The following is a 72,089-nucleotide window of genomic DNA, read 5'->3' as shown; positions in this document are numbered from 1 at the left end:
AAATCCAGAGTCATGAAAAAGTGTCCACTTAGAAATAAATTTCCCCATTCATATATTCTGCCCATTTTCACATCACTATCCACTATTACATATGTTACCCTGGTTTCTGATGGTAAATATAAGACAAGTCTTGCACTTTGTGGGGTATGTTTTCTCAAGCTCTATTTTCCTGCTGAATCTATCCTGAAAGCTGGCCCCAGTTATTGGTCTGCAGGCAACGAGAGAAGATTGAGGCAAATCTCACAAAAAAAATAAGTATTGTCTTGTTCCAAGTGAAATCTCTACCAGTTCTCTTTGCAAGGAGAGGCCACTATCCTCTGATATGGGAAGAAGCTTATTCTACCAGCCCATAGGATTCAAGGCAGTACAGGTATTCCAGATTCAGACCTTCCTACTCATATATCTCCATCCCAGGTTCTAGGGCTCCACTGTTTTCCTATCACAGCCCTGAATGACATCAAATACTTACAGAGGTGTTACACTCATATAAAGTTGACTATGTAGCTCTTCTACCATTAAAATTAGATTCTGTGCCTGATTTTCAGTACAGTCTTGTCCAGGAGCTTCAGAATTTTTTTTTTTTTAATTTTAAAATACTACCATGTAGGACTTCTGATTTCGGAGACAGTCTTGAGTTTATAGTTAGCTAATATAAACCTGTCATTTGATTTTTCAAGGCTGCTATAATCCAGTCCAATTTAGAATTCTTACACTGCTTTTTTAACACCATCTAAGTGCTGAAACTACAGCATAAGCCAATGTTTCACTTTCCTTCTGTGCCTCATGCTGATTGCATGTCAGGAATTTTCACCACCAAATTTACCATCACTACTATAGTCCTTACCACTTCCTGACCAGTTCCAGAATCCCATGCTGTGAATTTGCTTTCTGGGCCCATTTTGGTGCCAACTGTATTAGCCTCAGTTTCCTCCCCACCCCATCCCTACACTCCAGGAAACAGAGCTTGTATGCCGATAGTTTATTTTGGATTTGAGCCCAAGGAAAAGTAGTGGGGCCCTGGGGAAAGTGAAACAGGGAGGGGTGGAAAACCAATACAAGAAATGTGTTATTGCTCTGGGCTCAATCTTGCCAGGACCTACTGAGGAGGTGGACAGAATGCAACTAAGAATTTTTCTGAGCTGTGAAAAGGAGAAAAATTTTCCACCAGCTTCTGTCCTCTATTAGTCAACTGTTGGTTACCCCTGTGACTTTTTATGCTCCTCACATTTCCCAGATGCTCATACATGAATACCACAGGGTTCCAGCAGTTGTCACCTATCGTTCCTGGTGCCCAAGAAGCCTGGAACATAAAGTGAGATGTACGCAGTCACTGAAGTAAGGTACTGTCAGGTCATATTTGCACAAAACTTGTTGTCACAGCAATGTTTATGATAAAAGATAGACAAAAAGAAGGTAAAGTGGGGCATAAAATGTCTTTGATACATATAATGTGCATACTGAGAAATGTTTTTTCATACCTGGTCCTTCATCTGAATATTCAATGTCTTTCTGACTGTGGTTTATATTAGTTGCTGATTTCTGCCACACACAACCCGTATTTCCAACATGGTCCCAAGACAACAAATTTTACTGGAAGCTCTAGGTAATCTATACTTTTGTTTACTCAGCTAGCTAATGACATATTTTTAAAATATTACGGTGGCTCACACCTGTAATCCCAGCACTTTGGGAGGCTGAGGTGGGCAGATCACCTGAGGTCAGCACCACACCAGCCTGGCCAACATGGTAAAACCCCGTCTTTACTAAAAATACAAAAATTAGCCAGGCCTGGTGGCACACACCTGTAATCCCAGCTACTCAGGAGGCTGAGGCAAGAGAATCTCTTGAACCTGGGAAGCAGAGGTTGCTGTGAGTCCAGATCATACCATTGCACTCCAGCCTGGGCAAGAGAGTGAGACTCTGTCTCAAAAAGTAAAATAAAATAATACAATTTCCTAGTGTTACTGTATTATTTGGTGTGAGTTTGGTCCATGATAATATCAAACTTAAAGATATTCTGTCTAAACTTCCCTCTTCCCAGAAGTCATCAGCATATTTACTTTCCTATATTTTCCCATATTTTAAGAAGTTTCATTGTATAAGCCTCAATTTCTTCGGCGTCACTTTTTCCTCCTTTCTCTTCTTGCTTTTACTATGCCAGAAAAGTAAGTATATTGAGCCAGAAAACTTTAAGACATTAAGAAGTTAATTTTCACAGATTCCAATTTCACTTAAGAGAATCTATGCTTTTTAGGAGTCTTTGAATTGCAAATAGACATCTGTAGAAGAAATGGCTAATTGTCTCCCAGTTTCTGTTCTCCTGTGATATACAGCCATAAAATATTTAGCTGCACTGCTATATGTAACTGTGTGACTCCCAAATTTTTTGTGTCAATTTGAGTGGGCCATACAGTGTCCACATTAAACATTGTCTCTAGGTGTGTCTGTGATGGTATTTTAGCATCCAGAACTGGTGGACTAAATAAAGTTGATTGCCCTCCCCAAAAGGGTTGGATATCATCCAGCCTGTTGAGATAATGAATAGAACTAAAAGGAGCAGAAAGAGGAATTCACACCTTTTTTCCTTCCTCACTGTGGGTCTCTGGTTCTCAGGCCTTCAGACTTGCACTGAATTACACCACTAGCTTTCCTGGGTCTCCAGCTTACAGACAGCAGACTGTGGGAATTCTCGGCCTTCATAATCACATGAGCCAATATAATAAATCTCCTTATAGATAGATAATAGATAGAAAAAATATATATCTAAGATTTCATATATAGATATATACAATGTAGCTATAGATACAGATATAGATACATCCTATTGGTTCTGTTTCTCTGGAGAACCTGAAGTAATATAGATTTTGGTACTGAGAGTGGTTCTAGAGGAGTAGAATTTTAAGGATAAGTTTTCTGAATTGGTTCTTGGGTTTTAGGACTGAATTGTGTGAAAATGGAAGGGAAGTTTGGAAAAGAAAGAGGAAAAGTCATTCATTTTATTCTAGACATTCTTGCCCTGGTTGTACACTAGAACTACTCAAGGAGCTTTTAAAGATTATTGATGCTTGGCCCTATCCCTAGAGATAATTGATTGTCCAATAGAGTTCCTGAGCATCTGCTTTTTTGAGAGCTCCCCAGAGGTCAATGCACACTGTGGTTTAAGAATCCCTGCTCTATTGTGGGGGAAAAAATGAGATTATAGAGGTAAAGATTAAGAATCACTGCTCTATTGTGGGAAAAAATGAGTTTGAGGATCTTGAGAATGGAGCATGTGAGAAAACCCACCTGATGGCTTCCCTTTTGTCCATTATATAGGAAGACATTTCATCACATGAGAGTGATGGAGGTCAAAATTGACAGGGGATGCGCAGTTGAGAATCTCCGAAATATGCTTTTTGAGAGAGAAAGACAAAGCTAAATAAAACCTAGATTACTGGGCATTGTACATTGCCTATTTGAAGTTACATGCTTTCCGGCCTGGGAAATTTCTCAAATATTAAATTTATATATTTTTAAATACATATAGAAAAAAAAGAAAGGCAGTAAACAACAGGAAATAGATATTGTATTTGGATAACATAGGTTTTCTCCCTTCTTTGTATATTCTGTATTTTTTAAGTTTGAAAATAAACTTTTATTATAGTCACAGTTGAAGAAATAATGATATTTAGCTTTACTGAGGTATAATTGATTCAGAAAAACATTGTACACATTTAATATATACATCCTGATATCTATAACCTCCAAAAAAAAGTTTTAGTTTTCAAAGAAAATGAAATCAATGGTGAATCAGCAAGCAGAAATTTAATGGCACTGTATTAATTTGCCAAGGCTGCCATAACAAAGTACCACAGACTGAGTAGCTTAAGCCACAGAAGATTAAGTGAAGATTAGTAAGTGTTCAATTTAAGAAAGCATTGAGTGAGCTTGTCTTGCATTCCTACACAAAAAGTACAACTGCAATATATTCCACAACAGCAAAGCAAAATAAGTAAAATCATTCCAAGTAAACTAAACAGGGAAGCTTTCCAAAAACTGGGAAGTTGTTGGAACCAAGTCGATAAAGGGTCAACTGATGGTACATCGATGTCAGAGAGATGAGTGTCTAAAGCTTTCACAGGCTAGGTAATAGTCTGGAACATAATAAAGTCCCCCACAAACTTAAGCTGGCCGATTGAATATGTCAGAGCAACCCAGAAGTGGAGGAAAGTGGCAATTCTCCACCTACCCAACAGTTTGACTGATTATGTAGAGGCTAAAGTCTGTGCCCACTCAGTAAATAAGTTACTCTCTGCATGATTCCAACTTATACCCAAAAGTAGATTGTCAATCTATATTTTTCTGTAACCCTTCCCTTTCATTTCTTCCAAACAGGAGTCAGAGGTCACTGATTCACTCACAGGAATAAACAGGATCAGTCTCTTGTGTTCCACAGGTCTGTGGGACTTCGTAAGAGTCAGGTTTAATTTGAGGTAAGTGGACCCAGCTGTTTATTCCCAGGAGTTTAGCTGCAGTTGGGCTACTAAGGAATTCATAGGGCTGAAGATGTGTTTTGGGTAATTGTTGCTGTGAAAGATGGGCCATTATCATTCTGTAAGCTCTTAGGCAGCACAAATCTGGGAATTATTTCCTTTAGTAGGAGCTTAGAAACTTCAATTGCCTTTTCAGACCAGATAGAAAAAGCCTCAATTCAACCAGTAAAGGTGTCAACGAATACTAATAAATAGTTAAACCCTTTACATTGGACTATCTGAGTACAGTCTATTTGCCAATCTTCACCAAGGTACATTTCTCTGTGCCGAACAGGCCTTACTAGAGGAGGAGGTAAAGATCGGTTATTTGGGTTATTCTGGGCACATAGTTCACAGGCCTGAGTCACCTGCTTTGCTGTTTTAAGTAAGTCTTTTCCTACAAAAAGCTGTGACATTGATTGATACAGGGAATCGCTTCCCAAATGAGTAGAGTCATGCAAATGCTTAACTATTTTCCAGTGATTAGCACCTGGTGTCAACAGTTTGTTATCATTGATAAGCCAGCCAGAATGATCTTCAATTAAACCCTGACCTTCAATGGACCTTCAGTCCATTCCTCTTCCTCTTTAATATATCTTGGTTCTGTTATTATCATGGCTGGGGGCTCCTTTAACACTGTGGCCTTAGCAGCTGCATCTGCAAAGGAGTTTCCCTTAGTCACACTAAGGGAAGAGCCTCTTTTCTCAGCTCACTGCAACCTCCACCTGCCAAGCTTAAGCAATTCTTCTGCCTCAGCCCCCTGAGGAGCTGGGATTACAGGCACCTGCCACAATGCCCGGCTAATTTTTTTTGTATTTTTAGTAGAGACGGGGTTTCACCATGTTGGCCAGGCTGGTCTCGAACTCCTGACCTCAAGTGATCCACCCCCCCCCCTTCCCAATCCCCACTCCTAAGCCTCCCAAAGTGCTGGGATTACAGGCATGAGCCACCGTGCCTGGCCCAGAATTTCTAAGTGATGTTTTATAGGGGAACCCTTAGCAGTTAGGAGTCCCTATTCCTTCCAGATAGCAGCATGAGCATGAAGTATCAGGAAGGCATACTTAGAATCAGTGAAATGTTAATTCTTAAGTCCTTTCCCAATTGCAGGGCTCTAATAAGAGCTATTAATTCCGCCTTTTGAGCTGAGGTAGAAGCTGGTAAGGCCTGAGATTCGATTACCTCGTGTTGACTGTCAACGGCATACCCAGCTTTCCCATCTCCCTGGTGCACAAAGCTACTTCCATCTGTAAACCATACTGCCTCAAGATTATCTAGAGGCTTATCCTTTAAATCTGGACAGCTGGAGTAAACTTGCAGCATAACTTATATACAAGAATAATGTACGATACTTGTGGGTTCAGGCAAATAGGTAGCTGGATTCAACATATGGCATACTTTAAGTGTTATATCAGGATGTTTAGCAACAAAGGCTGATATTTACTCACAGGAAAGAAGAAGGAGCAATTTCAGTCTGCCTTATGATTTCCAAAAGATAGTACTCTTCGCAGCTGAGTTAACAAATCCCTTCCCAACAAGGGGTGGGGCATTCAGGAGAAAAGCAAGGTCCCTGAAGAGCAGCTTAAAGGATAGGTAAAATGGCATCTATGGGCTTGTCATCTATCCCCATGGCCATACAGTTCTGGGGTGACAGAGACCCATTATAATGGGTCAAAACAGAATAAGCAACCCAGAAGGAAGTTAATGTTCTTACCTGCCACGTCAAGGGTTACCCAAGGCTTCTCCAGAGATAATAACTAGTTGTCTGATGGGAGCTGTGCTGGAAAGTCTCAGACCCCGTCACTCTTGGGTTTGCCTGGCTATTTCAGCCATCATTGCTTCAGGTGCCAATGGCTCCCTTCAGAGCACTGGGCAATCCCTCTTCCAAAGGCCAGTTTTCTTACAGTGTGCACACTGATTAATGCCCAAGGCAAGGTGACTCTGACTTCCCACCTTTCAGCTTCCCTTGTTCAGGCCAAGAACCAGGAGGGCAACCCCATGTGGGAGGTAAGCTTAAGTCTGCAGCCAAGAGCTGCACCTTGTGGGAGGTCCTTCTTACTCCTTCTGCTTCCTCTGCTTTGTCCCTGTTATTGAAAACTAAAAATACCATATCCAAAAGCTGTTCCATATGGGAGTTTGGGGACCCATAGCTGCTTTTTCTAGTTTCCTATGGATATCAAGGGCAGACTGGGTTATAAAATGTACTCTCAAAAGGGTTTGTCCTTCCCTTGAAGCAGGATCAGTGTTAGTATATTTCCTAATTGCCTCAACTAAATGCCCTTGAAACAAAGCTGGATTCTCATCTTTGTCCTGAGAAACTTCCTTAATTTTTCATAGTTAACAGGCTTTTTCATACATTTCTTCATCCCTTCCAACAAACAAGTGACCATATGATCGCTCCTCCCCAAGTTGTCACTGCCCCTTTGATAGTTCCACTCTGGATCTTGATCTGGAACTGCTCTACCTCCTGCCTGATATGTATTATGGTTTGGGTTGTTAGCCAATGCCTCATCTGCATGAGCCCTAGCTGTCCCCAAAATGCATTGTTTCTCTTCCACTGTACAACACAGAGACAACAAAACATGGAGATCCTGCCAAGTTAACTATAGGTCAGAATTAATTTCTCAAATTAATCTATGAATCTTCCTGGGTCTTCAGAGAAATCACCAAACTTCTCTTTACATAGAGTCAAATCAGACAAAAAAAAAAAAAGGGAACATGTACTCTCACAGTGCCTTCTTCCCCATTTGCCACCTCTCTAAGTGGACAAAGGTTTCCCTTTGGAGGTTGATAGGAGGCTCCACTAGGGGTAGTACTCACCAGGCTAAGTTCCTCAGGGAGTGGTGGGTATAGAGTGGGGCTAGATGGGTAAGGAGGATGGGACAAAGGGTTCTCCAAGGGGATAGAGGGAGAAAGGACAGACACATCTGAACCTTCAGAGCTGACAGAAGGAGGTTCTGCTCCACCCAAAACTGCCTGCTGAACCAAGGTTGCTTGCATTAAAGGATCATCTAGTATGTCTAGCTTTTTTTCCTCTTTTCCTCTCATCAAACATGATTCACATTATCCAAATAACATAAGTGAGCTGAGTCATGAATCTTAGATAAACCACAACATGGACTTTGACAAAAATGTTGAATAAGGCAAGGGAAATGAAGAGGATTTAGATGGGAATGACCAGAGCAAGCAGGTTCTGGGCAATAGAGACAGTGTGGATTGAACAAGCAAAGCCGGTTTGCCTGAATGCAAGAAAGGAAAGAAGTGTTTTTAGTGTGCAAAGTGAAACAAAACATCAGAGTCCCCTGATTTCCATCCTAGTGCTTCTCGATCACACCTAGTCGGCATAGCAGCAACAAAACATAATCTAATTTTATTGCTCATAGCTGTTGAATACCAAATCTCAATCAGCAATTTTAAAGACGGAGCCGTCAATGCTTTTTGTTCCCAATGTTTCAAGAGCAGACACATGGAAATCAGGAGGCACATAGGAAAAGAGTAAGTTAAAATCCCTAAGACCATTTAGATAAAGTCTCCCGAAAATGACAGTGAAACACAGACAGCAACCAAGAAATTGATTTATGCAGCAAGGAGGACAAGGCAGATTAATACAAAGTGCATAGCCTGCAGTGCCAAACCCTTTTTTAGCAGAGAGGGACTTTACTGAGAGGGCCCTCTAACCCCCTAAATCTTAGAAGGAACTCTAAACCTTTTAAGTTGGTCCTCTAATCCGAGGTCAGTCAAGCATCTTTGCCTTTTATTAACAGGGGTCTCTAATTCACCCTGTCTTCGGAGAGACTCTAATTCCCCTAAGTTGGGCCTCTAACCCAATCCCATTCTTTACCCGGGTACCCCACCACTTACCCAAAGTCATCCAATCAGTGCTATAGTCCATTTCCTTTGGGTTGGTGGGGAGGTTCTTCAGTATCGGTCCCTCATGGTTGCCAGAAATGTTACAGGACCAGGGTTCCAATCCAGACCCCTAGAGAGGGTTCTTGGAGCTCATGCAAGAAAGAATTCAGGGCGAGTCCACAGTGCAAAGTAAAAGCAAGTTTATTAAGAAAGTACAGTGGTAAAAGGACAGCTACTCCACAGACAGAGTAGGACGTTCCCGAAAGTAAGAGGAGGAACACATCCACCCTAGGTACAATGCTTGTATATATGGAGAGATGTGTTTTGCTACAAGGGTTTCTGATAAAGAATTAATTTTCTTAATTAGTGTATTTTGCAAGAATCAATATTATTTTCTTTAAAGCAAAATTAAGAATGCCTCTGTTCTCCAGATATTGGGATATCTGGACACTCCCAAGTCACGGTCTGCTTAGTAAATATTATTAATTTGCTCCCTTAATCATAAACATCTAGAGGCTAGGAATGCCTACCTTTCTGAGAAGGCAGCCCAGCAAGTCTCAGCCTCATTTTCGTAGCCCTCATTCAAAATGGAGTCACTCTGGTTCGAATGTCTCTGACATTATCAGGGTTGGTTTCTTCTGATGTCTCTCTCCTTGGCTTGTAGATGGCCATCTTTTCTTTGTGTCTTCACATGGTCTTCCCTCTGTATGTGTCTGTGTCCCAATCTCGTCTTCTTACAAGGACACAGTCAGATTCAATTACAGACACTCTAATGACCTCATTTTAACTTAATTATCTCCTGAAAGACCTTATCTCCAAATACAGTTACATTTGGAGGGAGTGAGGATTAGGACTTTAACATATGAATGTTTGGGGGACACAATTCAACCAGTAACAGGAACTTAGATTGCACTGACATATTAATTTTCTCCCTGGTATTTCCATTCTCTTTGTCCTGTAGGTAGTTTTTTGGGTCACTGGGTTTTTTTGTTTGTTTGTTTGTTGTTTCCTTATTCCTTAACTCTTATAACTTAAAAATCTGCCTGGTAAACAGTTTCTAAGCAGTGATTCAAATTTATTGATATTTTTGGTAATGTTATTGATTAAAAAACATTTCAGATCCTTCTAAACTCAAGAAAAAAGAATGTTCTAAAGCAAAACTGAAACTGTCTATACTTCAACTTCCTCCTGCTTCTCAACTGGCACTCTGACACACCCTCAGAAAGTCAGAGTACTGGGAGAACAGAAGACTTCACAATTTAATGCCTCAGTTTTTAAAAAAGGATCCTTACACTTCATGTCTCCTAGCCATCAGAAGAGGAATGAGACAGCAAAAGTTCAAATGGCCTGTTTCAAGTTTCTGATATAAAACGATGACATTTTCAGGAAAATCCTGGTAAGTAAACTGAATCATTAAACCTTTATTTGTTATGCTTTTGAGGCGACAGCTATTTTTTAAAACTTCAGCTGTACTTTTTATATAAATATATGTTTGTACATAAACGATTACTTATAAAAATACTAGAGTAATTAGAAAAATCAATGGATTAAATACATGTCAGTATATTTAACTGATAATAACTTTGTAAGTGCTCTTCTAAAAAGAAACATACCATTAAGTGTAATTAGGATAGTGGGAGGGTTTCTGATTGTGGCAGGCAGGCTTTGGAAAAGAGGATAGAGAAACGATGCAAACAGGGTCAGGAATTTAAGCACTGAAGATTCTAAAGGAACGTGTGATCTTGTGTAATTACACAAAATTCTGTCTTCATAACGTAAGATGTTATTAAAACTTTTACATTTTATCAAAGTTAATACTCTGCAGAGGCTAAATATTATTCTATTAAAGTATTTCATTCACATACATCTTATCCAGCAATCTGGTTGAAAACTAAGAAAAAAAATGCAAAGTGTTCTTCAGGAAAACGAAACTAACTTGCTTGTGTGGCTTCTGTCTGCCAGACTATGCAAGGAGGGTGTGGGTAGCTCTCCTGGGCTACAGCCAGATTCTGAAGTGTGTTTCCCCTACATCAGTTCTAAGAATCCTGCAGAGCAGAACACCTCCCTAGGGCATGGATATCAGCGGTGTTGCTGAGGGTCTCTCAAAGATGGGGTGGGCTTGTCCCTGAGAGTTTGCTGACTTGGAAATTCTTGCTGAGCATCAAAGAGAGAAAACTGAAGTGTTGAGGATGCCAACCTGCAACTCCTTTGTCAATAACCAACGTTGCTAAAGATAATATTTGTCTTCACAATTGTTTCAAAACAGGACACTGAGGGCCCCTAGAAAGCCAAGACTTAAGTCAAGGCAATCACAAAATTTGTCCACACTAATCATGGTCATTTTGATTGTTACTTAGTTCCAACAGCATACATCCAGATGCTCTTAAAATTGTACTGGCTAAAACGAAAGAAAAAATCTGGAGTCTGTTTTTTCCATCTTTAGCATTTCCAGAGAGAGACTGGCTGGTTAAATTTCTGAAAGAGGACACCAGCTAAAAGAAGGTATTGCATCTCACCCGAGCAGACTGTGTCTGTGGAAAGTGTAAGCCCCTTGCCAGAAGAGCAGCTTCCCAGCAAAGGCAGAGGGTGAAAACAGCAAAGGTCTTAAGACACTGGGGACCTAGAGTCAAAAGGGACCTCCTCCAGGGAAAACGCTGTGTGAGAAATGGCCTCATTCGGTGACTGTGAGTGACACAGCAGAAAGTTGGTAAGGTGTAGTCTGTAACTAGGGTATCTACAAAAACTGCAGGAGAAAATATATTCATTTGTTTTGCTTTCCTTTTGAAAAAAAAACTTCCTTTTCATTATTTGTGACCAGATGATAGAAGCTGGAGTTCATTCTGGCCTAACGGGTAGCACAGTAAAGAGATTTCCCCAGATTTCTACCTGGAGTTCCAGCCAAGCGAAATAATTTCCCTAGGAAAATGAGGAAGTCCTTTGACCCACAGACACTGGTAGCTCAAGGCCTTTCAAATATTCATTACTTTTAACTACTCTAAGAAAATGTGTTACTCATTTAACAGATTTTTGTTAAGAAGCTATTATGTGCTAGGCAATGCCAGATAATGAACAAAATGTAAAGAAATTTGTCCTTATGGAGTGCATAGAATAATGGGTTGGACAGAAAATAAATAGGTTAAAATATATAAAATATTTGCTGCTTGTAAGTCCTAAGTAGATAAAAAATGAAGCCAGAAGAGGGATAGGAAATGTTGGGAGGTGGGATAAAGTTTTCAGTAGGCTGGCCAAACAGTGCCTTGCTGAGAAGGTGACATTTGACAAAAGATCTCAACAAAGTGAAAGAGTGAGCCCTGCTGGTATCCAGGGACATTCCAGGAAGGGAAAACAAGTGTAGTGGCTGGAAACAGGGGCAGGTGCTTCCTTCAGGAAGCAACGAGGAGGTCAGGGGACTGGGCCAGATTTAGAGGGAAAAATAAAAGACCTAATATCAGAGGATTAGCAGGGTACCAGATTGTGTGAGGCCTTGTCAGATGGAAAGCCACAGACAGGGTTGGACACAACATTGATATGATGTTTACATTTTAACAGGGTCATTCCGGCTGCTTTTTTGAGAAGTCCCTGAAGAGATCAATAACAGCAAGAGGGAACCTGGCAAGGAAGCTATTCCTATAATCCAGGAAAGAGATGAGGAAGGCTTGGACCAGGTGGTAGTGGTGTCAGGTAGTCAAATGCTGGGTATATTTTGAAGATACACCCCATAGGATTTGCTCCACATTGAATGTGGAATGCTGGAAGAGAGATAAAGTGTACCTGTCACATACTTTTTGAGTTTTATTTATTTTCTTAGAAGTAAGTACACAAAGAGATGCTACCTAGGAGAAGGGTATTCTTTTCACTATTCTTTCAAATTTTCTGTATGTTCAAACATTTTCATAGTAGAAAGTTGGGGGGAAAATCTGTTTCATAAACATTTCCTCAGCAGCAGTCCAGTCTATTGCATTTTAATTGGTTGTGATATCATTGTTTTATGCAATACGTTCTCAACAAGTATATCCTCCGGCAAACTGAACAAGGACCAAGTCTGTTCTGCCTACAGCTCTGCTTCCTCATAGCTGCTTTCCAGAACGTGACTCTTGCAAATTATCAAGAAAGGGGAACTAATCTAAGGGATCCAGATCAAACAGCCTCATGAAGACTTATTTTATGTTTCTAATATAAAGATAGAAGTTTTCAGAAAAGCCCTGGTAAGTTTCTAATCATTAAAGTCTTGTTTAATCAACTCTCTTTAAAAGCTATCTTTAAAAACTAATTATAAAAAGTAAAACAGAACTTTGAAAATGAACATACTTGCAAGTGTGCATAAGCTATTTCTTATGAAACCATTTTAAAAGGAATGAGAAATATCACTATTTTTATATGAGAATCAATAGATGTAACTTGTGCTGATTGCAGAATTTTTAAACAAGAAACTTTCCAGCAAGCATGGTGACGGTGCAGCATATTTCTAGAGGTGGAAAGCTCTGGGGTGAGGCTAAAAAACCTGGGTAAAACATAGACCAGGAGATCAGGAATCCAAGCATACAAAACCATGTAGAAAATTGTAGCCATGTGCAGCTATGCCATACTCTGTCCTATAAGTTACATTTAATTAAAGAATAAAATCCTCCAAGGTTTAGCCATCATTTTATGTAAGACTTTTATGCACATCTAGCTTGTATAGAGACTATGGGAGGAAATACATAATTTGAACTTGCACTTCAAGAAAATAAAACTAACTTTTGCTTTGCGATTTCAGCTACACAGAGGATCAGAGCAGGGGTGGGCCTGCTGGGCTGCAGCTGGGATTCTGAGCATCCTTTCCCGGAGGCACGGAAAGTGAGTGAGTGAGCCCAGTGAGGTGAGTGAGCCCAGTGAGGCCCAGCCTCCTAGACATGATGGTGAGCACCAGAGCTTGCCAAGGGCAGGCCAGTTTGATCCTTCCTGCTTAGTCCCTAAAGAGAGAAAAATAATAGTCCTTAGGCAGTAGATCCTAAAATTTATTATCTGTAGGGGATCCATTCCAGGACCTGCGCAGATACCAAAACCTGTACATGCTCAAATCCCTAATGTGAAATGGCAAGGTATTTGCATATAACCTATACACATCCTCCCGTGTACTTTGAGTCATCTCTAGATTAGTTATAATGCCTAATACAATGTAATATTATATAGTTGTTATACCGTATTTATTGTTTAGGGAATAGTGACAATAAAAACAAGTCTTTACATTTTCAGTACAGATGCAATTTTTTTTTCAAATATTTTCAATCTGTGGTTGATTGAACCCACAGATGTGGTACCCACTGATAGGGAGGGCCCAGTGTACAAATAAAGAGAACTCTGTGTTTCAAAATTATCCCAGAACAGAATAGAGTTAAGGTGAAGGTCTTCTGCCCAGCTCCAACCAGAGCAGCTACACCTTTATCCATGTTAGATACAGTGGTTTCAGGTGCATTTATTTGAAGAAGCAGAACAAAAACAAGCAATAGCTAAGACAACACTAGTTCTGGTCCAATTTTCCTATATTATAAGTGGGAAAACAGGCTCACTGAGAGGAGACATAATTTAATCGTGACATCATTTTTCTGATCACAACTCCTCCACCTTTATACACACTGTGTAGCTTCTTGCTAAACATGAAAGCCCTCATGTTTAAAACTATGCCTGCAGTCTAGGGTGTAAGGTTTAAGTCACAGAAAGAGCCAAAGGGTTATGTCAAAGCATTATTAAAGACTTTTGCCCAAATCACTGTCACCTGAATTAAATAACAGTTCCAACTACCTATGGATTATAGATCATATAAGATGCTTATAATTGACAGAGGGCAAAATTCACATGAAAGTAATATTGAATACATAATAGCTTCAAGTTGTTAAATATATTCTCAGCTACCAATGGGAAATGGTGGAATTCTGGCTGAGAAATATTTTTATGTTATATGTTATCATACTAACACATGATGTAGTAACAGAAGAAAAGTGAAGAAGCAGGTCGGTAGGTAGATGTGGTTTCAGGAGTTTGGAGAAGCTCTCTTTGGATTCCTTCAATTCTGCTGGTTTAAACAGGAAGCAAGGTGACCGTGGTGAGGAGGTGTTGTAGGTTTGATGAGAGAGGAGAAACAATGAAATGATCATTTAGGAGAATAAAAGAGTGATTAAAGCAGAGAAATAGAGCATGGTAGCTGAGAGCATTAAGGTGGGACCAGTTATGGTATGGAGGGCCACTGTCCAGCCATGTTCCAGTCAGGGTGTGAAGGGCCATTGTCCAGTATACTCCAGTCAGGGTGTGGAGGGCCATTGTCCAGCCATGTTCCAGTCAGGGTGTGGAGTCTTTATCTTTGAACCATTGGGAAACCTCTAAGACAAGGTAAAGATAAAAAGACTCGAGGCTTGAGGAGCACAGATGCCAGTCACCCTATTTGAGAAGGGTGTTTCTATCTCCATGGTAGTTCCTGACAGAAGTCAATCAATAAAGAAGAAAGTGAGGGAAAGCTGTCATGCTGTCAGGTAACACAAAGACACAAAGACAATCCCTCTGCTATCCCCCACGCAACCACCCGGCAAACACAGTGTCTCTGGGCATGTAATGGTTGCTAAGCAGGAAATTCCTAAAACGCTGCTTCTTGTAGAGCGCTGGTGTCTATAAGAATTGCTGTAGCCACAGAAGGGAAAAATCTAGAGTTCTTCCTTATAGTATTTGGGGTGACCCAAAGAAAGGATGGGTAGCTTGAATTACTGAGAGAGGACACTGGCTAGGAGAAGATACTGCCTCACACCTAAACAGAGCCACTCTATGGTGACAGTAAGAGCATCTCCAGAGGAGGGTTTGTTGCCTAAAGCAGCAACAGCAGTTAAAACAGTGGAAGGTGACCCTGAAGCCCTGGGGTTCTGGCTTACTGAGGACCTAGGGTAGAAAGAGATCTCCTCCAGGGAAAACCCTATCTGAGAAAAATGCTCACTCAGGGACTGTGAGACACCAAAACCTGAGGAGAAGTGTTAGAAAACTGGAGCTTACAATAGGACATCAAGTCTCTGTAATTTGCCTGTTAGATGAAGAATAAAATGTTTACTGACTTTTCTTTCTGAAAAGTAAACTCTTTTCTTACTAATTATGACTGGCTAATCCAGATGCTGGAGTTGGTTTTGGTCTCATCGATGACAACATGAAGATATTTCCCAAATACAATTCAATTGTTTCACTAATCTAAAAATGTTAATTTCCTCATTCAACAAATATTTATTGAGTGCTTATTTTATGTCAGGCCCTGGTGATTCATGCATGAATGACAGGCAAAAATGTCTGTTCTCATGGAGGTTATATTCCAGTTGCTGACACAGAATGAGAAATATAATTAAGTGAAATGTATAGTACATAAATCTAAAGTGAAAACTTGAAGCAGGGAAGAGCAATGGAAAGTGCTGGAGGAAGGACTGAAATTTTAAGAAAGATGAGCAAGAAAGGCCTTATTGAATTTGAGTAAAGAGCTAAAAAGGTGAGGGTGTGAGCTGTGTTGGCATCTGGAGGAAGAGCATTCCAAGCAGAGGGAACAGGTAGTGCAAAGGCCTCGTGTAGCTGCATGGCTGCCATGTTTGAGGAACAGTAAGACAACTGGGCAGCTGGAGGGAAGTGAGCAGAAGTAATGAGGTCAAAAAGACAGTGGGGTGGACATATCATGTCAGACCTTATTTAAGGACTTTGGCTTTTACTCCATGCGAGATGAGAAGTCAGATAAAAGTTTTGAGCAGAGGACACTGACTAAGAGTCAGTGACATGATCACACTTACACTTTTGAACAGGACCAGGTTGGCTGTTGTGTTGAAAATAGAGTGAATGGCATGGTGGTGGGGCAAAGCCAGAGTCAAAGAGACCAGGTAACAAAAATAATCCAGGAAAGAGATGATGGCCTAGAACAGGGTGGTAGCAGTAGGGATAGTGGGAAAGGGTGGAATTATGGATATACTGTGAAGGTGTGATTGAAAGTATTTGCTAATACAATGAGTGAAAAAAAAAGCAGTAAAAAATGCTGCCAAGGTTTTTGCCTTGAACAATTGACAAGTTCCATTAACTGATAAGACTGTAGGAGGAGCAAGTTTGGAGTGGGAGGGGCATATATCAGGAGATCAATTTTGGCCATGTTCGTTTTAGGACTGTCATATACCTAGGTGAACATAGAGAAGGCAGATATATGGACATCATGGCAGAAGCCAGGGCCGATCATGTTAATTTGGAAGTCACAGGCATACAGATTGCGTTTAAATGCAAGATAGATGAGATTCATAGGGAGAAACTCTAGATAAAACTCTAGATAGAAAAGAGGCTAGGTCTGAGAGGCACGTCAACATTTAGAGGTGGAGAGTTAAGGAAGAACCAGCAGAGGAAACTGAGAAGGACTAGCCAGAAAAGGAGGAGGAAAAATCAGGAAAGGTAGTGTCCCAAAAGCCTGCAAGGAGAGTGATCCAAGGAAAAGAGAGCAATCACTTGTTTCAAGTGCTGCTGTTCTGTCAAGAACTGTCTGTAGCAATACCAAGTGCAATTTTAGTGGAGGAGTGAGGCCAAAGCCTGATTGGAGTGCCTTCTAAAGTGAGTGGAAGAAGAGAAACAGGAAACAGAAAGTGTAGACAGATCTACTGTGAAGAAAAGCACAAATGTGGGGAAGAGTTGTTTCCAAAGAGTCTTGCTTAACATGAAAAAAATAAACATGCTTGATTGCTGAAGGAGATCTAGTAGATGAGGAAAGACTGAAGAAGCCAAATAGAGTGGGGACACTTTCTGGAGCAACTTCCTGAATAGGTGAGAGGGATGCAAGGGCTACTGCAAGTGGAGAGGTTGACCTCACTAGGCATGTGGGCAGAACATGCAGAGAACAGAAACTAACATATGATGTAGTAACAGAAGAAAAGTGAAGACGCAGGTTGATGGGTAGATGTGGTTTCAGGAGTTTGGAGAAGCTCTCTTTGGATTCCTTCAATTCTGCCGGTTTAAATGGGAAACAAGGTGACCGTGGTGAGGAGGTGTTGTAAGTTTGATGAGAGAGGAGAGACAGTGAAATGATTGTTTAGGAGAATAAGAGAGTGACTACTGCAAGTGAAGAGGTTGACTAACGCAGAGAAATAAAGCATGGTAGCTGACAGCATTAAGGTGAGACCAGTCATGGTATGGAGGGCCATTGTCCAGCCATGTTCCAGTCAGGGTGTGGAGGGCCATTGTCCAGCAATTCTCCAGTCAGGGTATGGAGGGCCACTGTCCAGCATGCTCCAGTTAGGGTGTGGAGGGTCATTGTCCAGCCATGTTCCAGTCAGGGTGTGGAGGGCCATTGTCCAGCATGCTCCAGTCAGAGTATGAAGGGCCATTGTTCAGCATGCTCCAGTCAGTGTGGAGGCCCATTGTCCAACCATGTTCCAGTCAGGGTATGGAGGGCCATTGTCCAGCATGCTCCAGTCAGGGTGCAGAGGGCCATTGTCCAGCCATGTTCCAGTCAGGGTATGGAGGGCCATTCTCCAGCCATGCTCTGACAAGCTGTTGGGGACTGAGTGGGGACTGAGTGGGGACTGAGTGGTGGATGTAACTAGCATTGTAGTTTAACTATAAGAGTGTACCAGAGAGGAGAAAAATAAGTCATGATAATGAATAATCAAAGAAATATTAAGTCAGTAAAAGAGGAAAAGTGAAACATGAATGGAGTGAGGAAAAGTGAGACAGTAGTAGAATCAATAGATCAAAGGTGTTGGTGGTAAAGAAATACTTACTAGTGTTTGAGCACTAAAGGCAGTGGGTCTGAGGGGCAGGAGATGGTGGGGACAGGGAAGTGTTTGAAACAGAGAGGACGGAGGGCTTGTAGTTCTCAGTAACCGTATTTATTGGCTAGAGCTGCCATAACAAAGTAGCACAGAGTCACTTCAACAACAGAAATGTATTATCTCAGAACCCTTGCAACTAGAAGTCCAAGATCAAGCTATTGGCAGGGAGGGTTCCTTCTGAGGGCTGCAAGGGAGAATTTCTTCCATGCCTCTCACAGTAGCATGCTGGCAATCTTTGGTGATTCTTGGCTTGTAGAAACATCACACTAACCTCTGCCTTCGTCTTCACATACTGTTCTCCCGGTGTGTAAGCAAGCCTCTGTGCCCAAGTTTCCCCTTTTCACAAAAACCTCAGTCATATTGGATTAGGGTCCACTATAACTTCATGTCAACTAATTACATCTACAACAATCCTGTCTCCAAATAAAGTCACATTCTAAGGTGCTGGAGGTTAGGACTTCAGTGCCTGAACTTTGGCGCGATATAATTCAATCCATAATAGTAATGATAAGGTCAAGGATATGACCGTGGGAATAGAGGTGGGTTGATGTCAAGATAAAAGTCGATCGGGTGAGAGGCCATTGTATTGGAAGGATCAATGACATGTCTATTGAGCCACCAATAATTATGACAGAAATGGTATCTGAGGACACAAGTGTCCTCTTCCCTTCAGCTTCCTACATTTTAATACAAAATGTATTTAATACAAAATATATTAAAATGTCTAAAAACTGTATAAAATATATAAAAAGTAAGTATTCAGCAAATTTTCAAAGTATGAAATATCTTAAGACTAAGATTTAAAATACTATGGTAGTTATCTCATATGTAATGACTTCAAAAAAGTTTTCATTAAGGATATGTTTATTAATAACTGCTTATACTATTGGTTTTATATAATGCTTGTAAAAAGGTGAGGCAGGGCCCCTCTGTCGGTCTTACCTGAGATGACACTTAGGGCCTCGGCAGAGAGATGGGAATATCAGGGATGAGCCTACCGGGCTCCCAAGCTCCATCTGCCCTGGAGTACTCTATGGCAGGCCCAGTGCCCTGGCTCTGGGTGCAAGAGTAGGAGCTGCCCACTGCTGGAACAGCGCTATGTCATACCCCTTAGACCCACTAAAGGGGCCTTTGGCAGGTCCACCAAGTAGACTATTTCTTATTCCCTAACTCTGTCCCCCAGGCTTTCTCCCTCAATTGCCTCCCACATGACTCCAGCAGTTCCCTTAACTTCACCTGCCCAATGTTCCCACTCTCTTCTTCCTCATATATCCTAGGCCTAGACTCCTTCTTGTGTCTGACAAAAAGCACTACCACACTTTGTCAGTACAAACTTTTCTGAGTGTGTGTGTGTGTGTGTGACTTATTTCCTTTTTTTATCTTCTCCAATGGACAATAAATGTCATGAACGAGCTTCACATCTGTTTTGATTATCACTGTTTTTCCTGAGCATGATGCCTGGTACATAATTGGTGCTCATTAAATATGTGTAGAATGAATGAACAGATGACACTACTTAAGATAAATAACACTTATCGCTAGTTACAATATATGGGCTAATTTTTGTGGGACTCCTTAAGACCCACAAGTGACTTCTGTCTACACTACAGATGAACTGAATTGATCATCTAAAATACGTTTATAGCGTTCATTGTGCCAGTTGCTCATGGTTCTGCTAATTGGCCCAGGACTAGTTGTGATCTGCAGACTGAAGCCAGAGTAAGTAAGAGAATTCAAGGCACTAAGACAACCAGGAACAGTTTTACCAAGGCAAGTGGAAGCTGCTAGGCTCAGTGGTTGCATGCCTATAGATGGGGTAAATCATCCTGGTGCAAATATGGTATTCACACCATAAATGTGTAGTGCAAGTTTCCTCTGTGGCCAATCACAGGGCTGCAAGCTGAAGCCCCAGTTTAGCTTATTCTCCATACATAACTTCAAGGGGACTTTCTGGTGAACTTTTCCAAGAAGCTCCAAGCACAGATGGTTCAAATTTGCAGTTTGGCTAGACTTTGTGACTGGATGTACATTAAATTAAAAAAAAAAAAAAAAAAAAAACTTAGGTTCCTTAAACCTAAGGAACCTAAAAATTACAAATCATTTAAAACAGCAGTCCCCAATCTTTTTGGAACCAGGGACCAGCTTCATGGGAGACAATTTTTCCACAGGGTAGTGGGGGATGGTTTTGAGTTTATTCAAGGGCATTACATTTTGTGTGCACTTTATTTCTATTATTATTACATTGTAAAATATAATGAAATTATTATACAACTCACCATAATGTAGACTCAGTGGGAGCCCTGAGCTTGTTTTCCTGCAACTAGATGGTCCCATTTGGGGTGATGGGACAGAGTGACTGATCATCAGGCATTAGATTCTCATAAGGAGTGTGCAGCCTGGATCCCTTATATGCACAGTTCACAACAAGGTTTTCACTCCTATGAGAAACTAATGCCACCACTGATCTGATGGGATGTGGAGCTCAGGCAGTAATGCAAGATATGGTGAGAGGCTGTAAATACAGATGAAGCTTTGCCAGCTCACCCATCAGCCAGTCACCTCTTGCTGTGCAGCCCAGTTTCTAACAGGCTAGAGACTGGTACTGGTCCAGGTCCCCAGATTTGGAGACCCCTAGTTTAAAATGCTTGTATTTTATCTTTTTATAGTTTAGTGTTTTTGTTTCATTTGATCCTTAATGTTTTTTTTGTCTGTCCGTAAAATATTCTTTCTGATTTTCTGTTTACTTAAACCAATTAATTGATTTATCTTTTAAATTCTGATTCAGTAGGTCTAAGTGGGGGCCTGAGAATTTACATTTCTAGCCAGCTTCTAAGTGATGCTGATGCTGCTAGTTTGGAGACCACACCTTAAGAACCACTGCTGTTGGTCTTGTCTGCACAGTAGATGCACCAAGGCAAATGTTTAGAAGTACTAATGCCTGAAAACACCACCCTCACTCCCTCAACCAACTAATGCAGTCTCAGGTGTGGAATGCCAAGTAATTCTAATGTTTAACCAAGGTTAAGAACCCCTGTTCTAGGAGTCCAAAATAGGCAGCTCTTGCCATTCATCAAAGTACATAGTTGTAGGATCTTCATTAGCCTCATATCAATAATTTAGGTGAAAATGGCTCTAACAAAATTAAAAACTCATACTATTTTCCCTATCTAGTTTCAGGGAGCCCAGCTTGAATTATAGCTAGTCTCTTTTGGTACCTTCTGAGAACACAAGAATTAGCCAATCAAATCAATTATCCTGACATTTTGCTACCACATTCCCCCAAACCCTAGCCTTGTGGCCTAACAGCTTGAGTTCCAAAAGAAAACAGATTATTTAACCAACTGCTCTGTTACTATGTAACAAAGATAGCCAGCTGTGGATTCCTGTTCCTCAACCCACTTCTACCTATCCAGTTTCATTATTTTAAAGTTTATTTGCAATATTCCTATATGCTACGGAAACCAATTTCTATGTTACTTAAGATTCTGCTTTTAAGTCACAAAACCCCAACTTTCACCAAGTTAAGCTAAAAGGGAGAATTATTATAAGGCTAAAAGGTGTGTCACCAGTTAGCAGCTATAGCTTATTTCATAATTACAATTAGAGTCACCTAAGAAACAAGGGTATGAATTAGGATGGTAAAATAGCTAAAGTAAGTATCAAGCAGTTTTAAGAGTCAGCCTTTAGCAATATTATACATATATATATGTATCTTCTGTATGATAATGTATACATAATTGTCTATGTGATTTTAAAAATAAAGTATAATTCTAAAATACTTATTATATTGCTTTGTCTCAGGAAGAAGTTGAAGCTTTGATATGAGTAAACAAGTATCTCTACCTGAAATGATTAAAGACTGGACCAAAGAGCATGTGAAAAAATGGGTAAATGAAGACCTTAAGATTAATGAGCAATACGGGCAAATTCTGCTCAGTGAAGAAGTAACAGGATTAGTCCTGCAGGAATTAACTGAGAAGGACCTTGTAGAAATGGGGCTACCATGGGGTCCAGCACTTTTGATAAAACGTTCATACAACAAATTGAATAGTAAGTCCCCTGAAAGTGACAATCATGATCCGGGACAATTAGATAATTCAAAACCGTCCAAAACAGAACACCAGAAAAATCCAAAACACACCAAAAAGGAAGAAGAAAATTCAATGTCATCTAATATTGATTATGATCCCAGAGAGATCAGAGATATCAAACAAGAAGAATCAATTCTTATGAAAGAAAATGTGTTAGATGAAGTAGCAAATGCTAAACACAAGAAAAAGGGTAAGCTAAAACCTGAACAATTGACTTGTATGCCATATCCTTTTGATCAGTTCCATGACAGCCATCGCTACATAGAACATTATACTCTACAACCTGAAACAGGAGCACTCAATCTCATTGATCCAATACATGAGTTCAAAGCTCTCACAAACACAGAAACAGCCACGGAAGTGGACATTAAGATGAAATTCAGCAATGAAGTCTTCCGATTTGCATCAGCTTGTATGAATTCACGCACCAATGGCACCATCCATTTTGGAGTCAAGGACAAACCCCATGGAGAAATTGTTGGTGTGAAAATCACCAGTAAGGCTGCCTTCATTGACCACTTCAATGTAATGATCAAAAAGTATTTTGAAGAAAGTGAGATCAATGAAGCCAAGAAGTGTATTCGGGAGCCAAGGTTTGTGGAAGTCCTTCTGCAGAACAATACACCATCTGACAGATTTGTCATTGAAGTTGATACTATTCCAAAACACTCTATATGTAATGATAAGTATTTCTACATTCAGATGCAAATTTGTAAAGATAAAATATGGAAACAAAACCAAAATCTTTCACTGTTTGTAAGAGAAGGGGCTAGCTCTAGGGATATCCTGGCCAATTCCAAGCAACGGGATGTAGATTTCAAGGCATTTTTACAAAATTTAAAGTCACTGGTAGCATCTAGAAAAGAGGCTGAAGAAGAGTATGGAATGAAGGCAATGAAGAAGGAGAGTGAAGGACTAAAGCTGGTTAAACTTCTCATAGGAAACCGAGACTCACTGGATAATTCATACTATGACTGGTACATTCTTGTAACAAATAAATGCCATCCAAACCAAATAAAGCACTTAGATTTTTTAAAAGAAATTAAATGGTTTGCTGTGTTGGAGTTTGATCCTGAATCTATGATCAATGGAGTGGTCAAAGCTTACAAAGAAAGTCGGGTGGCAAACCTTCACTTTCCAAATCAATATGAAGACAAGACAACTAACATGTGGGAGAAGATTTCTACTCTTAATCTTTACCAACAGCCCAGCTGGATTTTCTGCAACGGCAGATCAGACCTGAAAAGCGAGACATATAAACCTCTAGAACCACATTTATGGCAGAGAGAAAGAGCTTCAGAAGTCAGGAAACTAATTTTATTTCTCACAGATGAAAATATAATGACAAGAGGAAAATTTTTGGTAGTGTTTCTATTACTCTCTTCAGTGGAAAGCCCAGGAGATCCACTCATTGAAACTTTCTGGGCTTTCTATCAAGCTCTCAAAGGAATGGAAAATATGTTGTGTATCTCTGTAAACTCACATATTTATCAACGATGGAAAGATCTACTACAAACAAGAATGAAGATGGAAGATGAACTAACAAACCACAGTATTTCCACTTTAAATATAGAACTGGTAAACAGCACTATCCTTAAACTAAAATCGGTGACTCGGTCATCAAGAAGGTTTTTGCCCGCCCGTGGATCTTCTTCAGTTATCCTAGAGAAAAAGAAAGAGGATGTCTTGACTGCACTGGAAATCCTCTGTGAAAATGAGTGTACAGAGACAGACATCGAGAAAGACAAATCTAAATTCCTGGAGTTTAAGAAATCAAAAGAAGAACACTTTTATCGAGGTGGCAAAGTATCCTGGTGGAACTTCTATTTTTCTTCTGAAAACTATTCTTCAGATTTTGTTAAAAGGGACAGTTATGAAAAGCTTAAAGATTTAATACACTGCTGGGCAGAGTCTCCTAAACCAATATTTGCAAAAATCATCAATCTTTATCATCATCCAGGCTGTGGAGGTACCACACTGGCTATGCATGTTCTCTGGGACTTAAAGAAAAACTTCAGATGTGCTGTGTTAAAAAACAAGACAACTGATTTTGCAGAAATTGCAGAGCAAGTGATCAATCTGGTCACCTATAGGGCAAAGAGCCATCAGGATTACATTCCTGTGCTTCTCCTTGTGGATGATTTTGAAGAACAAGAAAATGTCTACTTTCTACAAAATGCCATCCATTCCGTTTTAGCAGAAAAGGATTTGCGATATGAAAAAACATTGGTAATTATCTTAAACTGCATGAGATCCCGGAATCCAGATGAAAGTGCAAAATTGGCAGACAGTATTGCACTAAATTACCAACTTTCTTCCAAGGAACAAAGAGCTTTTGGTGCCAAACTGAAGGAAATTGAAAAGCAGCACAAGAACTGTGAAAACTTTTATTCCTTCATGATCATGAAAAGCAATTTTGATGAAACATATATAGAAAATGTAGTCAGGAATATCCTAAAAGGACAGGATGTTGACAGCAAGGAAGCACAACTCATTTCCTTCCTGGCTTTACTCAGCTCTTATGTTACTGACTCTACAATTTCAGTTTCACAGTGTGAAATATTTTTGGGAATCATATACACTAGTACACCCTGGGAACCTGAAAGCTTAGAAGACAAGATGGGAACTTATTCTACACTTCTAATAAAAACAGAAGTTGCAGAATATGGGAGATACACAGGTGTGCGTATCATTCACCCTCTGATTGCCCTGTACTGTCTAAAAGAACTGGAAAGAAGCTATCACTTGGATAAATGTCAAATTGCATTGAATATATTAGAAGAGAATTTATTCTATGATTCTGGAATAGGAAGAGACAAATTTCAACATGATGTTCAAACTCTTCTGCTTACAAGACAGCGCAAGGTGTATGGAGATGAAACAGACACTCTGTTTTCCCCATTAATGGAAGCTTTACAGAATAAAGACATTGAAAAGGTCTTGAGTGCAGGAAGTAGACGATTCCCACAAAATGCATTCATTTGTCAAGCCTTAGCAAGACATTTCTACATTAAAGAGAAGGACTTTAACACAGCTCTGGACTGGGCACGTCAGGCCAAAATGAAAGCACCTAAAAATTCCTATATTTCAGATACACTAGGTCAAGTCTACAAAAGTGAAATCAAATGGTGGTTGGATGGGAACAAAAACTGTAGGAGCATTACTGTTAATGACCTAACACATCTCCTAGAAGCTGCGGAAAAAGCCTCAAGAGCTTTCAAAGAATCCCAAAGGCAAACTGATAGTAAAAACTATGAAACCGAGAACTGGTCACCACAGAAGTCCCAGAGACGATATGACATGTATAACACAGCTTGTTTCTTGGGTGAAATAGAAGTTGGTCTTTACACTATCCAGATTCTTCAGCTCACTCCCTTTTTCCACAAAGAAAATGAATTATCCAAAAAACATATGGTGCAATTTTTATCAGGAAAGTGGACCATTCCTCCTGATCCCAGAAATGAATGTTATTTGGCTCTTAGCAAGTTCACATCCCACCTAAAAAATTTACAATCAGATCTGAAAAGGTGCTTTGACTTTTTTATTGATTATATGGTTCTTCTGAAAATGAGGTATACCCAAAAAGAAATTGCAGAAATCATGTTAAGCAAGAAAGTCAGTCGTTGTTTCAGGAAATACACAGAACTTTTCTGTCATTTGGATCCATGTCTATTACAAAGTAAAGAGAGTCAATTACTCCAGGAGGAGAATTGCAGGAAAAAGCTAGAAGCTCTGAGAGCAGATAGGTTTGCTGGACTCTTGGAATATCTTAATCCAAACTACAAAGATGCTACCACCATGGAAAGTATAGTGAATGAATATGCCTTCCTACTGCAGCAAAACTCAAAAAAGCCCATGACAAATGAGAAACAAAATTCCATTTTGGCCAACATTATTCTGAGTTGTCTAAAGCCCAACTCCAAGTTAATTCAACCACTTACCACGCTAAAAAAACAACTCCGAGAGGTCTTGCAATTTGTAGGACTAAGTCATCAATATCCAGGTCCTTATTTCTTGGCCTGCCTCCTGTTCTGGCCAGAAAATCAAGAGCTAGATCAAGATTCCAAACTAATAGAAAAGTATGTTTCATCCTTAAATAGATCCTTCAGGGGACAGTACAAGCGCATGTGCAGGTCCAAGCAGGCAAGCACACTTTTCTATCTGGGCAAAAGGAAGGGTCTAAACAGTATTGTTCACAAGGCCAAAATAGAGCAGTACTTTGATAAAGCACAAAATACAAATTCCCTCTGGCACAGTGGGGATGTGTGGAAAAAAAATGAAGTCAAAGACCTCCTGCGTCGTCTAACTGGTCAGGCTGAAGGCAAGCTAATCTCTGTAGAATATGGAACAGAGGAAAAAATAAAAATACCAGTAATATCTGTTTATTCAGGTCCACTCAGAAGTGGTAGGAACATAGAAAGAGTGTCTTTCTACCTAGGATTTTCCATTGAAGGCCCTCTGGCATATGATATAGAAGTAATTTAAGACAATACATCACCTGTAGTTCAAATACGTTTATTTATATCTTTATGATTTTATTCTCTCTCTCTATTCTCATGGCACTTTCATAACATTATGGCTAACCTCTAATTACAGATTTTGCTTTTGCCTCCCTGAATGAATTACAAGCCTTTTTAAGATATGAAATATGCCTACCCGCAGAGCTTGGCACAAAGTGGAGTCAATCTTTTAATGTTTTAAATATGCATTTTCAGACTCAAATAATTAAGAAGTTTCATTGATATCCACTGGTCACATCATAACTGTCTATAGGGCAATAAAATCTGTGTTAAACTCAATTGCTTTTATAAGTTTTCTAAATTATTTCTTCACTGTGACAGCAAAGATTTAAATAAGATGAATGTAAAAGAGAAAGCTTATTGGACTCAAACCCACAGATCCACACCAGAGTTCTATTTACCTCATCTTGGTATCAATAAAAACTTATGTGGAAGGTAAATATATTGTTCCCCATCCACCACATAACACTCTCCCCAACACACACACACACACACACACACACACACACACACACACACACTCCTTGTACCCCTTGCCCTTCTCCCAGCTCATTGCTCCAGGAGAGAGAAGAGTTCAAAAAATAAAGTAATCATAAACTTGAACTCTCTCCATTCTCTTGTTCCCATTTACAGGTGAATCTCTTCCTTTAAGCCATTTTTGTCTCCTGTGAATACAGCCTTATCTCCACCTGTTTCTTAGATCCCATCTCCCCTGGCTTATTTTTTCCATTCATTACCCTCTTTGTTCCCTTTACTTCTCAACCTGTGCTATATACATGCTGTTCTCTCTGTTGAGATTGCCTTATTTCCATCTAACATTCTCTCTCCTGCTATTCTGATTTGTCATTCACAACTGATTTCAAGAGTCACCTTCACCAGGAAGTCTTCCTTGACCACCATCATTCCTGCCTGATTAGAGGGCTTCCTCATGGTAATATGTGTTCTCAAGTTTTCAGTGTCAAGGAATGCCATCCCAGAAGCTCATTCTCAGATGCACAACAGCCAGAACAGTCTCAAGCAGCATTCTAGAGCTTGGAATTTAAGAACTACGCATTGCCTATAAAGTGAAACATAGGCTAATATAGATTAAATTGAATATTGAATAAAAAATATATTTATTTATCCACATCTTTGTATCTCTTTGTAATGTAACTTAGATATTCTGGACTCCAAACCCAATTCTTCTTGTCATCAAGAAGTCTATGCTCTATCAGGGTTCTTCTGGCCTATATTTCTATGAATCTGGGCAACGCTCACATGGTCCAGAACATGTCCCTCTTTCTGAAAGCTGTGTCTGCTGCTGACCCTGCTCCAAACAGTTGCCTCCCTCTTCTGCAGTCCACCAGTCCATACAGTAACAGGATCTCCCAAGTGGCTATACTCCCCAAGTTGTTCATAGGCCTGGGGACATAGGCCTGATCCTATTTCTTTTAAACTCCCCTGCTGGACTATAACATTTAGTAAGACATAACTAAAGGCTTGATGTAGAGAAAAAAGTTATAATGAAAGGAGGAAAAACTACTAAATATTCCTGCTAACCATAATTATCTTTAGAGTTAATAATTCTGACCCCACCACCAGGTATCTTAGAGAGCTTCCTTCTCCTTAGCCCCCATTTCAACAGCCATGCTATAGAGTGATCTTTTCTCATTCTTCTGAATGCAACAACACCTAAACGTGAATGCTTGACTTAGAGAGTAGGATGCAAACCCTTTGATGCCCCCAGAAATAATTACATTCTTCCTGAAAAGAAATATAGTGTAATATGCAAAATGTCACCCCACCCTTAATGAGGAGAAGGTCTTACATTACTCTGCAGAGAAGTTTATGAACCTCAAAAATCTGAGACAGGTCTCAGTTAATTTAGAAAGTTTATTTTGCCAAGGTTGAGGATGTACATCTGTGACACAGCCTCAGAAGGTCCTGATAACATGTTCCCAAGGTGCACAGCTTGGTTTTATATATTTTAGGGAGACATGAGACATCAATCAATATATGTAAGATGTACATTGGTTCCGTCCAGAAAGGAGGGACAACTCAAGAAGGGAGGGAGCTTCCAGGCCACAGGTAGGTGAGAGAAAAACAGTTGCATTCTTTTCAGTTTCTGATTAACCTTTCCAAAGAAGGCAATCAGATATGCATTTTCCTCAGTGAGCAGAGGGATGACTTTGAATAGAATGGGAAGCAGGTTTGCCCTAAGCAGTTCCCAGCTTGACTTTTCCCTTTAGGTTAGTGATTTTGGGGGGCCCAAGATTTTCAAGATTTACTTTCCTTTCACATTTCCCCCCTTATCTTTTTTAAAATCTTCGGAGAAAGCATTTTAGAAGAAAATGAGTCTCTGGTCTCAGGTTTCATCTGGCCTCTCATGGCTAAAATGGTTCATTCCTAGACAGTTAGGTCCCAAGTTATTAGGAAAGCTTATTTTTAGCAAGTTGAGAAGTCTCATGTCCTATGCAGAGAAAACAGGGGGAGAGAGAAAAACTACAAGATATAAAAGAACAATCCTGGTAAATCGATATAGGTCACATTACTCTGAAGCCCGTATATCAGTAGGCAGGTTTGAAAGTGGCTTATGTATGTAAATAGGCTGCTGTTATTTCCTTTTGAAGTTTAAGTTATCTAGCATCAGGTCACAGGGCTTTACAAAAGCACAACTTAGTTTTCAGTGACTCCAAATGAGGAAAAATGGGGGGAAAAAGAAGGGAAAAAAATGAAAACATTATTTTGAAAACTTGTACCCAAGAAACATTAGAATTCAGCCCAAACTGTAGAAAATAATAAAAATTGAAAAATATTAGGCAAGACTAGAATCCAACAACAGATGTACCATAGTTTTTGAAACATAATTTTTCTCTCTCCAGTTTCCCATTTTTACTAAAGACACATCATGGTAGGACCGATTTGCTTTGTTGCACTTAGCCAGATTATTTGTATAAAGTGCAGCAAGAATAATTATTTTTCACATAGGCTTTTTAAATTGGCTTTGATGGAACTTTGTTCCATAGAAGGCATCTCAGATCAGCCTTTATTTTTTGTTTTTGGGTTTTTTTTTTTTTGCGATGGAGTCTCGCTCTGTCACCCAGGCTGGAGTGCAATGGTGCAATCTCAGCTCACTGCAACCTCTGCCAACTGGGTTCAAGTGATTCTCCTGCCTCAAACTGCCCAGCCATGTTTTATACCATCAAATACCTATGAGTTGGGTGAATTCTTCTCCCCTTGAGGTCCCAAGATAACTTGGGGCCCTGGGCCTGTCATAAAGTGTCATTCTTTATTTACCACAGGTCAGGAACCCTGTGCAGGGACTGTGTAGACAAGGTATAAGGCCAGTTTTCCCAAAAATCTTTTATTGGCTCTTTAGGGCAAGTTTGATTCTTTAAAGGAAAGCATGTCATTCCAGTCACAGCCTTGGTAAAATAACCAGTTTCTCCAATTGTGTCCTGTTACAAATGAAAACAAATTCTTATTGCACTTACATAAATAACTATACTGCCATAAATTAAGAATACTCAGAAATAGTTTCCAAATTCTGGAGAAATAAGGTAGAGAGAAACAAATATGCTCCAAATTTTGTTCATAGGAGTATACTTATTTGTAAAAAGCTGTCAATAGCTCAAAATAAAAGTTTCCTTGACTCTGAAAAACAAGACAAAGGATCAGCAACATTTTTTCAAATTTTTTCTTTTTTTCTTTATAATACTTTAAGTTCTGGATACATGTGCAGAATATGCAGGTTTGTTGCGCAGGTATACACATGCCATGATGGTTTGCTGCACTCATCAACCCATCATCTACATTAGGTTTTTTTCCTAATGCTATCCCTCCCCTAGCCTTCCACCCATCAACAGGCCCCAAGTGGTGTTCCCTTCCCTGTGTCCATATGTTCTCATTGTTCAATTCCCACTTACTAGTGAGAACATGCGGTATTTGGTTTTCTGTTCCTTTGTTAGTTTGCTGAGAATGATGGTTTCCAGCTTCATCCATGTCCCTGCAAAGGACATGAACTCATCCTTTTTTATGGCTGCATAGTATTCCATGGTGTGTATGTGCCACATTTTTTTAATCCAGTCTATCATTGCTGGGCATTTGGGTTGATTCCAAGTCTTTGCTATTGTGAACAGTGCTGCAATAAACATATGTGTGCATGTGTCTTTATAGTAGAATGATTTATAATTCTTTGGGTATATACCCAGGGTATATTGCAGGGTCAAATGGTATTTCTGCTTCTAGATCCTTGAGGAATCACCACACTGTCTTCCACAATAGTTGACTAATTTACACTCCACCAACAGTGTAAAAGTGTTCCTATTTCTCCACATCCTCTCCAGCATCTGTTGTTTCCTTTCTTTTTAATGATCACCATTCTAACTGTTGTGAGATGGTATCTCATTGTGGTTTGGATTTGCATTTCTCTAATGACCAGCAATTATGAGCTTTTTTTCATATGTTTGTTGGACACATAAATGTCTTCTTTTGAGAAATGTCTGTTCATATACTTCACCCACTTTTTGATTGGGTTGTTTGTTTTTTTCTTGTAAATTTGTTTAAGTTCCTTGTAGATTGTAGATATTAGCCCTTTGTCAGATGGATAGATTGCAAAACTTTTCTCCCATTCTGTATGTTGCCTGTTCGCTCCGATGACAGTTTATTTTGCTGTGCAAAGCTCTTTACTTTAATTAGATCCCATTTGTCAATTTTGGTTTTGTTGCCATTGCTTTTGGTGTTTTAGAAATGAAATCTTTGCCCATGCCTATGCCCTGAATGCTATTGCCTAGTTTTCTTCTAGGGTTTTTATGATTTTAGGTCTTATGTTTAAGTCTTTAATCCATCTTCAGTTAATTTTTGTACAAGGCATAAGGAAGGGGTCCAGTTTCAGTTTTCTGCATATGGCTAGCAAGTTTTCCCAACACCATTTATTACATAGGGAAACCTTTCCTCATTGCTTGTTTTTGTTTTTGTCAGGTTTGTCAAAGGTCAGATGGTTGTAGATGTGTGGCATTATTTCTGAGGCCTCTGTTCTGTTCCATTGTATGGAATGGAACATATCTATATCTCTGTTTTGGTACCAGTACCATGCTGTTTTGGTTACTGTAGCCTACACTGTAGTATAGTTTGAAGTCAGGTAGTGTGATGCCTCCAGCTTTGTTCTTTTTGCTTAGGACTGTCTTGGCTATACAGGCCCTTTTTTGGTTTCGTGTGAAATTTAATGTAGTTTTTAGTAATTCTGTGAAGAAAGTCAATGGTAGCTTGATGGGGATAGCATTGAATCTATAAATTACTTTGGGCAGTATGGCCATTTTCACGATACTGATTCTTCCTATCCATGAGCATGGAATGCTTTTCCATTTGTTTGTGTCCTCTCTTATTCCCTTGAGCAGTGGTTTGTAGTTCTCCTTGAAGAGGTCCTTCACATCCCTTGTAAGTTGGATTCCTAGGTATTTTATTCTCTTTGTAGCAATTGTGAATGGGAGTTCACTCATGATTTGGCTCTCTGTTTGTCTATTATTGGTGTATAGGAATGCTTGTGATTTTTGCACATTGATTTTGTATACTGAGACTGCTAAAGTTGCTTTTCAGTTTAAGGAGACTTTGGGCTGAGACGATGGGGTTTTCTAAATATACAATCATGTCATCTGCAAACAGAGACAATTTGACTTCCTCTATTCCTATTTGAACATCCTTTATTTCTTTCTCTTTCCTGATTGCCCTGACCAGAACTTCCAATACTATGTTGAATAGAAGTGGTGAGAGAGGGCATCCTTGTCTTGTGCCAGTTTTCAAAGCAAATGCTTCCAGCTTTTGCCTATTCAGTATGATATTGGCTCTGGGTTTGTCATAAATAGCTCTTATTATTTTGAGATACATTCCATCAATACCTAGCTTATTGGGAGTTTTTAGTATGAATGGGTGTTGAATTTTATCAAAGGCCTTTTCTGTATCTATTGAGATAATCATGTGGTTTTTGTCATTGCTTTTGTTTATGTGATGGATTACATTTATTGATTTGCATATATTGAACTAGCCTTGCATCTCAGGGATGAAGTTGACTTGATCGTGGTGGATAAGCTTTTCGATGTGCTGCTGGATTTGGTTTGCATTTTATCAAAGATTTTCGCATCAATGTTCATCAGGGATATTGGCCTGAAATTTTCTTTTTTTTTGTTGTGTCTCTGTCAGGTTTTGGTATCAGGATGATGTTGGCCTCATAAAATGAGTCAGGAAGGATTCCCTCTTTTTCTATTGATTGGAATAGTTACATAAGAAATGGTACCAGCTCCTCTTTGTACCTCTGGTAGAATTTGGCTGTGAATCTGTCTGGTCCTGGGCTTTTTTTGGTTGGTAGGCTATTAATTACTGCCTCAATTTCAGAAATTGTTATTGGTCTATTCAGGGATTCAACTTCTTTCTGGTTTAGTCTTGGGAGGGTGTTTCTGTCCAGGAATTCATCCAGTTCTTCTAGATTTTCTAGTTTATTTGCATAGAGGTGTTTATAGTATTCTCTGATGGTAGTTTGTATTTCTGTGGAATCAGTGATGGTATCCCCTTTATCTCTTTTTTATTGTGTCTATTTGATTCTTCTCTGTTTTCTTCGTTTTAGTCTGGCTAGTGGTCTATTTTGTTAATCTTTTCAAAAAAACGGTCCTGGATTCATTGATTCTCTAAAGGGCTTTTTGTGTCTCTATCTCCTTCAGTTCTGCTCTGATCTTAATTATTTCTTGTCTTCTGCTAGCTCTTGAATTTGTTTGCTCTTGCTTCTCTAGTTCTTTTAATTGTGATGTTCGGTGTCAATTTTAGATCTTTCCCACTTTCCCCTGTGGGAATTTAGTGCTAAAAATTTCCTTTTAAACGCTTCTTTAGCTGTGTCTCAGAGTTTCTGGTATGTTGTGTCTTTGTTCTCATTGGTTTCAGAGAAGTTATTTATTTCCGCCTTAATATTGTTATTCACCCAGTAGTCATTCAGAAGCAGGTTGTTTAATTTCCATGTAGTTGTGTGGTTTTGAGTCAATTTCTTAATCTTGAGTTCTAATTTGATTGCACTCTGGTCTGAGAGACTTTTTGTTATTATCTCTGTTCTTTTGCATTTGCTGAGGAGTGTTTTACTTCCAATTATGTGGTCAATTTTAGAATAAGTGTGATGTGGTACTGAGAAGAATGGCTGTTGATTTGTGTTAGAGAGTTCTGTAACTGTCTATTAGGTCTGCTTGGTTCAGAGCTGAGTTCAAGCCCTGAATTTCCTTGTTAATTTTCTGATTCATTGATCTGTCTAATATTGAGAATGGGGTGTTTAAGTCACCCATTATTATTGTGTGGGAGTCTAAGTCTCTTTGTAGGTCTCTAAAAACTTGCTTTATGAATTTTAGTGCTCCTGTATTGGGTGCATATATAGTTAGGATAGTTAGCTCTTCTTGTTGCATTTGATCCCTTTACCATTACGTAATGTCCGTCTTTGTCTTTTTTGATCTTTGTTGGTTTAAAGTTGTTTTATCAGAGACTGGGATTGCAACATGTGCTTTTTTTTTTCTTTCCATTTGCTTGGTAAATATTCCTCCGATCCTTTATTTTGAGCCTATGTGGGTCTTTGCATGTGAGATGGGTCTCCTGAATACAGCACACCTATATGTCTTGACTCTTTATCCAATTTGCCAGTCTGTGTCTTCTAATTGGGGCTTTTAGTCCATTTACATTTAAGGCTAATATTGTTATGTATAATTTTGATACTGTCATTATAATGCTAGATGGTTATTTTGCCTTTTAGTTGATACAGTTTCTTCTTACTGTCAACGGTCTTTACAATTTGGTATGTTTTTGCAATGACTGGTGCCAGTTTTTCCTTTCCATATTTAGTGCTTCCTTCAGGAACTCTTGTAAAGCAGGCCTGGTGTTGACAAAATCTCTCAGCATTTGCTTTTATGTAAAGGATTGTATTTCTCCTTCACTTATGAAGCTTAGTTTGGCTGGATATGAAATTCTGGGTTGAAAATTCTTTTCTTTAAGAATGTTGAATATTGGCCCCCACTCTCTTCTGGCTTGTAGGAATTCTGCAGAGAGTTCTGCTTTTAGTCTAATTGGCTTCTCTTTGTGGGTAACCTGACCTTTCTCTCTGGCTGCCCTTAACATTTTTTCCTTCATTTCAACCTTGGTGAATCTGATGTATGTGTCTTGGGGTTGCTCTTTTCAAGGAGTATCTTTGTGATGTTCTCTGTATTTCCTGAATTTGAATGTTGGCCTGTCTTGCTAGTTTGGGAAGGTTCAGATAATATCCTGAAGAGTGTTTTCCAACTTGGTTCCATTCTCCCTGTCACTTTTAGGTACACCAATAAAATGTAGATTTTGGTGTTTTCACATAATCCCATATTTCTTGGAGGCTTTGTTCCTTCCTTTTCATTCTTTTTTCTCTAATCTTGTCTTCATGCTTTATTTCATTAAGTTGATCTTCAATCTGTGATATCCCTTCTTCCACTGGATTGATTCAGCTATTGATACTTGTGTGTGCTTCACGAAGTTCTCATGGTCTGTTTTTCAGTTCCATCAGGTCATTTGTGTTCTTCTCTACACTGCTTATTCTAGTTAGCCATTCCTCTAATCTTTTTTCAAGGTTCTTGGCTTCCTTGCACTGGGTTAGAACATGCCCCTTTAGCTCAGAGGAGTTTGTTATTAGCCACCTTCTGAAACCTACTTCTGTCAATTCATCAAACTCATTCTCCCTGTCATCTTCTTCCCTTGCTGTTGAGGACTTGTGATCCTTTGGAGTAGAAGAGGCATTCTGGTTTTTGGAATTTTCAGCATTTTTGTACTGGTTTCTCCCCATCTTCATGGATTTATCTACCTTTGGTCTTTGACATTGGTGACCTTCGGATGGGGTTTTTGTGTTGACGTCCTTTTTGTTGATGTTGATGCTATTCCTATCTGTTTGTTAGTTTTCCTTCTGACAGTCAAGCCCCTCTGCTGTAGGTCTGCTGGAATTTGCTGAAGGTCCACTCCAGACCATGTTTGCCTAGATATCACCAGTGGAGGCTACAGAACAGCAAAGATTGCTGCCTTCTCCTTCCTCTGGAAGCTTTGTCCCAGAGGGGCACCTGCCAGATGCCAGCTGGAGCTCTCCTGTATGAGGTATCTGTCAACCACTGCTGGGAGGTGTCTCCCAGTCAGGAGGCACAGGGGTCAGGGACCCACTTGAGGAGGTAGTCTGCAGTCTGTCCCTTAATAGAGTTCTAGCGCTGTTCTGGGAGATCTGCTCCTCTCTTCAGAGATGGCAGGCAGGAACGCTTAAGTCTGCTGAAGCTGTGCCCCAGCCACCCTTTCCCCCAGGTGCTCTGTCCCAGGGAGATGGGAGTTTTATCTATAAGACCCTGACTGGGGCTGCTATCTTTCTTTCAGAGATGCCCTGCCCAGAAAGGAGAAATCTAGAGAGGCAGTGTGGCTACAGCAGCTTTGTCGAGCTGCGGTGGGCTCCATCCAATTTGAACTTCCTGGTGGCTTTGTTTACACTGTGAGGGGAAAACAGCCTACTCAAGCCTCAGTAATGGCAGACACCACTCTCCCTACCAAGCTCTAGCATCACAGGTCAATTTCAGATTGCTGTGCTTGCAGCGAGAATTTCAAGCCAGTGGATCTTGGCTTGCTGGGTTCCATGGGTGTAGGAGATCAGTCAGAGTGGTGGGAGAAACAATAGGGAAAGGAGCAGAACTTCTGAAAGGTCAGAAGGTCCAGGGGAGAATAGCTGAAGGCAGCTGTTCTATATCCCTGAGGCAGAGGGCAAGGAGTAGGTACAAGTGAGTATAGGGGAATTTATCTTAAACAGGTTCCTTTACTTATATTGACAAGGAACTGACCTTTGATCATCCACGTGTATGACATTTCCTGAAAGGGGAACAATAAATGTTAGTAACCTTCAGGTTGTGTTTGCTCCAGGTTTTCGACATTGTGCCTGCACTGAATAAAAGCAAGCAGCTCCAGCTTCTCAGGGCTGCTGCACTTCGGCCACTAAAGCCAGGCAGATCCCTAGCTGCTCTTACACGCATACCTGTGTCTGAGTACCCCTTAGATCCATCGCTCGGCCAGGGTCTGCAGGACAGACCTGGCACGTGGGGGTGGGATCCGCTGAGCTAGACCACTTGGCTCCCTGGCTTCAGCCCCCTTTTCAGGGGAGTGAACAGTTCTGTCTTGCTGGTGTTCTAGGCACCACTAGGGTATTAAAAAAAAAAACTCCTGCAGCTAACTCAGTGTCTACCCAAATGGCCACCCAGTTTTGTGCTTGAAACCCTGGGCCCTTGTGGTGTAGGCCTCCAAGGGAATCTCCCAGTCTGCAGCTTGTGAAGACCATGGGAAAAGTGTAATATGTGGGTGGGCCAGAATGCACCGTTCCTCATGGCACAGTCCCTCACAGCTTCCCTTGACTACAGGAGGGAGTTCCCCAACCTCTTGTGTTTCCTGGGTGAGGAGATGCCCCACCCAGCTTCAGCTCACCCTCCATGGGCTGCACCCACTGTCTAACCAGTCCCAATGAGATGAGCCCGGTACCTCAGTTGGAAATGCAGAAATCACCCGCCTTTTGCATTGATCTCACTGGGAGCTGCAGATCGAAGCTGTTCCTATTTGGCCATCTTGCCAACCACCTCCAGTGCATTTGTTATTTCTCTAATTGTGTTCTTCATTTCCAGAAATTGTGATTGTTTTTTATGTATGCTATCTATTTCACTGAGGAATTTTCCTTTCATATCCTGTATCATGTTTGTTATTTCTTTAAGTTAGAATTCACCTTTCTCTAGTGCCTTTTTGATTAGCTTAATAATAAACCTTCTGAATTATTTTCCTGGCAATTCAGAGATTTTGTCTTGGTTTGGATATATTGTTGGTGAGCTGGTGTGGTATTTTGGGGGTGTTCAAGAACCTTGTTTTTTCATATTACCAGAATTGTTTTTCTGGTTCCTTCTCATTTGGGTGACTGTGTCAGGGGGAAGATCTGGGACTCAAGGGCTACTATTCAGATTCTTTTGTCCCACAGGGTGCTCCCTTGATGTAGTGTTCTCCCACTTCCTCTAGGGATGGGGCTTCCTGGGAGCCAAACTGCAGTGATTGTTTTTTCTCTTCTGGGCCTAGTCATCTAGCAGAGCTACTGGACTCCAGACTGGTACTGGGAAGTGTCGGCAAAGAGTCCTGTGATGTAATACATCTTCAGGTCTTTCAGCTGTGGATACCAGCACCTGCTCCAGTGGAGGTAGCAGGGGAGTGAAGTGGACTCTGTAAGGGTCCTTGGTTATATCTTCGTTAAATGCTCTGGTTTTGTGTTGGTTGGCCTCCAGCCAGGAGGTGGCATTTTCAAGAGTGCATTAGCTGTGGTACTATAGGGAGGAAGCAAACTTGACCTAGGGTCATCTAGTTATATATTCATGTTTCTGAGGCAGTGGGCAGAATATGTCCTTTGTCTTGCAACCAGGGCAGGTAAAGAAAGACCAACAGGTTGGGGCAGGCATAGGTGTGGCTGAGCTCAGACTCTTATTGGGTGGGGTCTGCTGCACTTGCTGTAGGGGGCGGGGGTGTGGTTCCCAGGCCAATGGAGTTATGTTCCCAGGGGGATTATGGCTGTCTCCACTGAGTGACATAGGACACCAGGGAAGTGGGGAAAAGCCAGCAGTCACAGGCCTCACCCCATTTCCACACAACCCACACTCCTAAAGGCCAGTCTCACTCCCACTGTGCCCCTGCCAACAACATCGAATCTATTTCCAGGCAGTCGGTGACCAGGGCTGAGAACTTGCCCCTGGCTATCAGCCTCCCTGCTGAGAAAGCAAGCAGACTCATGACTTTTCTTTTTGGCATCTCAGAGAAACTGCAGTGGCGATACAGTTCCTTCAAAGGGTCTGTGAATTCTCTTGGCTTTCCTGGTATGTTGCTGCAGTAATTCTTGAAGCAAAAGTTCATGATGTGAGTCTCCACATGCTGTCCTGTCTGTCCCAGCAGGAGCTGCAAGCTAGTCCTGCCTCCTCACCCTCACAGAACCACCAGAATAATGTTTGACCAAATATCTAGGCACTCTGTGGCCCGGTCAAGTTGACCCATAAAATTAACCATCACACTGGTCCCCATGCAAAGTGAAACCCAGGTTTTGGAGTTCAGGCCCAGGGTCCCCTTACGAGGAGGGCTCCTGAGGGTGATAAGTGTAATGGTCATATCTAGGCTGTCCTTCATAGCCACTTTCTTTCTTCCTAAACCTCAGGATTTAAGAGCACTGGCCTGAAACCTGGATTCGAATCTCTGCCATGTATTAGTTATGCAAACTTTAGCCATATTATTTAATCTCTATGCCTCAGTTTCTTCACCTTTAAAATTGAGATAAAAATAATCTCTACCTCAGGAGATTGTTGTGAAGAGTAATTAAGTTAATATGAAACATTTAGAACAATGCCTGGTACATGGTAAGCGCCCAATAAATATTTTAAAATAAATGTTTTTAAATGTTTTCATCTAAAACCAGTGTGAATCAGTTGTGGGATGTGGAAACCAAAAGCTAATTGAGCACACACAATAAATATCAGTACTTGCTGTTAGTTTTTAAAATATCAGCTATTTTTGTTGCTCTCACTCAGGCAGTTTTCTCTCTGGCCCTGACACTGACCTTAGAAAAGATAAATCTCTACAATGTGACCATCAGGTCTGCTGCAGCCCTGGTCTGCTCTGCAATAAATGAATTTAGCACTTATTGGGGTGCTCAAAGAAGTCCTATCCCTGAAAGACATTCTTTACACTTTAGGAAAACAGGAATGGACAGTAACTCCACCCTTAAAGGCCAGTGAAATATTGACCTAGAGTATCTCCAACCTGGTGCTCTACAAGGCTGGGACTGCAATGTAAACTCATATTCCCAAGGGATCAATTAAGCCAGAATATCCCACAGTTTGTCTATAACAAGACAATGGGGCTTTCTGCAGCCCTCAAAACTCTCAAGTGAGGAAAAATTGTTAAGCCTTCAGATTTTAACCAAGCAGACCAGAAGGTGGTATATAGCCATAGCTTATTAAAAAGCATTTCAGATAGAAAAGGCGGTGCTGTAATTTCAGATCTGAGAAATGAAACTGAAACCAAACCTATATTCTTCCTTCCCCAACCTCCCAGTTGTTAAACACGCCCTGCTGTTTCTGAGCCAATTAGAGCTTGCTGTGAGACAGAAGCAGAGAATACATAGACTTCCGTTAAAACCAGAATGAGGAAAATACTTTTCTCTAGCATCGTAGGAGGAAGAAAACAAACACATCAGATATTTTCAGCACTAAAAGAGATGGTTTTCCCCACATATATGTAAAAGAAATTTGCAAGACTACTGGGTAAGTACAATATCTATTATTAATATTGTTCTTACTATCTATAGCAGCATTTTATTGAATAGAAAGAAATATACTTTTCAATTAGAAGCTTCAAATATACCTCAAAACAAAAAATAGTATTCTAAGCCTAGAAATTCTAGACTATTTGTTGCTCTGACAGCAGTCTGCTTTATATTAGTTGAAAAATTAGTCATAACATTTCATTAAAGATGCAGTTGAAAACTACAGACACTTTTATTGATGAACTCTCCCAAGGCATACAGCATCTTCAGAAAGAACAAACAGGCCAGGTGTGGTAGCCTGTAATTTGAGCACTTTGGAAGGCAAGGACAGGAGAATTGTTTGAGGCCAGGAATTCAAAATTAGCTTGGGCAACATAGCAAGACCCTACCTAGCAAGATTCCTACCAAAAAAAAAAATAGCTGGATGTGGTGGCACGCAGCTGCAGTCTAGCTACTTTGGAGGCTGAGGCAGAAGGATTGCTTGAGCCCAGGAATTTAAGGTTACAGTGAGCTGTAATTGTACCACTGCACTCCAGCATAGGCAACAGAGTGAGACACTGTCTCAAAAACAACAACAACAACAACAACAACAACAACAACAAACGGAAAGATAGATAAAGAACAGGCAATGAAAACTTAAAAGTACTTTACTTTAATCAAATACAACTTCCACCATCTACTCTAAGAAATAGGTAGCTTCCAGAAAACAAAACTCTCTGAGAGCTTCTCAGATATTGTTGTCGGATGACATACATAGGAAGACAGACAGACAGATAGACTACTATGGGAAGTCTTTGGAATTAAGGCAGCTTTATGTTCCTGGCAAAAATACTAGGTTTATGTCTAATTTCTCCCCAAAGCAAACAGTAAGATAATGCAAGACGGTTGGAGGATCACATTTCTGAATAAAGGTCTGACCTTCAACTCCCTTCTAGAAAAGTTAACAAACCCTACAGTTTAACACCAACCAGAGTTAAAAAATGTATGTGGGTTCAATCAGTAACAAATAGTGTTTCCTACTAAGATGCTCAGAACCAAATTTTCAGGTCAGTTTTTAAAGTATACGGAATCAAAACCAGTAATTTTAGGTACTAATTTTACTCCCTCATTTCACCTTTTCTCCCCCTACCCTTATTTAGCCTTCCCCATGATTTCTTTACCTAAGGGTTTTAATATATGTGTGATCCTATATTACTTTCTAAATTACCTAAAAAACATTTTGGAACGAGAGGGTATAAAGAAATCATTAATATGTAAAATATCTATGAACAGTGGCATAAATACCTATGAATGCTGGCATATATTTTCTCCAAGAGTGACATCATCAACAATTTTTTTAAAATAATGTATTGAAAGGCACAGCTATCAATAATCTGACAAAAGCTTTAGGGGAAGAAGTGTGAAAGTGTAACCTGTTCAATGACATTTGAAATATTCATAGTGTCTCTAGTAGAGAAAACAGTCAAAAGTCACTTCTTTATTATTTGCTTACTTTCCCAACCAAATGTTCAGGCCCAGTTCTCCATCCCCCACACTCTTATATGAGAACCTGACTTTACGTTTTCACATATAATGGTATGTAGTTCTTGCATGAATCAAATAATCCATCTAATTCACCAGTCTCATAATCTAGTTTATGACATATCACCAGAGACTAAGGACTGTGTCTGTAAAACTGTGAAAGGTCCAAGTTGATGAAGGAAGTCAGGGAGACCCTAGGAAAAGGGTACTGGTGGGAAGCGGCGAGATGGGGGATGAGAGCCATAGGTATGAGGCCTCAGGAGCCAGCGCACGCTAGCAGCACAATAATCGGGGACCCCTGCTTTATGTGTTAAATAGTGTGGGTGCAACAAAAGTGAGCATACTTTCATAGGGTGGAGTAGACGTGACTCAGTAAATGGATACAAGAAAGTGACTCAGATAGAATGGTTACTAGACGAGGGTGTAGTCAGTTTTTAGACAACTCTAAAACCAGTATTGAATCAACACTGAGTGGGATGCAGAAGTCAAAAGTTCATAATCTGAGACTGCAATAATAAACACCTAGTAAAACTTTAGGACCTCACATACCATTGAATTCACAATTATCCTTGATTCATAACACACCATCATCTTTTTTATGCAAGTATCTCTTTTATTTTATTCATCCGTTTTATTTTCTAATGTATTTTGGAGGCATTATTGGCTTTTTAAATACAGTATAACTTGTATACAATGAACAAACTTAAGGGTAAGCCTTTATGAAATTTTAATATGTACTTATCTGTGCAACCGCTAGCCATATCAAGATATAAAATATTTCCATCACCCCTTCCCAGAAAATATCCACCCCCCAACATCAGTCTGACTTCTATGACAGATTACTTTTGCCTATTCTTAAACTATATAAGTAGAATTCTACAATATGTTTTCTGTTGTAACTGGCTTCTTTCACACAGTATGATGTGATATTCATTCATGTTGTTGCCTGTATCAGTACTTTAATAATTTTCATGAGAATTGCAGATCCAAAGAGTAGGTATATATTTAACTTCACAAAAACTGATAGTTTCTTGAAGTGGCTAAAACAATGTACATTCCCACAGACAGCATATGAGAGCTCCACTGACTCCACATCATCACCAACATTTGGCATTAACAGTCTTTAATTTTAGCCATTCTGGTAGGCATGTAGTATTATCTTGTTGTAATTTTACTTTGCATTTCCATTACGGTAAACATTTTGGAACACTTCTAATTGCACTTCATTAGACCCGCCCCTGTGACTATGAAAATCCCCACTGGTTTTCCTCCTCCCGGTAGGCCAAGTCTAATCCTTAAACCCAACCCCAAATCAACAAATGCCCCCAAAGCTTACATAGACAGGGATCTTTCCTCTCTGGAATTTTAGTTCATCCAGTCCTTGTCATCTGGTCTATTGATGACTTTGTGATTACTTAAAAATATGAGTTTTGCAATTTTTCAGATTTTGATCTCATGGTTGCAGTGGGTGAATAGGTGGCCTTTTGTGATCTCCTACATCACCCTGGAAGTGAGACTTCTTCGGTTTCTTCTAGAGTCAGTTTGGTAAGCTATATTTTTTAAGAATTTGCTCAATTAATCTCAGTTTTCAATTTATTCAGTTAAAGTTGGTTCATTTTTAAAGTTTCTAATATTGCTTATTTGTGCCACCTTTCTTTTTTATTTTTTGGTTAATCATTCCATGGATGTGTCAATTTTATTACTTTTTATCTAAACAGCTCTTGGACTTCACTGAGTCTCTCTTGTCATTTTGTTTTCCACTTTATAAATTCCTGCTCTTATCTTTATTTTTCTCATTCTTCTTATTTCAGTTTTATTCTGTTATTCTTCTTTCAATTTATTAAACTGGCATTAGGTTCATGATTTTCAGTCATTCCTCCTTTTTTAAAAAACTATACTTTAAGTTCTAGGGTACATGTGCACAACGTGCAGCTTTGTTACATATGTATACATGTGCCATGTTGGTGTGCTGCACCCATTAACTTGTCATTTACATTAGGTATATCTCCTAATGCTATCCCTCCCCCCTCCCCCACCCCACAACAGGCCCCAGTGTGTGATGTTCCCCAACCTGTGTCCCAGTGTTCTCATTGTTCAGTTCCCACCTGTGAGTGAGAACATGTGGTGTTTGACTTTCTGTCCTTGGCAACACTTTGCTCAGAATGATGGTTTCCAGCTTCATCCATGTCCCTACAAAGGACATGAACTCATCCTTTTTTAAGGCTGCATAGTATTCCATGGTGTATATGTGCCACATTTTCTTAATCCAGTCTATCAATGATGGACATTTGGGTTGGTTCCAAGTCTTTGCTATTGTGAATAGTGCCGCAATAAACATACGTGTGCATGTGTCTTTATAGCAGCATGATTTATAATCCTTTGGGTATATACCCAGTAATGGGATGGCTGGGTCAAATGGTATTTCTAGTTCTAGATCCTTGAGGAATTGCCACATTGTCTTCCACAATGGTTGAACTAGTTTACAGTCCCACCAACAGTGTAAAAGTGTCCCTATTTTTCCACATCCTCTCCAGCACCTGTTGTTTCCTGACTTTTTAATGATCCCCCATTCTAACTGGTGTGAGATGGTATCTCATTGTGGTTTTGAGTTGCATTTCTCTGGTGGCCAGTGATGATGAACATTTTTTCATGTGTCTGTTGGCTGCATAAATGTCTTCTTTTGAGAAGTGTCTGTTCATCTTTTGCCCACTTTTTGATGGGGTTGCTTGATTTCTTTTTGTAAATTTAAGTTCTTCATAGATTCCGGATATTAGCCCTTTGTCAGATGGGTAGATTGTAAAAATTTTCTCCCATTCTGTAGGTTGCCTGTTCACTCTGATGATAGTTTCTTTTGCTGTGCAGAAGTGCTTTAGTTTAACTAGATCCCATTTGTCAATTTTGGTTTTGTTGCCATTGCTTTTGGTGTTTTAGTCATGAAGTCCTTGCCCATGCCTATGTCCTGAATGGTATTGCCTAGGTTTCCTTCTAGGGTTTTTATGGTTTTAGCTCTAACGTTTAAGTCTTTAATCCATCTTGAATTAATTTTTGTATGAGGTGTAAGGAAGGGATCCAGTTTCAGCTTTCTATATATGGCTAGCCAGTTTTCCCAGCACCATTTATCAAATAGGGAATCCTTTCCCCATTGCTTGTTTTTGTCAGGTTTGTCAAAGATCAGATGGTTGTAGATGTGTGGTATTATTTCTGAGGACTCTGTTCTGTTCCATTGGTCTATATCTCTGTTTTGGTACCAGTACCATGCTGTTTTGGTTACTGTAGCCTTGTAGTATAGTTTGAAATCAGGTAGCATGATGCCTCCAGCTTTGTTCTTTTGGCTTGGGATTGACTTGGCAACGCGGGCTCTTTTTTGGTTCCATATGAACTTTAAAGTAGTTTTTTCCAATTCTGTGAAGAAAGTCATTGGTAGCTTGATGGGGATGGCATTGAATCTATAAATTACCTTGAGCAGTATGGCCATTTTCATGATATTGATTCTTCCTATCCATGAGCATGAAATGTTCTCTCATTTGTTTGTGTCCTCTTTTATCTCATTGAGCAGTAGTTTGTAGTTCTCCTTGAAGAGGTCTTTCACATCCCTTGTAAGTTGGATTCCTAGGTATTTTATTCTCTTTGAAGCAATTGTGAATGGGAGTTCACTCATCATTTGGCTCTCTGTTTGTCTGTTATTGTTGTATAGGAATGCTTGTGATTTTTGCACATTGATTTTGAATCCTGAGACTTTGCTGAAGCTACTTATCAGCTTAAGATTTTGGGCTGAGACGATGGGGTTTTCTAAACATACAATCATGTCATCTGCAAACAGGGACAATTTGACTTCCTCTTTTCCTAACTGAATACTCTTTATTTCTTTATCCTGCCTAATTGCCCTGGCCAGAACTTCCAACACTATGTTGAATAGGAGTGGTGAGAAAGGGCATCCCTGTCTTGTGCCAGTTTTCAAAGGGAATGCTTCCAGTTTTTGCCCATTCAGTATGATATTGGCTGTGGGTTCGTCATAAATAGCTCTTATTATTTTGAGATATGTCCCATCAATACCTAGTTTATTGAGAGTTTTTAGCATGAAAGGCTGTGGAATTTTGTCAAAGGCATTTTCTGCATCTATTGAGATAATGATGTGGTTTTTGTCTTTGGTTCTGTTTATATGATGGATTACGTTTATTGATTTGTGTATGTTGAACCAGCCTTGCATCCCAGTGATGAAGCCCACTTGATCATGGAGGATAAGCTTTTTGATGTGCTGCTGGATTCGGTTTGCCAATATTTTATTGGGATTTTTGCATCGATGTTCATCAGGGATATTGGTCTAAAATTCTTTTTTGTTGTGTCTCTGCCAGGCTTTGGTATCAGGATGATGTTGGCCTCATAAAATGAGTTAGGGAGGGTTCCCTCTTTTTTCTATTGATTGGAATAGTTTCAGAAGGAATGGTACCAGCTCCTCTTTGTACCTCTGGTAGAATTTGGCTGTGAATCCATCTGGTCCTGGACTTTTTTTGGTTGGTAGGCTATTAATTGTTGCCTCAATTTCAGAACCTGTTATTGGTCTATTCAGGGATTCAACTTCTTCCTGATTTAGTCTTGGGAGGGTGTATGTGTCGAGGAATTTATCCATTTCTTCTAGATTTTCAAGTTTATTTGCATAGAGGTGTTTATAGTATTCTCTGATGGTAGTTTGTATTTCTGTGGCATTGGTGGTAATATCCCCTTTATCATTTTTTATTGCATCTATTTGATTCTTCTCTCTTTTCTTCTTTATCAGTCTTGCTAGCAGTCTATCCATTTTGTTGATCTTTTCAAAAAACCAGCTCCTGGATTCATTGATTTTTTTGAAGGGTTTTTTGTGTCTCTATCTCCTTCAGTTCTGCTCTGATCTTAGTTATTTCTTGCCTTCTGCTAGCTTTTGAATGTGTTTGCTCTTGCTTCTCTAGTTCTTTTAATTGTGATGTTAGGGTGTCAATTTTAGATCTTTCCTGCTATCTCCTGTGGGCATTTAGTGGTATAAATTTCCCTCGACACACTGCTTTAAATGTGTCCCAGAGATTCTGGTATGTTGTGTCTTTGTTCTTGTTGGTTTCAAAGAACATCTTTATTTCTGCCTTCATTTCGTTATGTACCCAGTAGTCATTCAGGAGCAGGTTGTTCAGTTTCCATGTAGTTGAGCGGTTTTGAGTGAGTTTCTTAATCCTGAGTTCTAGTTTGATTGCACTGTGGTCTGAGAGACAGTTTGTTATAATTTCTGTTCTTTTACATTTGCTGAGGAGTGCTTTACTTCCAACTATGTGGTCAATTTTGAAATAAGTGCGATGTGGTGCTGAGAAGAATGTATATTCTGTTGATTTGGGATGGAGAGTTCTGTAGATGTCTATTAGGTCCACTTGGTGCAGAGCTGAGTTCAATTCCTGGATATCGTTGTTAACTTTCTGTCTCGTGGATCTGTCTAATGTTGACAGTGGGGTGTTAAAGTCTCCCATTATTATTGTGTGGGAGTCTAAGTCTCTTTGTAGGTCTCTAAGGACTTGCTTTATGAATCTGGGTGCTCCTGTATTGGGTGCATATATATTTAGGAGAGTTAGCTCTTCTTGTTGAATTGATCCCTTTAGCATTATGTAATGGCCTTCTTTGTCTCTTTTGATCCTTGTTGGTTTAAAGTCTGTTTTATCAGAGACTACAATTGCAACCCTTGCCTTTTTTCGTTTTCCATTTGCTTGGTAGATCTTCCTCCATCCCTTTATTTTGAGCCTGTGTGTGTCTCTGCACATGAGATGGGTCTCCTGAATACAGCACACTGATGGATCTTGACTCTAACCAATTTGCCAGTCTGTGTCTTTTAATTGGAGCATTTAGCCCATTTACATTTAAGGTTAATATTGTTATGTGTGAATTTGATCCTGTCATTATGATGTTAGCTGGTTCTTTTGCTCGTTATTTGATGCAGTTTCTTCCTAGCATCGATGGTGTTTACAATTTGGCATGTTTTTGCAGTGGCTGGTACCGGATTTTCCTTTCCATGTTTAGTGCTTCCTTCAGGAGCTCTTGTAAGGCAGGCCTGGTGGTAACAAAATTTCTCGGCATTTGCTTGTCTGTAAAGGATTTTATTTCTCCTTCACTTATGAAGCTTAGTTTGGCTGGATATGAAATTCTGGGTTGAAAATTCTTTTCTTTAAGAATGTTTAATATTGGCCCCCACTCTCTTCTGGTTTGTAGAGTTTCTGCCAAGAGATCTGCTGTTAATCTGATGGGCTCCCCTTTGTGGGTAACCGGACCTTTCTTTCTGGCTGCCCTTAATATTTTTTCCTTCATTTCAACTTTGGTGAATCTGACAATTATGTGTCTTGGAGTTGCTCTCCCCGAGGAGTATCTTTGTGGCATTCTCTGTATTTTCTGAATTTGAATGTTGGCCTCCCTTGCTAGGTTGGGGAAGTTCTCCTGGATAATATCCTGAAGAGTGTTTTCCAACTTGGTTCCATTCTCCCCGTCACTTTCAGGTACACAAATCAAACGTAGATTTGGTCTTTTCATATAGTCCCTTATTTCTTGGAGGCTTTGTTTGTTTCTTTTTACTTCTTTTTCTCTAAACTTCTCTTCTGGCTTCATTTCATTAATTTGATCATCAATCACTGATACCCTTTCTTCCACTTGATAGAATCAGCTACTGAAGCTTGTGCATGCGTCACGTAGTTCTTGTGCCATGGTTTTCAGCTCCATCAGGTCATTTAAGGTCTTCTCTATGCTGTTTATTCTAGTTAGCCATTCATCTAATCTTTTGTCAAGGTTTTAACATCTTTGCAATGGGTTCAAACATCCTCCTTTAGCTCAGAGAAGTTTGTTATTACCAGTCGTTTGAAGACTTCTTCTCTCATCTCATAGAAGTCATTCTCTGTCCAGCTTTGTTCCGTTGCTGGCGAGGAGTTGCATTCCTTTGGAGGAGAAGAGGTGCTCTGATTTTCAGAATTTTCAGCTTTTCTGCTCTGGTTTCTTCCCATCTTTGTGGTTTTATCTACCTTTGGTCTTTGATGATGGTGACGTACAGATGGGGTTTTGGTGTGGATGTCCCTTCTGTTTGTTACTTTTCCTTCTAACAGTCAGGACCCTCAGCTGCAGGTCTGTTGGAGTTTGCTGGAGGTCCACTCCAGACCCTGTTTGACTGGGTATCAGCGGCAGAGGTTGCAGAACAGCAAATATTGCAGAACATCACATTTTGCTGTGTGATCCTTCCTCTGGAAGCTTCATCTCAGATGGGCACCTGGCTGTATGAGGTGTCGGTCGGCCCCTACTGGGATGTGTCTCCCAGTTAGGCTACTCAGGGGTCAGGGACCCACTTGAGGAGGCAGCCTGTCCATTCTCAGATCTCAAACTCCATGCTGGGAGAACCACTGCTCCTTTCAAAGCTGTCAGACAGGGATGTTTAAGTCTGCAGAAGTTTCTTCTGCCTGTTGTTCAGCTATGCCCTGCCCCACAGGTGGAGTCTACAGAGGCAGGCAGGCCTCCTTGAGCTGCTGTGGGCTCCACCCAGTTCAAGCTTCCTGGCCACTTTGTTTACCTACTCAAGCCTCAGCAATGGTGGACGCCCCTCCCCCAGGCTTGCTGCCGCCTTGCAGTTCAATCTCAGACTGCTGTGCTAGCAGTGAGTGAGGCTCCGTGGGTGTGGGACCCTCTGAGCCAGGCGCAGAATATAATCTTCTGGTGTGCTGTTTGCTAAGACCATTGGAACAGCACAGTATTAGGGTGGGAGTGTCCCAATTTTCCAAGTACCGTCAGTCATGGCTTCCCTTGGCTAGGAAAGGGAATTCTCCGACCCCTTGAGCTTCCTGTGGGATGCGATGCCCTGCCCTGCTTTGGCTCACACTACTTGGACTGCACCCACTGTCCAACAAGCCCCAGTGAGATGAACTCAGTACCTCAGTTGGAAATGCAGAAATCACCTGTCTTCTGTGTCTCTCACACTGGGATCTGTAGACTGGAGCTGTTCCTATTCAGCCATCTTGGAACCCGGCCCTGTGCTTTAGACTCGGCACCCTATGGCTTGAGGAGGTGACACTGTGTCCACATGCGTGTGAAGGGAGGACGGCTGAAGGTACATGCAGTCCCCCGGACATCACAAACTTTGCGGACACAAGTCACACCTGCGCGCACACACAGCAGAAGCCTTAGCCACACAGGCGCATGGCGAGGCACGGCAAGGCACGGCGGGCCACACCCATTCTTCCATTTTTATAAATACATCCAAGGCTATACATATTTCTCCAAGTATTGTAGACATTGTTCCTTACAACTCTTTATATGCAGCATTTTTATTACTGCTCAGTTCTAAATATGGATACCATTGCAGTTTTTTATTTTTTGAGTAAAATTTTATTTAAGATTATTGTAGATTCATATGTAGTTGTAAGAAATAATTTGATATTCTGTGTACTCTTTACCTAGCTTCCCCAATAGTAAAATCTTATAAAATTATAGTACAAAATCGCAACTAAGATATTGCCTATCTTTGCCTATTTTGAATTGATATAGCTGTAAGGTATGTTGCTTATTCACTTTCTATGTATACCGTAGTTACATATGAAAAAAATAATAGCTTAAACCTTGGACCATGGCTCTGGCATCTTCATGTCTTGAAAGAAAGGTAAATTCTAATCCTGAGTTTGTATCTGCCACTAGAAAACAATATTTCTGTGTATTATTTCATGAACTTGGGCCTATATAATAATTTATCTGCCACCATTCCCCAGGCTGTCTCCATTATTTAATTTGATGTCTCCCATGATAAATGAAAGTTTAGTTCATTAAAATGTCTCACAATTTTGGATCATACTTAAAGCTGACTATTATTATTTGAATTTCATTTTTTCTAACCATTGCTATATTTCTGTAGCCTAGATTGACATTAATTTTTCAGATAGTAGTCTGCAAATTTGCAAACTAAATAATTATGCCACAAGTTATTGCTCAGGAATCAGCTCTTATTAATTATTATGTGAAAAATTAGTTTAATACAACAGTAGCCAACAAGTTCACTACTCAGCAAGCTATTCCAGATGACATGGAACAGAACAGCTCACAGACAAAATTAAGATGCTTGAAGGGCATATTTTTAAAAATCAATTAAAATAACACAACAAGGCCAGGCATGGTGACTCACGCCTGTAATCCCAGCACTTTGGGAGGCTGAGGCAGGAGGATCACTTGAACCCAGGAGGCAGAGGTTGCAATGAGCCGAGATCGCGCCATTGCACTCCACCCTGGGCAACAAGAGCAAAACTCCATCTCAAAAAAAAAAAAAATTAAAATACCCAACAACACAACAAAGAGGTGGTCAACACATCTTGGGTAAGGAACAAGAAGGGTAGAAGGATCTCATTACCTGAGTTGTGCAAGTTAATATATCTTCTCTCTTCCTCTCTGATGTTTCAGCATTCTCCACTGATTGTACAATTTTGAGAAACAGAGTTGAGGTCTGTTTAAAGGGTCTTGGCAGATGGAAGAGGTCCTGGGTCAATGACATACACTTGCTGTAATCAGAGAAATGCAGAGGGATGAGTATGCCTGGCCACAGATACAGGTCATTAGCCTGATAAGCTACTATGGATTTTACTGATGTTTCTTCAATGGAGAACACAAATGATTAGAATGGGTGTCACCAAATAGGTAACCAAATTTAGACCTGAAAAACAGCAAATGCTTCATGTGTGTCTCATGAATATTTACTATTTGGTTCTTATATCCCTTTCTAACTATGCTTAATACTCATATGCTCTATTTACTTTATCTATGTCTATCATGATGTATCTCACAAACTTGCTTCTGTACTTAGTTTCAAATATCCTTCTTTTTTCTCTTATTTTCTATAGCAGAATTGAACGTTCTTAAATAATACAGCAAACACACATTATAGCAAACAATCATTAATAAGGATAAACTATCTCTATATATACTGACTGGAAGCATTCCCAAAATTTACTTAGTGAATGAAGCAAGAGAATTATGTATAGTATGCCACAATTTATGTGGGAAAAGTGTGTTCATGTGTTTGTATTTGGTATTCTTTCTCTGGAGGGATGCAGAAGAAACTGGCAATAGTCACATTCTCTCAAGAGATAATTCATTGGCATATCCTTTTGAGCTTTTTAAATTTTGAAAATTATGTATATATTATCTACTAAAATTGTTTCAAAATTTTACTTTTAATAATACTAAATAATTTTTCTTTTTCTACATATAGGTATCAGAATGGCAAAGCAACTTAACCTTCCAGAAAATACAGATGATTGGACAAAAGAGGATGTAAATCAGTGGTTAGAAAGTCATAAGATTGACCAAAAACACAGGGAAATTTTGACTGAACAAGACGTGAATGGAGCAGTCTTGAAGTGGTTAAAAAAAGAACATCTTGTTGATATGGGCATCACACATGGACCAGCTATTCAAATAGAAGAACTATTCAAAGAATTGCGGAAAACAGCCATTGAAGATTCGATTCAGACATCTAAGATGGGAAAGCCCAGTAAAAATGCTCCTAAAGACCAAACTGTGTCTCAAAAGGAACGTAGAGAAACTTCAAAGCAAAAACAAAAGGGTAAAGAGAACCCAGATATGGCTAATCCGTCTGCAATGAGTACAACTGCTAAAGGTTCTAAGTCACTAAAAGTTGAGCTCATAGAAGATAAAATAGATTATACAAAGGAAAGGCAACCATCCATAGACCTGACATGTGTATCATATCCATTTGATGAATTCAGTAATCCATATCGTTACAAGTTGGATTTTAGTCTACAGCCTGAAACAGGACCAGGCAATCTCATTGATCCGATACATGAATTCAAAGCCTTCACAAATACAGCAACAGCCACAGAAGAGGATGTCAAGATGAAATTTAGCAATGAGGTTTTCCGATTTGCTTCAGCTTGTATGAATTCACGTACCAATGGCACTATTCATTTTGGAGTCAAAGACAAACCCCATGGGAAAATTGTTGGCATCAAAGTCACCAATGATACCAAGGAAGCCCTCATTAACCATTTCAATCTGATGATAAACAAGTATTTTGAAGACCATCAAGTCCAACAAGCAAAGAAGTGCATTCGAGAGCCAAGATTTGTGGAAGTTTTACTGCCAAATAGTACTCTATCTGACAGATTTGTTATTGAAGTGGACATTATTCCACAGTTCTCTGAATGCCAATATGATTATTTCCAGATTAAAATGCAAAATTACAACAACAAAATATGGGAACAAAGTAAAAAATTCTCACTATTTGTGCGAGATGGGACCAGCTCTAAGGACATTACGAAAAATAAAGTTGATTTCAGAGCATTTAAAGCAGATTTTAAAACACTGGCAGAGTCCAGAAAAGCAGCAGAAGAAAAATTCAGAGCAAAAACAAATAAAAAAGAAAGAGAGGGACCAAAGTTGGTTAAATTATTGACAGGAAATCAAGATTTGTTAGATAATTCATACTATGAACAGTACATTCTTGTAACAAATAAATGCCACCCAGATCAAACAAAACACTTAGATTTCCTGAAGGAAATTAAATGGTTTGCTGTATTGGAGTTTGATCCTGAGTCTAACATCAATGGAGTGGTCAAAGCTTACAAAGAAAGCCGAGTAGCAAACCTTCACTTTCCAAGTGTATATGTAGAACAGAAAACCACACCAAATGAGACGATTTCTACTCTAAATCTTTACCATCAACCCAGCTGGATTTTCTGCAATGGCAGGTTAGACCTTGACAGTGAAAAATATAAACCCTTTGATCCAAGTTCCTGGCAAAGAGAAAGAGCTTCTGATGTCAGGAAACTGATTTCATTTCTTACACATGAAGACATAATGCCAAGAGGGAAGTTTTTGGTGGTATTTCTATTACTGTCCTCTGTGGATGACCCAAGAGATCCCCTCATTGAGACTTTCTGTGCTTTCTACCAGGATCTCAAAGGAATGGAAAATATACTGTGTATTTGTGTGCACCCACACATATTTCAGGGATGGAAAGATCTACTTGAAGCAAGATTAATAAAACACCAAGATGAAATTTCAAGCCAATGTATTTCTGCTTTAAGCCTTGAAGAGATCAATGGCACTATTCTTAAACTAAAATCTGTGACTCAATCTTCAAAAAGGCTTTTGCCATCTATTGGTTTATCGACTGTCCTTCTGAAAAAGGAAGAAGATATCATGACTGCTCTGGAAATTATCTGTGAAAATGAATGTGAGGGTACACTGTTAGAGAAGGACAAAAATAAATTCCTTGAATTCAAGGCATCAAAAGAGGAAGACTTCTATCGAGGTGGCAAAGTGTCATGGTGGAACTTCTACTTCTCTTCTGAAAGTTATTCTTCACCTTTTGTCAAAAGGGATAAATATGAAAGACTTGAAGCAATGATTCAAAACTGTGCAGATTCTTCTAAACCAACAAGTACCAAAATTATTCATCTGTATCATCATCCAGGCTGTGGGGGAACTACCTTGGCTATGCACATTCTCTGGGAACTAAGGAAGAAATTCAGATGTGCTGTGCTGAAAAACAAGACAGTGGATTTTTCTGAAATTGGAGAACAGGTAACCAGTTTAATCACCTATGGGGCAATGAACCGTCAGGAATACGTACCTGTACTACTCCTTGTTGATGATTTTGAAGAACAAGATAATGTCTATCTTCTGCAGTACTCTATTCAAACAGCTATAGCTAAAAAGTACATTCGATATGAAAAACCTCTGGTGATTATCCTAAATTGTATGAGATCACAAAATCCTGAAAAAAGTGCAAGGATCCCAGACAGTATTGCCGTAATACAGCAACTCTCTCCCAAAGAACAGAGAGCTTTTGAGCTTAAATTGAAAGAAATCAAAGAACAGCATAAAAACTTTGAGGATTTTTATTCCTTTATGATCATGAAAACCAATTTTAATAAAGAATACATAGAAAATGTGGTCCGGAATATCCTGAAAGGGCAGAATATTTTCACCAAGGAAGCAAAGCTCTTTTCTTTTCTGGCTCTTCTTAATTCATATGTGCCTGATACCACCATTTCACTATCACAGTGTGAAAAATTCTTAGGAATTGGAAACAAGAAGGCTTTCTGGGGGACAGAAAAATTTGAAGACAAGATGGGCACCTACTCTACAATTCTGATAAAAACAGAGGTCATCGAATGTGGGAACTACTGTGGAGTACGCATCATTCACTCTTTGATTGCAGAGTTCTCACTGGAAGAATTGAAGAAAAGCTATCACCTGAATAAAAGTCAAATTATGTTGGATATGCTAACTGAGAATTTGTTCTTCGATACTGGTATGGGAAAAAGTAAATTTTTGCAAGATATGCACACACTCCTACTCACAAGACACCGCGATGAACATGAAGGTGAAACAGGAAATTGGTTTTCCCCATTTATTGAAGCATTACATAAAGATGAAGGAAATGAAGCAGTTGAAGCTGTATTGCTTGAAAGTATCCATCGGTTCAACCCAAATGCATTCATTTGCCAAGCGTTGGCAAGACATTTCTACATTAAAAAGAAGGACTTTGGCAATGCTCTAAACTGGGCAAAACAAGCAAAAATCATAGAACCTGACAATTCTTATATCTCAGATACACTGGGTCAAGTCTACAAAAGTAAAATAAGATGGTGGATAGAGGAAAACGGAGGAAACGGGAACATTTCAGTTGATGATCTAATTGCTCTTTTGGATTTAGCAGAACATGCCTCAAGTGCATTCAAAGAATCTCAACAGCAAAGTGAAGATAGAGAGTATGAAGTGAAGGAAAGATTGTATCCGAAGTCAAAAAGGCGGTATGATACTTACAATATAGCTGGTTATCAAGGAGAGATAGAAGTTGGGCTTTACACAATCCAAATTCTCCAGCTCATTCCTTTTTTTGATAATAAAAATGAGCTATCTAAAAGATATATGGTCAATTTTGTATCAGGAAGTAGTGATATTCCAGGGGATCCAAACAATGAATATAAATTAGCCCTCAAAAACTATATTCCTTATTTAACTAAATTGAAATTTTCTTTGAAAAAGTCCTTTGATTTTTTTGATGAATACTTTGTCCTGCTAAAACCCAGGAACAATATTAAGCAAAATGAAGAGGCCAAAACTCGGAGAAAGGTGGCTGGATATTTTAAGAAATATGTAGATATATTTTGTCTCTTAGAAGAATCACAAAACAACACAGGTCTTGGATCAAAGTTCAGTGAGCCACTTCAAGTAGAGAGATGCAGGAGAAACCTAGTAGCTTTAAAAGCAGACAAGTTTTCTGGGCTCTTGGAATATCTTATCAAAAGTCAAGAGGATGCTATAAGCACTATGAAATGTATAGTGAACGAATATACTTTTCTCTTAGAACAATGCACTGTCAAAATCCAGTCAAAAGAAAAGCTAAATTTCATCTTGGCCAACATTATTCTCTCCTGTATCCAACCTACCTCCAGATTAGTAAAGCCAGTTGAAAAACTAAAAGATCAGCTTCGAGAAGTCTTGCAACCAATAGGACTGACTTATCAGTTTTCAGAACCGTATTTTCTAGCTTCCCTCTTATTCTGGCCAGAAAATCAACAACTAGATCAACATTCTGAACAAATGAAAGAGTATGCTCAAGCACTAAAAAATTCTTTCAAGGGGCAATATAAACATATGCATCGTACAAAGCAACCAATTGCATATTTCTTTCTTGGAAAAGGTAAAAGACTGGAAAGACTTGTTCACAAAGGAAAAATTGACCAGTGCTTTAAGAAGACACCAGATATTAATTCCTTGTGGCAGAGTGGAGATGTGTGGAAGGAGGAAAAAGTCCAAGAACTTTTGCTTCGTTTACAAGGTCGAGCTGAAAACAATTGTTTATATATAGAATATGGAATCAATGAAAAAATCACAATACCCATCACTCCCGCTTTTTTAGGTCAACTTAGAAGTGGCAGAAGCATAGAGAAGGTGTCTTTTTACCTGGGATTTTCCATTGGAGGCCCACTTGCTTATGACATTGAAATTGTTTAAGAGCCTGATATTCTTCCTCCAAGAATTTGATCTCAGTACCCATTTAATTTTTTTGGACTCAAGATCTATGCTTTAAACCGGCAAGGTTATAGATACAGCCTCTAGCTCTTCAGATCTGTACATGCAGTATTTAATTTCCTCTTAAACATGTTATGAGTTCTACAAAGACAATAGTGAAAAAGGAAGGAGTGAGATATATGAAAAGTAGCAAATATGTTCCTTGGTTTGGTTAACATCATTGATGACAAAATAATAAGGAGCTATGACTGGAGTCAGGAGAAGTTAGTGTAATAAGCTGGCTACACAGAACCCCACTACTTACCAGGCATGGATTGAAGAAGATTGTCTACTCAAATGGCATTTAGACATTAGAATGTCTGGGAAAATATTTCTCAAAGACAGCAAAAACCTCTCAAACTGAGGAGCAACATTTATTCTTACTAAGCAGATCATCAATGTATCATGTGCTTGGCACTCAAGGATCTTCCAAAACAGAGGACCAACCAGTCTTCTGAAGGTCATGCCCACAGAAGTCATCAGACCTTACCAAAGTAGGTTGGAGAATTAGATTGCCTTTTCATGCAGTGAGATTCAGTTAAGCAAAAATGAAATTTGTCTCTATAGCTAATTAGCTTATCAACTCCCCTCCAAACAAACAATTAAAAAAAAAACATACAGACACTCAAATTCCACAAGCTAATGAACAAAAGGGACTCTTGTGAGAAGACTAATGAGTCCCTCATCCAGAAGATGCCAATGTACTGGCAGATTAACATACAACCTATGTTTTGAACAAAAACAACCAGCGATACGTAATCAAAATGTAATTTTCCCCTAATAAAATTATGGATATGGGCAGTCATCAATGGCTGCCAAAACCATTAAGTGGAAAGCTGATTAAAAAACAAAAATTTCTAATGGATTTATCAAACTGTCCCAAATCCTGATAAATATTAACATCACAGAGGAAGACCAGACATTATGGGCCTGGAAGTACTATAGGAGTGCACACATCACCCGTGACATGGTCTTGCCAAATAATTAAACCTGAATTTGATCAGGTCTCTGGATCTTATTTGCAATTCAAAAGAAATTTTAAAAAAATCCTACTAACACCACCACAAATATGCAATCAGCAATATCCAGAAAGGGGAAATTCACAGGACAAAAACCTGGTTTTCTTTTTTGGTTTCTTCAACCAAAAAAGAAAGAAATTGCAAAGGACCAAAAAAATGTTGGGGAATCTATACATTATAAGGGACTTAACAACTAAAGGGCAACATATAGACTTTAGATCCTAATTTGAGCAAAATCTAAAATCAATTATTAGGCAATCAGAAAAATTTGAACACAGACTAGATATTTGAGGATATTAAGGTACTATATTATTGAAGATTCCATGGTTATGTTTTTTAAAGAGTTCATGCCTTTTAGAGATACATACTAAAGTATTTGTAAATAAATGACATGATCTAGAATCAGTAATTTTGTGTTTGGGGTGTGGGGGTGGTGAAAGGGAAGTAGAACCGAAACAAGATTAGTCCTGAGTTAACAATGGCTGCAAGCTGGATACATGGAATTCAGCACACTTTTCTCCCTCTTACTGATTATGCTTTTGAAATTTTCTCTTGTAAAACATTTAGAAAACAAAAACAAAAAAAATGTGATTTGTTTCTGTCTTCAAAATCTCATTAGAATTTTTTCACTGGAGGAAGATTTTCCCTTGCTTCTGCATAAAATTTTAACTCCATAACTTATAAGCTCACTCTTTATTGTTACTTTCTAATTGACAAATAAAAATTGTATATTATTTATGGCGTTCAGCCTGATGTTTTGATATAGATATATACTGTGAAATGACTAAATGAAGGTAATTAATATATCCATCACCTCTCAAGCCTGCTTGTGTGTGTGATGAGAACATTTAAAATCAACTCTCTTAAAAATTTTCAAGTGTACAATAATTATTAACTATAATCATTGTGTTGTACAATAGATTTCCAAAATTTATTCCTCCTAACTGAAACTTTGTACCCTTTGACCAACATCTCATTTCCCACTACCTCCCTCACTGCCCCTACAACCCTGGAAACCACCATTCAACTTTCTGCTCCTATGAGTTTAGCTTTTTTAGATTCCACATCCAATCTGAAATCATGCAGTATTGGTCTTTCTGTGCCTGGCTCATTTCATTTCAGCTCAATTTTTAAAATGTAAAAGAAATCCTCTGGTCAAACGGAGTTTCAATTAGAATGTCCAGTCACGTTTTTCTCTGAAGCCACTTCCCAGTCTGCCCCAGGTTTCAGTTCACTCTGCACAGAATTGTATCTTCTGGACTCCTGCCTTCTGGGGTGATTCTTTTGAACTCAAATTAAGCCAGTTTAGGCAGATGTTCTGTCCCCCGTGACCTGCCTTGGGGAACAGGAAACACTTATGGGTGTTTGTTCTGCCATTGGTAGGGAGTGAAGGTAATTTCCAGTTTGGGGAACAACATGTGTTGTAAATTCGGAGGGACACAGGTAAAGCGCTTCAAGTGAACCTTTTGAAGGCCCCCTCTCTCAAGGCTTGAGAGAAGGTTCTCATAGGGGTATGAGAGAACTTTCTCCAAAAGAACCTCTTCATAAGCCCTTATTTCCTCAATGCCAGCAGTGGGCAACCTACAGCCTCTGGGACAAATCAAGCCTACTGCTTGTCTTTGTAAATAAAGTGTTATTGAAACATAGCCCTGCTCATTTGTTGAAGTATTGTTTGTGGCTGCTTTTGCACTACAACAACAGAGCTGTGTAGCTGCCACAGAAACCCTACGGGCCACAAAGTCTAAAACATTTACTATCTGGCTCTTTACAGGAAAAGTTTGTTGACCCCCGCTCTATGCAGTTAACTCTTCTATTATGTCTTTATTATAGGTCAATTGTCAAATTGGTTCTTGAACGCCCTACTTTGAAAATATGCATTTTGGTTCATCACCTCTTTTGGTATCTAATTTTTATCATTTTAGAGCCAAAGTTAAATTTTAACATTTTTTAACAGGAAAAAAAGTCAATTTTCATATTATAATAATTCAGACCCACTTTTCCAAAGAACACCAGTGTAATAAATGTGTGTGAGTTTTCGTTCTGAAAATTTAAAAATTCCTGAATTGTGCAGGATCAATTTAACAGGCACCTTAATCTATCATAATTCTCTTTACCTATTTAGTTTTATATTTCCTTAGAACTATGAATTTGAGGGAAACATATTCAGACCATAGCATTCTACCTTTGACTCCCTAAATTTATATTCTTCTCATATGCAAAATACATTCATTCCATCCCAGTAGCCCCAAAAGTCTAACTTGTTCCAGTACCAGCTCCAATGTCTAAAGTCCGGAGTTTAATCTATATCAGTTACAGGTGAGACTTAAGGTATGACTCTTCATAAGGCAAATTCCTTTCCAGCTGTGAGCCTGTAAAATCAAACAAGTTATGTGCTTCCAACTACAATGGTGGGACAAGCATACGATAAACATTCCTAGTCCAAAAGGGAAAAATAGGAAAGAAGATCCCAAGTCCCAAGTAAGTCCAAAACACAAAGCAAACAATATTAAGTTTTGAGGCTTGGGAATAATCTTTTCTGACTCCATGCCGTGCCTTCTGCACACACTGGAGTGGAGGTTGGGCCCCCAATCCCTCAGACAGCACTGCCTTCATGGCTTTGCTGGGTGCAGCCCATGCAGCAGCTCTTAGGGGTTGAAGTCGAGTGCCTGAGGCTCTCTCAGGCTGGCACTGCACATTGCACACTGGTGGCTTTACAAGTCTGGGATCTCAGAGATCATCCTGCTTCCACAATTCCACTAAACATTGCCACAGTGGGGGCTTTCTGTGGTGACCCCAACTCCATAACTCTGTTGGGCATTGCCCTGGTGGGGCCTTTCTGCAGTGGCCCCACTCCTGCTGCTCCAATAGAAATTGCCCTAGTAGGGGCTCTCTGTGTAGCCCCATCCCTGTGGCAGCTCCCTGAACTTTTTATGACTTAATCCCCTCCTGAAGGCTCGATCTCTTAATACTATCACGAGGGTGATTACATTTCAACATATAAATTTTGGGAAGACACATTCAGACCATAACAGAAGGTGAGATTAAAATATTGATTTTCTCTTTCACAGGCCAGCAGTTCTCAATTGAACAGAACTCCTGAAGGTCTTTTCAAGTTGCACATTCTATTTCCCAATTCAGATACAACCTAGGGTGGAAAGACATCAGAATTTTTGTTAACTGTCCCTTTGGAAACCACTAATTAGGTCACTGTAATACACGATAGTTTCCAAACTCAGCGTTGAAAAAGAAAATGTTTATCAACAGTCCCAAAACAAATGGTAGCCTCAACAAAAGAAGTTTAGAAACTATAGCATGCCAAATTTTGCTTCTGGCTATTTAGGATGTGAAAAAAAAAAAGAAAGAAAAAAGCTCTCAGAAAGTAATACCAGAGTGAAGATTATTTGACTTATTTCTCTAAGAACAATAAAATTATTTAATTCCTCATTATTTTTATATCCCTTGCTCCTCCAAAGGTCTCCCTGTTGCTCAACTTAAAATGTGCTTAAAAAAAAAAAGAGTTCATATACACTGAAATAATTATAGATTTTTCACTTTATTGTCAAGAAGCTAATCTCCAATTAAAGTGTGTATACTATTGTTCTCTGTTCTTTTATGTATTTTTAAAACTTAAATATGTATGTACACCACCATCATAATATCATAGCCAAGTTTTAAATTCTATGGCATCCAATATGGCCTGAAAGTCATACCTCACCTCTGAGAACACTCAGGAAAGTCAAAAAGTGCATTTCCTTTCATTAGTGGAAGAAGGGAATTGTTCAGTTTGAAATCCAGAAATCTATCCTTTAGTGATAAGCTATCACCATTTCTTCCTAGTTGAAGTAAATATAATCTAATCCCATATTTTAGTGATTCATTTAAGTTCATGCTCTTCAAGTGAAAATCCTGGCAAGAAACAGATGACACATTTAAAAGTAGTCCTTTGAGGAGAGTTTAATAAAGGAACTATTTTCGAAAGTGTGGAGAGGGAGTAGGGAAGTCTCAAGGGATAAAACAGTGCCCTCAGACTAGCTAGTAGCGTGAGGAGCACCTACTATCCTTATTCCTGAAGGGCAAGAGAAGGGAACTGTTAGCAGGATGGCGGTGGGAGTAAGGTGAGGGCACTTTCTGGAGAGGACTGCTTAATAGGAACTGTGACCTTCAGTGGAGGGATGCAGCCAGCCTGAAGTGCCCCACAAGGAGAAAGCCCAGGGGAATAAATAATATAATTTTACTCTTCTTCCTCTCTTTAATCTCTTGCCTGTGCTTCCCATTGGTTCAAATTCAACCAGAAACTAGAGGACAAGGGAGCCCACTGATACAGTTCATACCGATCAGCAAGGTATGGAAAAGAGGAGAGCGTATATGGAGGGACAAACAAGATATCCAAGCATGGTATCCCTGAAACTCTTTAATTCCTACAACCATCTCCAATACCCATTTAAGTTTGAAACTTAAACGGCATTGACACATGACCTTAAAAAGCAAATTTCTTTCACTATTCCAAAGTGATAACAGTGACATCTTAACTTGATTTTAGTCTTTGTCCATTCACCTGAACTTCTTCCTGTTTTTTAAGAAAGCAGTTGAAGAGGACTTACAGGGAATTATTTAATGGGTATATGCTTCAGAACTGATTTAATTTTGTCTTCGTTCTTAACTATTACTCCCAATACATATCTGTTTCCAATTTATGGAAGTTTTGTGTATGTTTTAGAAGAACTTTAAGCTCCAAAACAGGGGCTATCCTTTCAATCATACCTTGAATCATGTGGCAGGTTTTCAAAGGTGTGTGAACATGGTATGTAAACTGACCAAGGTAGGCAGTGAGATAGAGAGTTCTATCCCTTGTATCTCAACTGTGTTTTCTTGCACTAATGCTTTTATTATTACTATTAATTGTTGTTGTTGTTGTTGTTTTATGTTTGTAGATTATTTTTCTCATTCCCTTGGGAATGCTACAAAAAATTCTAAGGTTAACACTTTATCTCCCCTTTTCACCAGGTTTTTTTTCAATCTATTACTCCAGGTCCTTCGAGAAGCAGATACCAAGAAAGGATTAAATGTGTGAAGATTTTATTAGAAAGAAAGCCTAGGAGTAAAAATTGGGGATCTAGTAAGTCAAGGATGCTTCACTTCTCCTTCACTTGGGTCAGATTTTCATCCCAGTTTGATAGCTCTCTCATTCTTACCAGAATCCAATCATGCTATCATGCTTTCTCTCTCTCTCTCTCTCTCTCTCTCTCTCTCTCGCTGTGTGTGTGTGTGTGTGTGTGTGTGTGTGTGTGTGTGTGTTTATTTGGGAGATATAACAGTCTGTTTGTGAGAGTGACTCATATATATATATCACATGTTATATATATGTCACTCTATATAAGACGTGTGTGTGTGTGTGTGTGTGTGTGTGTGTGTGTGTGTGTGTGTCTTAGCTAGGCACAGTGGCTTGCATCTGTAATCCCAATGTTTGAGGAGGCTGAGGCAGTAGGATTGCTTGAGGCCGTGAGTTTGAGACCAGCATGGGCAATATAGTAAGACCCCTTCTCTACAAAAATTTCAAAAATTAGCTGGGAGTGGTGGGAAACACCTGTGGTCCCAGCTACTTGGGAGGCTGGGGTGGGATTATAACTTGAGTCCAGAAGTTCAAGGTTGCAGGGAGCTATGATTACACCACTGCATTCCAGCCTGGGTGACAGAGCTAGACCCTGCCTCTAAAATTATACATACATACATACATACATACATACATACATACATACATACATACAAAAGGAAGAAGAAAGTAGACAAAACCAGTCTACCAGATTCCAAGACTTATTATTTAGCTATAGTGATCAAGGCTGTGTGGTATTGGCAGAGGGACAGACATAATGGGATAGAATGGAGACTCCATAAATAAACCCACACAATAAGCTCAATTGATTTTTGACAAATATATGAAAGCAATTCAATGGGGAAAGGATAACCTTTTCAATAAGTGGTATGAAGCAATTAAATATCCATAGGCCAAACAATGAACCTCAACCTGAATCTCACATCTTTTTCAAAAATTAACTCTAAAAGAATCACAGACTTGAGATATATATAGATACACACACACACACACACACACACACACACACACACACAGAGTCTGGCTCCATTGCCTAGGCTTGAGTGTAGTGTCATGATCTCAGCTCATTGCAACCTCTGCCTTCCGGACTCAAGCAATCCTCCCACCTCAGCCACCCGGGTAGCTGGGACTATAGGCACATGCCACTGTGCCCAGCTAATTTTTGTATGTTTTGTAGAGACAGAGTTTTGCCATGTTGTCCATGCTGGTCTCGAACTCCTGAGCTCAAGCAATTCACCTGCCTCAGCCTCCTAAAGTGCTGGGATTACAGGTGTGAGCCACCATGCCTGGCCTCACAAACTTAATTATAGAATGTTTAAATTCTGTAATTTGGAGGAGGAGGAGGAGCAAGATGGCTGAATAGAGCCCTCCAGCAATCATCCCCCTGCAGGAACAGCAATTTGAACAACTGTTCATATAAAAATCCACCTTCATAAGAACATAAAATCAGATGAGTGATCTTAGTACCTGGTTTTAACCTACTGATAAGGAAAGAGGCATTGAAGAAGGTAGGAAGGACAGTCTTACATTGCCTACACCACACCTCCCCGAACCCCAGCAGCACAATGTATGGAGATAATCTGTGTGTTTGAAGGAGAAAGAGCAAAGTGAGTGTGAAACTTTGCATTTGAACTCAATGCCACTCTGTCACGGTGGAACACAACACCAAGTAGAATTCTGCCAGTGTCCATGAAGGAAGCATTTAGACTAGCCCTGAGTCAGAGAGAAATTCTCTGTCTCAGTGGGAGAAAGTTTAGTCCTGGCCAGCTTCACCACCAGCCAACTAAAGTGACCTGGTGATATGGTTTGGCTCTGTAGTGTAGAGAACCAAGGATAAACCTAGTCCTTGAAGGATTCACCACCTGCTGACTAAAGTGGCTGTGGGCCTTGAGTAAACATCAGTGGCCGCCAGGCAGTAGTGGCCATGGGCCTTGGGCAAGCACCAAAACTGTGCTGGTCTGGGAGACAATGGGCTTCAGGTACAACCCAGAGCAGTGCCTGCTGGGGTGGCCATAGGAGTGTCCATGTCACCCTTCCAACAGTTCCAGAAGGCCCAGTGCAGAAAGAGAGACTTTTGCTTAAGGAAAAGAGAGGGAAGAGAGTAAGAGACTTTGTCTAGGAACCCAGGGAATTCTCCTTTATCTTCCCCAAGTCCACCAAGATTGTGTATCTAGGAGTCTGCAAAAGCTTCAGTGTTCTTGGGCTTAGGGCACTCCCTAGTGTTGAAATGACTGCAGTAACCATAGGCTTAAGTAGCAATACTCAATACCCTTTGAAATCATGAAAAACCCTCTCAAGAAAGACTGGCATGAACAAGACAAGACTGTGAATACTGGAATAAACACCTAACTTTTCAATGCCCAGACATCAACAAACATCCACAAGCATCAGAAACATCCAAGAAAACATGATCTCATCAGAAAGACTAAATAAGCCACCAGTGATCAACCTTGGGGTGACAGAGATATGTGACCTCAGCCAGGGAATTCAAAATAGCTGTCTTGAGGAAGCATGATGAACTTCAAGATAATACAGAGAAGGAATACAGAATTTTCAATCAGAGAAATTTAACAAAAATTGAAATAATTTAAAATTTAAACCGAAATTCTGAAGCTAAAAAATTTAATTGACAAACTGAAAAATGCATCAGAATATCTCAACAGCAGAACTGATCAAGCAGAAGAAAGTATTAGTGAGCTCAAAGGCAGGTTATATGAAAATATACCACCAGAGAAGAAAAAAAAATGAAGTATGCCAACAATATCTAGAAAATAACCTTAAAAGGGCACATGTAAGAGTTATTAGCCTTAAAGAGGATATAGAGAAAGAGATTGGGATAGAAAATTTATTCCAAGAAATAACAAAGAATTTGCAAACTTATGAGAAAAAATATGAATATCCAGGTACAAGAAGATCAAAGAACACAAAACATATTCAAACCAAATAAAACTACCTCAAGGAGTAAACTAATTAAGTTTTCAAAAGTAAGGATAAAGACAGGATCCCAAAAGCAGCAAGAGGAAAGAAGCAAGTAACATGTAAATGAGCTCCGATATATCTGGCAGCAGACTTCTCAGTGGAAACCTTATGGATCAAGAGGGAATGGATTGACATATTCAAAGCGCTAAAGGAAAACAAGTTTTAAACTAGAATACTGTATCCAGTGAAGTTATCTTTCGAACAGGAATGAAAAATAGACTTTTCTACATAAACAAAAATAGAAGAATTTAATCATCACCAGACCTGTCTTATGAGAAATGCTAAAGGAAGTTCTTCAATCTGAAAGAAAAGGATGCTAATGTGTAATAATAAATCATAAAACTCACTGATAAAATTAAGTACCCAGGTAAATACAGAATACTGTAATACTGTAATTATAGTGGATAAACCACTCATATCTTTAGTATGAATACCAAAAGGCAAATTATCAAAAATAATAACTACAACAATTTGCTAAGAGATAGACAATATAAAAAGACGTAAACAGAGACAATAAAATGTCAAAAAGTGGAGGAGATAAAGTGTAGAGTTCTTCAATTTTCTCTTTGCTTGCTTGTTTTTTCTTTTCTTTTTTGTGAACAAAGTTGTCATTAGTTAAATATAATTGGTTATAAGATGTTATTTGCAAGCCTCATAGCAACCACAAAGAGAACACCTATTTGATACACAAAACATAAAAAGCAAGAAATTAAAACATACTACCAGAGAAAATCACTTATACACAAAGGAAGACAGGAAGAAAGGAACAGAGGACTAATAAAACAACCAGAAAACAAAATGATAGTAGTAAGTCCTTACTTATAATAACATTGAATACAAATTAACTAAATTATCCAATTAAAAGGTGGAGTGGCTGGATGAATTAAAAACCAAAACCCAACTATATGATGCCTACAACAAATTCACTTCACCTATAAAGACACACATAGATGGAAAATGAGGGGATGGAAAAAAAGATATTCCATGTGAATGTAAACCCAAAAAAAGGTCAGGAGTAGCTATACTCATATCAGATAAAATATATTTCAAACAAAATCTGTGAAAGAAATAAAGCAGGTAATTACACAATGACAAAGGGGTTAACTCAGCAAGAAGATATAACAAGCAAATATTAGGGCCAGAGTAAAAGAGACAGAGAGACAGAGAGACCCCAATACAATAATAGCTGAGGATTTTATCACCCCGCTCTCAGCACTGGACAGATCATCTAGACAGAAATCAACAAAGAAATATTGGACATAATCTATAATATACATCAAATAAGCCTAAGACATTTGCAGAACATTTTATCAAATAGCTGCAGAATATACATTTTTCTCTTCAGCACATACAAGATTTTCAAGGATGTACCAAAATGCATCTCAAAAAATTCAAAAAATTTGAAATTGTGTCAGGTATTTTTTCTGATGACAATGGAAGAAAACAGAAATCAATAACAAGAGGAATTTTTAAACTACACAAATACATGGAAATTAAATAATATGTTCCTGAATGACTGTTCAGCAAATAAAGAAATTAAGCAGAATAATTAAAAATTTCTTGAAACAAATGAAAATGGAAACATAATATACCACAACCTAGAGCACACAGCAAAATCAGTGCTAAGAGGGAAGTTTATAGCAATAAAGGCCTACATCAAAAAAGTACAAAGACTTCAAATAAACCACCTAATGATGCGTGTTGAAGAACTAAAAATATAAGAGCAAACCAAACCCAAAATTAGTAGAAGGAAAGAAATAATAAAGATCAGAGCAGAAATAAATAAAATCAAGACTAAAAAGACAAAAAATCAATGAAATGAAAAGGTGGTTTTTATAAAAATAGACAAAATCAACAAACCTTTAGCCGGACTCACTAAAAACAAAAGGAGAGAAGACCCAAATAAATAAAATCAGAGATGAAAAACAGACATTACAACTGATACCACAGAAATTCAAAGGATCATTAAAGTCTACTGTGAGCAACTACATGCCAATAAATTGGAAAACCCAGAAGAAGCCAAGATTGAACCGTGAAGAAATACAAAACCTGAATAGACTAAAAACAAGTAATGAGATAGAAGCCATGATAATTGAAAAAAAAAAAAAGTCTCTCATCAAAGAAGAGCCCAGAAACTGATGATTTCACTGCTAAATTCTACCAAATATTTAAAGAACTAATATGAATACTCCATAAACTATTCAAAGACACAGGAAAAGGGAACACTTCTGACTTCATTCTATGAGTCCAGTATCACCCTGATACCAAGACTAACAAAGACACACACACACAGAAAGAAAACTACAGGTTAATGCATCTGATGAACACAGATGCAAAAATTCTCAAAAAAAATACTAGCAAACCAAATTCAACAACACATTAAAAATGTCATTCATCATGATCAAGTGGGATTTATCTCAGGGATGCAAGGATGCTCTGACATGAAAATCAATAAACATAATACACAACATCAACAGAATAAAGGACAAAAACCATATTGTCATTTCAATAGATGCTATAAAAAGCATTCAATAAAATTCAACATCTTTTCATCATAAAAACTCTCAACAAACTGGGTATAGAAAGAACATACTTCAACATGATTAAGTCCATATAGGACAAACTCACAGCTATTATACTGAATGTGGAAAAACTGAAAGCCTTTCCTCTAAAATTTGTAACAAGACAAGGATGCCCACTTTCATCACTTTTATTCAGTATGATACTGGAAGTCATAGAGCAATAAGACAAGAGAAAGAAATAAATGGCATTCAAATTGGAAAGGAAGAAGCTAAATTATCCTTGTTTCCAGACGATATAATCTTTTTTATGTTATAGGAAGCTCTGCCTCCTGGGTTCACACCATTCTCCTGCCTCAGCCTCCCGAGTAGCCGGGACTACAGGCACCTGCCACCATGCCCCGCTAATTTTTTTGTATTTTTAGTAGAGACAGGGTTTCACCATGTTAGCCAGGATGGTCTCGATCTCCTGACCTTGTGATCCGCCCGCCTCAGCCTCCCAAAGTGCTGGGATTACAGGAGTGAGCCACCGTGCCCGGCTCTGATATAATCTTTTATTTGGAAAAACCTAAAGACTCCACCAAAAAAAAAAAAACCATTAGAACTGATAAACAAATTCAGTAAAGTTGCAGAATATGAAATCAACATATGAAAATCAGTAGCATTTCTATATGCCAAAAGCAAACAATCTGAAAAAGAATCCAAGAAAGCAACCCTATTTATAACAGCTACAAGTAAAATACTGTAACTAGAAATGAATTTAAACAAAAAAGTCAAAGATCTATACAACAAAAAGCATAAAAAATTGATAAAAGAAATCAAGAGGACAGGAAGGAAAATATTCCAGGACATGAAAAAAGGAAAGATATTCCATGTTTATAAATTGGAACAATTAATACTGTTAAAATGTCCATGCTATACAAAGGTATCCACAGACTCAATGCAATCCCTATCAAAATACCAATGACATTCTTCACAGAAATAGAAAAAAACTATCCCAAAACTTATATGGAACCACAAAAGACATAGAATAGCCAAAGCAATCCTGAGCAAAAAGAGAAATGCTGGAGGCATCACATTACCTGACTTAAAATACTAGAAAGCTGTATTAACAAAACAACGTGGTACTGGCATAAAAACAGACACATAGACCACAGTGGACAGAATAGAGAACCCAAAAATTAATCCATACATTTGCAATTGACTCATTTTTTTAAGACACCAAGTACATACATTGGGGAAAGGACAGTCTCTCCAATAAATGGTGCTGGAAAAATTGGATATCCATATGCAGAAGAATGAAACTATATCTCTATTTCTCACTATATACAAAAATCAAATCAAAAGGGAATAAAGACTAAAATGTCAGACCTGAAACTATGAAATCATTGCAAGAAAACATTGAGGGAATTCTCCAGGACATTGATCTGAGCAGCAATTTCTCAAGTAAGACCTCAAAAGCACAGGCAACCAAAGCAAAATGGACAAATTGGATCACATTAAGCTAAAAAGCTTCATGCAGCAAGGAAATAATCAGCAAAGTGAAGAGACAACCTACAGAATGGGAAAAAGTATTTGCAAACTATTCAACTGACAAGTGATTAATATCCAGACTATGTAAGGAACTCAAACAACTCAATAACAAAATAACAAATAATCTGATTTTTAAATGGGCAAAAGATCTAAACAGACATTTCTCAAAAGAAGATATGCAAATGGCCAGCAAATGTATGAATAATGCTCAACATTACTAAGCATCACGTAAATGCAAATCAAAACCAAAACATGATATCATCTCACCCCAGTTAAAAGGACTTTTATCAGGCTGGGCATGGTGGCTCACACCTGTAATCCCATCACTTTGGGAGGCTGAGGCAGGTGGATCACTTGCGACCAGGCATTGGAGACTAGCCTGGCCCACATAGCGAAACCTCATCTCTACGAAAAAAAAAATACAAAAAAAATTTAGCCAGGTGTGGTGGTGCACACTGTAATCCCAGCTACTTGGGAGGCTGAGGCACAAGAATCACTTGAATCCAAGAGGCAGAGGTTGCAGTAAGTCAAGATTGCGCCACTGCACTCCAGCCTGGGCAACAGAGCAAGACTCAAAAAAAAAAAAAAAAAAAAAAGACAAAAAACAATTTTGGTGAGAATGCAGACAAAGGAGAAGCCTCATACACTGTTGGTGGATATGTAAATTAGTATGGCCACTATGGTAAGTAGCATGGCGGTTCCTAAAAAAACTAAAAATAGAACTACCATACGATTCAAAAATACCACTATTGGGTATATGTCCAAAAGAAAGGAAATTGGTGTGTCAAAGAAGTATCTAGACTCCCATGTTTATTGAAGCACTATTCTCAATAGCCAAGATGAGGAAGCCACATAAGTTTTCATCAACAGATGAATAAAGAAAGAAAATATATGGAGACATCTCCCTAATCTACCCAGAAGGACACAGCATTACAATACCACCTGGACCCAGTGGTGCAGCCACATCCCTAGTACCGAATCCCATATAGCACCTTATGCCCTGTGAAACAGATGGTCCTGTGCATCAGGGAAGTTGTCCCCCGAATATAGGGAGCCAAAACATGTACTCCCAAGAACCTGAGAGCCACCTGCCCAGAGCCACTTCTGTCAACACTGACCCTGACCCCTTCAACAGCAGGGCCACAAGCACCACTCAGGGACCCAAGCACTGCACTACTTGGGGCGTAACACCACCACCACCAGCAACTTCACTTCCTCCAGCAGCAGGGCCACCATGCATGCTGGCCAGGGTTTTAAGGATCAGCTCACCCAAAACCTGTTGCCACCACTGCCAGCACCCACATGTGCCACCCAGGGGTACAAAAACCAGCCCACCCAGGCCCATCACAACCACCACAACCACTGGTGCCTGAACATGCTACCCAGGGGCCTGAGGACCAGCCCACTCAGGGTCTGTCATCACCACCACTGGAAAACCCTCCCTTTCCAGAAATGGGGCCATCACACACCTGCGTGGGTCCCCCATGGTCCCAAGGACTGGCCTGCCCAGTGCCCCTGTCTCCATCAAAGCTGCATCACAACCTTCACAAATATCCACAGCTTAAGTCACTGAGAAACTCACAGACTGCACTGGTATTGATGATAGCCCAAGAGAACATACAAGGACTATACTACAGCCCCCAGGACCAAAGCCAAAGCACCCCACCCAACTGACACTATAGATACATGTATAGGGCAAAGTTTTTTCCTGCAAAAGCTACTCCATAAAATTGGAAGAGCAATTGTTACACCAGATGCACAGATATCAATGTGCATGACCAAAACAAAAAAAAGAAAAGAAAAGAAAAGAAAAAGCAAGGAAATATGACACCTCCACAAAGGAACACAATAATTCTCTAGTAACAGACCCCAGAGAAATGAGAATCCATGAAATACCTGAAAAACAATTCAAGGTAATGATCTTAAGGAAACTCAGTAAAATACAAGAGAACACAGCCAATACAAAGGAATTGGGAAAATAATTCATAATTTGATGAGAAATTCCACAAAGATATTCTTTGTTGAATAATAATAAAAAGATAATAAGATAATAAATCTTTTTATTTAAAAGATAATTAAAATATAAAAGAATTTTTATTATTATTATTTTTAAATTTTAGATTTGGTGGTACACATGCTTGTTTGTTACATGGGTATATTGCACACTGGGATTGAGCATCTAGTGTACTCATTACCCAAATAGCAAATATTATACCTGATAGGTAATTTTTCAACCCTTATTCCCATCATACC

At 39.3% G+C, this 72,089-nt stretch overlaps 2 protein-coding genes across 11 annotated transcripts, besides 3 other annotated features; both read left to right on the top strand.

Annotated features, from left to right (window-relative positions):
• On the top strand, positions 9,562-27,891 carry SAMD9L (sterile alpha motif domain containing 9 like). Of its 9 annotated transcripts, none has more exons than NM_001350084.2 (6): positions 9,562-9,753; positions 10,801-10,859; positions 11,907-12,038; positions 12,415-12,562; positions 13,114-13,215; positions 21,956-27,891. In NM_001350084.2, the coding sequence occupies exon 6, from the start codon at positions 21,976-21,978 to the stop codon at positions 26,728-26,730; it is 4,755 nt and encodes a 1,584-aa protein (NP_001337013.1). In that variant the 5' UTR covers positions 9,562-9,753; positions 10,801-10,859; positions 11,907-12,038; positions 12,415-12,562; positions 13,114-13,215; positions 21,956-21,975; the 3' UTR covers positions 26,731-27,891. The 9 variants fall into 9 exon arrangements, with proteins under 9 accessions (NP_001337013.1, NP_001290426.1, NP_001337011.1 ...); NM_001303497.3 differs by having other exon boundaries at positions 10,801-11,064; NM_001350082.2 differs by having other exon boundaries at positions 10,801-11,064; positions 12,367-12,562.
• Positions 10,263-10,362: an enhancer, noted in NCBI's record as "active region_26279". NCBI's record gives its function as "activates an Ori minimal core promoter by ATAC-STARR-seq in GM12878 lymphoblastoid cells {active_cell/tissue: GM12878}" and the evidence as "EXISTENCE:reporter gene assay evidence [ECO:0000049][PMID:35858748]".
• On the top strand, positions 39,968-58,429 carry SAMD9 (sterile alpha motif domain containing 9). 2 transcript variants are annotated; one of them, NM_017654.4, is made up of 3 exons: positions 39,968-40,084; positions 43,052-43,152; positions 51,842-58,429. In NM_017654.4, the coding sequence occupies exon 3, from the start codon at positions 51,850-51,852 to the stop codon at positions 56,617-56,619; it is 4,770 nt and encodes a 1,589-aa protein (NP_060124.2). In that variant the 5' UTR covers positions 39,968-40,084; positions 43,052-43,152; positions 51,842-51,849; the 3' UTR covers positions 56,620-58,429. The 2 variants fall into 2 exon arrangements, with proteins under 2 accessions (NP_060124.2, NP_001180236.1); NM_001193307.2 differs by lacking the exon at positions 43,052-43,152.
• Positions 48,778-49,977: an enhancer, noted in NCBI's record as "P300/CBP strongly-dependent group 1 enhancer chr7:92737283-92738482 (GRCh37/hg19 assembly coordinates)". NCBI's record gives its function as "activates an origin of replication core promoter dependent on BRD2, BRD4, P300/CBP, MED14 and CDK7 cofactors, with strong dependence on P300/CBP, by STARR-seq in HCT116 cells {active_cell/tissue: HCT116}" and the evidence as "EXISTENCE:reporter gene assay evidence [ECO:0000049][PMID:35650434]".
• Positions 64,988-65,037: an enhancer, noted in NCBI's record as "active region_26278". NCBI's record gives its function as "activates an Ori minimal core promoter by ATAC-STARR-seq in GM12878 lymphoblastoid cells {active_cell/tissue: GM12878}" and the evidence as "EXISTENCE:reporter gene assay evidence [ECO:0000049][PMID:35858748]".

The sequence above is a fragment of the Homo sapiens genome, chromosome 7 (genome assembly GCF_000001405.40).
Source record: "Homo sapiens chromosome 7, GRCh38.p14 Primary Assembly".
Lineage (NCBI taxonomy): Eukaryota > Metazoa > Chordata > Mammalia > Primates > Hominidae > Homo > Homo sapiens.
The sequence above is the reverse complement of the archived record's forward strand: the minus strand, read 5'-3'. Positions and strand labels throughout refer to the sequence as shown.

What these genes read in the sequence shown, in the direction of transcription:
- SAMD9L (NM_001303500.3), top strand. Translation starts at nt 21,976, where the DNA reads ATGAGTAAACAAGTATCTCTACCTGAAATGATTAAAGACTGGACCAAA.
- SAMD9 (NM_001193307.2), top strand. Translation starts at nt 51,850, where the DNA reads ATGGCAAAGCAACTTAACCTTCCAGAAAATACAGATGATTGGACAAAA.